Raw genomic sequence first — 72,089 nt, forward strand, 5'->3', positions numbered from 1 at the left:
TCCTGATCTTCATCTCCTACAATGAGGAGGATATTAAGAAAATTCTTCAACTTTTGCAAACCGTGTGTGCACTGTTGAGGGGAAAGAAGGAAAAAGAGAAAACAAATAACATGAAATGAAATGGGTCACGGGGTTCTAGCCCATATATTAAAACTTCTAAGTTTTAAAAGCGTGCTTTTAGAATTATAAAAATCTAAGTTGGGTGTCATCTTTTTAGCATCACAACTTGGTGTATTCACCCTTTTGTGCCTCAATCTCATCAAGCTTATCTTCTACATGCTTCACACAATTCAAGATATCAACTTTGTCAGCTCAGATTCAATGAATCTTCGATCAAACTCATATTTTTGTCATTCGGCAATAACTAGCTTCTGATGCCTGGCGCACACTGGGTTACTCGACATTCACTAGACTTTACTTGACACATATTATCCTTTTACTATCACTTAGCACATACTAAATTTAATCGGCATACACTATTTCTTCTCTTTTCTCGACACTAACTGATTTTCTGCTTGACTTGAACTAACATCGCTCAACTCTTACTGATCACTTGGTCAAGCTTAATAAACACATTTTGTTTTCCTTCTTCTTCTAGACTTAGCAAGTGGATCCATCAATTTTAGTCTTGAGTAGATTAAAAATACATCATATCATCCATGTCTTACTTAGTCTTAGTGCTCCTTTTATAAACCATATAACTCAACCTTTCTCTGGGTACTCTTGTTGTCCTTTCTTTTCAAATCCTCTTCATCAATCAAACAAATGATAGTATTCAGACCAAAAAGCAATTGTCTCACCAGCAAGTAGTAGGTTTGAAATCATTGAAAAAATAATAACTATTCCATGATAGGTTCCATACTTCAAACAATATGTTTTCAACATATTTGATGCATGTCATTATTAGAATTCAACTTGTACGCATTAGTTTGTTCATATATGACATTATTGGTTATCATAATATATATCTTGTTTTTATTTTTTATGCTTTAAGTATTTCATGTATTTCATTTTAATGTAATTTGCATCCAAAGTAAGGGTAGGAATCATTATAATAAGCTTTGATAGTATCTTTTAACATGTGAATAAGGCTATGATATTAATTTGTATTTAGATTGTACAAGCTATGAGCACTTTTGATTATGAGTAACTTTTTTAGAGTTTTTATTAGGATGAAAATAATGAAACTTGAATTCTTATTACTGTTATACAATTAACATTGAAATTTGAATCTTGAGTTGGTTGTCTTATGTAAATGTCTAAGCTTGAATCTTAGTGTAATCATAAACATGTCAAGAGTTTATATGTGCTTTATCTTCACAACACAAGAAGACTTGAAATCATTTTTTTAATTTATTCATGGTATTTGATATTAATATTGCTTTCTTATCCATCTCTTTGAGAGCTTCATTCATAAAAATAGATTATATATGCTCTTCTTATGATTCATGTAGCTATAGTTGCATTTTTTCTTGCATATATTTTCTTTGTCATTATCCACTATGCATTGAATACACTATCTTTGACCGCCTTTGTATGATGATGGATTCTATACCCCTAGGATGTCATCTTCAATTTCTTGTATCTTTTTCATTCTTCTAAGTATCGACACACAATATTTAGTGACTCTTAGGATCAATTCCATCTAGCGTGCCCGAGAATGTTCAAGAAATGGAACAAGACAAGCTTGGGACTAGGGTTTACCAAGCCACTCAGAGCTAATGGAGTAGACAGTTTGATCCCACAACGAATGGTTAGAGAGATTCACTAGTTGGCAACTTTGTACTAGCCAACACTACAAGTTTCGATATCTCTTGAGATGGGGCCACAAAATCAAAATGGAATCAAATCTCCAAAAAGAGAGAGAGGATATTGTAGGTGTCAAAAACATGATTCTATAGCACCCAACATTGCATCCATAACTTGCACAAGCTTCAAGATATGCCCCATCAAAGTTTGATGCCCTATGAAATTTAGTGACTCTCAGGGTCAATTCTGTTCAATGTTCTTGAGAATGTTCGAGTGATCGACGGGACAAGATGATCTTGGAACTAGGGATTACTTAGCCACTTGGAGCTAACAGATAAAATAGTATGATCATGCAACAAACAATTAGAGAGATTCACCAATTGGTGAATTTTTACTTGCCAACACTACGAGTTTTAACATCACTCGAGATGGGGCCGCAAAATCAAAATAGAATTGAATATCCAAAAAGAGAGAGAGGTTATTGTATGTGTTGAAAACACAATCTTGTAGCACCCAACATTGCATTGATACCTTGCACAAGCTCTAAGATATCCCCCATCAAAGTTCACTGCCCTATGGCATTTAGTGACTCTGAGGGTCAATTCTATTCAACATGCCTAAGAACGTTCGAGCGGTCAAACAAATAAGACAACCTTGGGACAAGGGATTATCTAGCAACTCAGAGCTAATAGAGTAGACATTTTGATCCCACAACAAACGGTTAGAGAGATTTACTAATTGGAGACTTTATACTGGCCAACACTACAAGTTTCAACATCACCCGAGATGGAGCTACAAAATCAAAACAAAATTGAATCTCCAAAAAGAGAGAGATTATTGTAGGTGTCAAAAATGTGATCCTATAGCATCCAACATTGCATCCATACCTTGTACAAGCTTTGAGATTTTCCCTATCAAAGTTCGCTACCCTATGACATTTAGTGACTCTTAGGATCAATTTCATTCGGCATGCTCAAGAACTTTTGAGCGGTCAATAGGATGGGATGAGATTGAGACTAGGGTTTACCTAGCCACTCAGAGCTAATGGAGTAGATAGTTTTATCCCATGATGAATGGTTAGAGAGATTCACTAGTTGGTGACTTTGTACTGGCCAACACTACAAGTTTCAGCATCACTCGAGATGGAGCTGCACAATCAAAATGAAACCAAATTTTCTAAAAGAAAAATTTTATTGTATATGTCAACAACACAATCCTATAGTACCCAAAATTTCATCCATTTCTTGCATGAGCTCTGAGATATGTCTCATCAAAGTCTGTTTTCCTAAGGCTTTTAGTGACTCTGAAGGTCAATTTTGTTCTGCATGACCAAGAATTTTTGAGCAATCAATGAGATAGGATAAGCTTGGGACAAGTATTTAACCAGCCACTTTGATGGGGACACAACCCAAGAATAGAATGGACACAACAGAAAAGGGAAATTGTATTAACTGAAAAATAAGCTAGTACATTCAATACTGAAAAAATAAACTTCAAAACATGCCTTAAGGGCTTACAATAGCATAAATGTGGAGATAATTTCTCCTTTCAGTACCTCCTCTCAAACTCCACTCTAAACTGCCTTTTACAATCCTAGAAATCTCCTTAAACAGACCCCAGAGGGTTAAGGACTAGGAGTATATTCTAGAAAGTGCTAGTAGGCATCCACCGAACAAATAGAAGGTACCAGAAGTTGTGTTAAAAGTCAATGCAAATCTAGAAGAATCTAGAAACGGTAACCAAACTTTCGGGAGGCATAACTTTTGAACCGTAGCTCTGATTGACGAACCGTTTACATTTTCGGAAAGCTCTCGAAGCGCTCTATAGCCCTATGGACCAGCTTCACACATCCCCCATTTTTTTTCCCCTTTTCAAGGTCATTTAATGCCCCTAACCTGACTTTGAAGCATTCTTAGGAGGTGTCCACAACTCAAAAAATTGCAATAACTTTCAAACCGTGGGGCCTTTTGACCTAATTCTTTTTCTGGAATGCTCTAAATTACAATTACATTCATCTAGCCAATTTACACCTCTTAGTTCACCAAAATGATGGCTCAAATATATACTCCTATTTTTTTGAGATTTGCACGAACACTGATAGTGGAACTGTGAGAGTTGGAACCTCTATTTGACCCAAATGGGTATCCAAAAATGAAAACACATGAAACAAAAAATTAAGTCTAAGTATATTTTTTTGGGTGACATAGGATTGCCCTTATACCTCTGGATGCTCCTGCATCAGACACCTAGGGTAGATTGAAAAGTGACCCTGTCACTTTATGAATGGTAGAGAAAATCCCAAATGGGAAACCTCAGCTGCTGAAATCCAAGTTGAGTCCTTGATCGATCGTCCTTTCCATTTGACCAAATACTCTTCATACTGCCTGTTTCTGATACTCCTACCCACACGATGATCTAGAATGTCTTCTATCTCCTCCTTAGAAGGAGGAATTGGACATGGCTCTAATACCAACTCCTCATATGCACCATCATCATGATACTCTGTTAAATCTACAATATTGAAAATGGGAGAAATGTAATACCATTTGGCAGCTCCACTTCATATGCATTTCCTGAGTCATGTTTCTTCAAAATTTTGCAGGGGCCAAATTTCTTCATTTTCAGCTTGTTGTAAGTACTAGCTGGAAATATTTCTTTTCGTAAGTGCACCATGACTAGATCCCCTACTTGGAATTTCTTATGTCTTCTTCTTTGATCAGACCTAGCTTTATACTCTTGATTCATCTTGGTAATGTATGCTTGAACCTCCTCATGTAGATGCTTGATATGTTGAGCAAATTCCTCAGCTTTAGCACTTGTCCTCTCCCCTTATTCTATCTTCCTTAATTCTGGTGCAGTCCTTGGGCTATTCCCATATACAATTTGGAATGGTGATTTTCCAGTACTCCTATTTATAGAGTTATTGTAAGCAAACTCTGCTTGTGGTAGAATCAAATCCCATCCCTTGGGCTTATCCCCAACTAAACATCTCAACAAATTGCCCAGACTTCTATTTACCACTTTTGTTTGGCCGTCAGTCTGCGGGTGATGCGTGGAATAAATTTTAGGTCTGTTCTCAACTTCTTCCACAATGTCCTCCAGAAATACCCCACAAATTTAGTATCTCTGTCAGAAACTATACTCCTTGGAAGACCATGTAGTCTTACCACCTCTTTGAAAAACAAGTCTGCAATATGGAAAGCATCATGAGTTCTATGGCATGGAATGAAATGTGCCATTTTGGAGAACCTATCAACCACCACGAATACTGAGTCATTACCCCTTTGTGTCCTTGGCAATCCAAGAACAAAATCCATACTTATGTCCTCCCATGGCCTTGATGGAACAGGCAATGGCTGATATAGGCCAGTATTGTGACTAAACCCCTTGGCAACTTGATAAACCTGGCAACTCTGTACAAACTTCTTCACATCCTGTGAAATTTGAGGCCAAAAATATTGTTCTCTAAGAATGGCAATGGTCTTATCTCGACCAAAATGTCCTACCATCCCTCCACTGTGTTTCTCCTTAATCAGATTTTCCCTCATGGAACTCCTTGGAATGCACAATTGACTACCCTTGAACAACATGCCATCCTGAATCAAATAGTCTAACCACTTGGTTCTATCTACAGCAACAGGTTCTTTACAAGCTTTCCATGCTTTAGCAAAATCAAGATCCTCGGGGTGCAATTTCTTGAGTTCATCAAACCCAACTACTTCAACCTGCATTACTGTAAGCAACAACTGTCTCCTACGTAGTGCATCTGCAACCCTGTTAGATTTTCCACTTCTATGCTTCAACACAAATGTATAGCTCTACAAGAACTCTACCCACTTCATATGCCTCTAATTCAATTTACCTTGGTTATTTAGGTATTGTAATGCCTGATGATAAGTATACAAAACAAATTCCTTTGGCAATAAATAATGCCTCCATTTCTTTAAGGCCTGAACTACTGCATAGAACTCTTGATCATAAACAGAATACTTCTTCTTTTCATCATTCAATTTTTCACTAAAATATGCAATAGGCTTACCTTCTTGGCTTAATACAGCCCCAATAGCGCTGCCACTAGCATCACAATCCACCTGGAAAACCTTTCTAAAATTTTGAAGTGCCAACACAAGTTGTTCTGTCACCTTCTTCTTTAGCAATTCAAAACTTCTTGCAGCTGCTGCAGTCCATTTGAACTCTTTTCTATCCCCTCTTATTGTATCAGTTAAGGGTGCACATATGCCACTGAAATTCTTAATAAACTTCCTGTAAAAACTAACTAGACCATGAAATGATCTTACCTTAGTAGCAGACCTTGGAGTAGGCCATTCCAAGATGGCTTTTACCTTCTTTGGATCCATTTTGAGACCTTCAGGTGATATAACAAACCCCAAATAGACTAACTCCCTTTTTGTAAAGATACACTTCTTCAGATTAATTAACAGTTTCTCTTCCCTTAGCCTTTCAAGGACACTACGAATATGCAATAAATGTTCTTCCAAAGTATTGCTAAAAATTAAAATATCATCCAAATAAACAATAACAAATTTTCCCAAGAACTTCTTAAGTACCTCATTCATGATCTGCATGAAGGTGCTTGGGGCGTTTGTCAATCCAAAAGGCATGACTAACCACTCATAAAGACCCTCCTTGGTCTTGAAGGCTATTTTCCACTCACCTCCTTCTTGAATCCATATTTGGTGATAACCACTCTTCAGATCTATCTTTGTGAAGTACTGAGCTCCACTCAAGCAGTCCATAAGATCATCCATCCTTGGCAAAGGAAACTGGTACTTGATGGTTATCCTATTTAAAGCTCGAGAATCTATACACATCCTCCACTCTCCATCCTTCTTTGGTGCGAGTACTGCAGGTATTGCACATGGACTCAGGCTCTCTCGAATCAAGCCCTTCCTCAACAACTCCTGAACCTATCTATTTAGCTCCTCTGTTTCAGTAGGAGTCATCCTGTGAGCAACCTTGTTAGGCAAACTAGCTCCTGGAATCAGATCTATCTAATGACTAATTTGCCTTACTGGTGGCAATCCATCTGAAACATTATCAGAGATAATATCTCCAAATTCCCCTAGTAAATCTGAAACTTCAAGTGGTATTTCACTACTACCTTCTTTATCTTTCCTAGGAATCAAAGCATAGCACATATGCTAATGTTTCATGCCATCTAAAAACATCCTTCTATCAACAAGACAAATCCTAGCACTGCTACATACCTTTTCACCTTCCTTTTTCATGGGCTTCAATTTGTGGTGAACTCCATCCTTTGTCAGAGAGTATGTGTTTGCATGCCCATCATGTACTACATGTCTATCAAACTGCCATGGTCTACCCAACAATAGATGGTAAACATCCATCGGAATAACATCACAGAGAACTTCATCATGGTAACTCCCAATTTTGAATTTCACTAAACATTGTTCACTTACTAGGACCTTATGATCATCTTTTACCCAAGCATCTGATAGGGCTGGGGATGTTTCTCCCTCTTGAGCTTCAGCTTAGAGACCATCTCTTCTAATACCAAGTTATTAGTGCTACCACCATCAATGATCAGGTCACAACATTTATCCTCACACTTGCATCTAGTACAAAACAAACTCCTCCATTGTCCTAGTTCAATCTCACCACTTAGTAGGACTCTTTCATTTACCAAGGTCTCTCCTCTTTCTGGATCCTCTAAATGTGATGATTGTGCATCCTCATCCACATGAGCAACCCTAGCTTGGCCCTCAGCTCTCCTATCTGTCCTTCCTTGTCGTTGAGGGCATTCAAAGGCACTATGACCTTCTTCATTGCAATGGAAACAAGTACCATGGAAGCCTCCTCTTCCTTGTCCACGTCCTCTACCTCTTCCTCTCTGATTTCCAAAGTCTTGATCACGGGAGCGATTGAAACCCTCATTCCTCTAGTTCCTACTAGTACCCACATCTTCATTTTTCTTTTGGGTTTCATTGCGGCCTCCAGATGATCTACCGCTTCCCCTTCCTCCTTGACCATGCCCTCTTTGTCTTCCTTCAAACCTTTAATTCAACTTCTCTTCAACTCGTAGGGAAAATTGGTATGCCTCTTCAAGGTTGGTCATTCTTACCAGACTTAATTCCTCCTGGATGCTAAGTCACAACCCACTGATATAACGAGGAACCTTCTCCTTATTTGCTTTTGCATTCCTCGCTCTAATCAAGAGTCGGTAAAATTCCTCTATATATTCTTGGACTGATCTTCCTGCTTGCTTTAACCCATGTATCTTCTTAAACAAATCAAGCTCGTAGTCCACAGGAATGAACTGCTTCTTCAATTTGTCCACCATGCGATCCCATCTTGTGATCTTCTCCTTTCCTCTTCTATTTCTTTCCAATTGGACCTCTTGCCACAAGATTTTGGCATGGCCTTTCAGTTTGGCCTTTGCAAACTTAACCCTATCTGGGTCCCTGATATCCTCATACTCAAAGTATTCTTCCAGTTCATTGATCCAATCGATCAACTCATCTGGTTTCAAATTTCCTGAAAATACACCCACTTCAATTGTAGGTCTTTTCCCAAACTTAGTAATGGCCCTAAAAAGCCTTTCCTCTGCATGATTCAGAACTTCCCCATCAAATTCCCCTTTTGGTCCAATTTCATCTTCTTCGTTGTCATCTTCACTTTCATCACCTGCGGCCACAGTTGCTCCTCTACGAAGCTCCTCCTGCAATGCTTGTACTTGCCTTTGGAGGGCTCTAATCTCCTCAAGATTAATAGCTCTGGCCCTTTCACCACGCTCTCTTTATGGAGGCATCTTCTTAACTCAAACCCACAACCACATAGTCCTGGTGCAAACTGCCTCACAGTCAGTGCTCTGTCTACACACTTAGGAAAACCAGCTTTGATACCATTTGATGGGGACACAACCCAAGAACAGAATGGACACAACAGAAAAGGGAAATTGTATTAACTAAAAAATAAGCTAGTACATTCAGTACAAAGAAAATAAACTTCAAAACATGCCCTAAGGGCTTACAATAGCATAAATGTGGAGATAATTTCTCCTTTCAGTACCTCCTCTCAAACTCCACTCCGAACTGCCTTTTACAATGCCAAAAATATCCTTAAATAGACCCCAGAGGGTTAAGGACTAGGAGTACATTCTAGAAAGTTCTAGTAGGCATCCACCGACCAAATAGAAGGTTCCAAAAGTTGCGTTAGAAGTTGACGCAAATCTAGAAGAATCCAGAAACGGTAACCAAACTTTCGGGAGGCATAACTTTTGAACCGTAGCTCCGATTGATGAACCGTTTACATTTTTAGAAAGCTCTCGAAGTGCTTTATAGCCCTATGGACCAGCTTTTCTCATCCCCCATTTTTTGGCCCTTTTCAAGCCTAACCTGACTTTGAAGCATTCTTAGGAGGTCTCCACAACTCGAAAAATTGCAATAACTTTCAAACCGTGGGGCCTTTTGACCTAATTATTTTTCTGGAATGTTCTAAATTACAATTACATTCATCTAGCCAATTTACACCTCCTAGTTCACCAAAATGATGACTCAATTACATACTCCTATTTTTTCTAGATTTACACGAACACTGATAGTGGAACTGTGAGAGTTGGAACCTCTATTTGACCCAAATGGGTATCCAAAAATGAAAACACATGAAACAAAAACTAAGTCTAAGTATTTTTTTTTGGGTGACACAGGATTGCCCTTATACCTCTGGATGCTCCTACATCACACTTAGAGCTAATAGAATAGATAGTTTGATCCCATAATGAACGGTTAGAGAGATTCACCAGTTGGTGACTTTGTACTAGCCAACACTACAAGTTTTAGCATCACTCGAGATGGGACCGCAAAAATAAAAATACAATTGAATCTCCAAAAAGTGAGAGGTTATTTTAGGTGTTGAAAACATGATCTTGTAACACCTAAAATTCCATTCATACCTTGCCTAACCTTTGATATATGTCCCATCAAAAATGACTTCCCTCTACCATTTAGTGACTCTGAGGATCAATTTTGTTCAATGTACCCAAGAATATTTGAGTGGTTAATGAGATGAGAAAAGATTTAGAATTTGGTTTACCCATCCACTCAGAGCTAACAGAGCAAATAGCTCAATCCCATGATGAATGGTTAGAGAGATTCACCAGTTGGCAACTTTGCGTTGGTCAACACTGCAAGTTTCAACATCACTTGAGATGGGGCCGCAAAATCAAAACAGAACTACATCTCCAAAAAGAGGGTGATTTTTTTTAGGTGTCGATAACACAATCTTGTAGCACCCAACATTTCATCCATACCTTGCATGATCTTTGAGATATGCCCTATCAAAGATTGTTGCCCTATGGCATTTAGTGACTTTGAGGGTCAATTTCGTTCAATGTGCCTAAGAATGTTTGAGTGGTCAATGAGATGAAATAAGATAAGGACTAGAGTTTATCTGACCACTCAAAGCTAATGAAGTAGAAATTTTGATCCCATGATGAATGGTTAGAGAGATTCACCAGTTGGCGACTTTATACTAGCCAACACTATAAGTTTCAACATCACTCGAGATGGGGCCACAAAATCAAGATGGAATCGAATCTCAAAAAATAGAGAGAGTTTATTGTAGGTGTCTACAACATGATCTTGTAGCACCCAACATTACATCCATACCTTACATGAGCTCTAAGATATGCCTCGTCAGAGTTTGTTTTCCTACGACATTTAGTGACTCTAAGGGTTAATTTTTTTTGGCGTACCCAAGAGCATTCTAGTGGTCAACAGGATGACACGAGCTTGGGAATATATTTTACCTAGCCACGCAAAGCTAATGCAACATGCATTTTGATCCCAGGACAAATGATTAGAGAGATTCACCAGTTGGTGACTTTGTACTAGCCAACATTACAAGTTTCAACATCACCCAAGATGGGGCCACAAAATCAAAATGGAATCAAATTTTCAAAAAGAGAGAGAGGTTATTGTAGGTATTGAAAACATGATCCTATAACACTAAACATTTCATCCATACCTCACATGAGCTCTAAGATATGCTTCCTCAAAGTTTTCTGCCCTATGACATTTAGTGACTCTGAGGATCAATTCCATTCAGCATGTTCAAGAACATTCAAGCAGTCAATGAGACAGGACAAGCTTGGGACTAGGGTTTACTCAGCCACTCAAAGCTAATGGAGTAGATAGTTTGATCTCATGATGAACGGTTAGAGAGATTCACCAGCTGGCAACTTTGTATTGGCCAACACTAGAAGTTTCAACATCACACTATTGATTTTTATATACGACTTAGCTTTGAAAGGCACTAGTAGGAAAGAGCTAAGAGTGAAAACCTTTGCTCTTGCCCAAAAAAATATGAAATATAAATGTCACATCAAATGTTTTTGTAATTATATTCAATCTAATGAGCTAGTTGGATCTACTCTACATTTTAATGTCTCAAGTATTGCCTCGTGGTCTTTATCACGAACCTTCCAAACAATCATACTATTTAGTTTTCCTCCATATTTTATCAAGTGGAAATTTGACATGATAAAAAGGTTTAAATAATGAAGAATCTTCCTCTCTACTTGCCAATCCTTGAATAACCACAAGTTAGGGTTCTTCATAGAATATTGTCTAAGCCATGTATAAGTTACAACCACCACACCTATATGTCTAAACCTTCACCATCTTTAATCAAGTGATAAAAAAAAATTAGCCTAGACACAATGACACAAATAATAATTTTTCCCTTCTTCACTTTCTCCAGGTGCGATAAATGTACATAATGCAATCATGAATTCAGGAAATACTTAGGTAAAAGTTATAAAGTTACATATTGAATTCACATAGATATATATATTACTAGGTTGCACTAGATCAAACAAGTGGCTAAAGTCAATGGATGAATCCATATCTACCATTTCATGTATGTATGGGGGATGATAGTTGTCAATTGGGTCCAAAACCCATATAGCTCATTTGTCCACCCATTTAGTTGACTCACACTCATTCTAATTTTTCTCTGCACATGATGGACAAAAGCATGCCACTTTTCGTGTGTGGATACTCCATTAACCTACATCAGAGCTTCTAAAAGAGTGAAACTCACTTGATCCTATCAGTGTGCAACAATCCTCATATAGTACAATGTTAGTATTATCTATCAACCAAATTAATCTACGAACTATAGACTCACCTTCCTTACCTGGAACCATTGTAGCGTTACACCACTAGATGATGGATTTTGCATCTGTCAATGTTGCTCCATCTTTCTACTTTAATTCTTCATGAGATAAGGCTCTTTTGATGCATGAGGAATGCTCTCCCTTTCCATGACTAGCCTCTGTGAAATTCCACATATATTAAATTTTAGACAACCTGTGTATCCTGCTTAACCAATGGAACATTCGTACATTCTTGAATTGAGATGCACAATTGTCTAACCAAATAACGTGCTAGCGATATGGTATACCCTGGTTAGCCAAATCACCATAAAATAGTTAAAAATTGCCATGTACAAATTTTGTAGAATGTGATTGATCATCACTGATGTAAAAATGGTACTCCCTTAATATCTTCTTGTCATCCTCTGTACTAGTAGGTGAATGCATGACTGTTATGTGAACAAATATAGAAACATGATAAGAAGTATAATACTTTTCTTGCACCTCATTTTGTGGTTGTAGTGTGCAGTTCTTTGTGAAATCTACAATCAAAATAATAGTATCCAATGGAAATGTATCCTTGTGTAACTTGGATTGCAAATCTAGCCATCGAGCTCTATGTATATGCCTTGCATAGTTGTAAATAATCTTTTCACAAAAAATCTTCATGAACTCATAGACTGGAATCTTTTCAATGACTAAATCACATCTTTTACCTTGTTTCCCATCTTTTAGAGCATATGTCACTATCTTTTAGTTTTCGTAATCTATTATTTGATCTCCAATTGCATGTGTACTATCCATATGTTCACAAGTTGATAAAAGTTGCAAAGAATCGCAAAATAAGCATGTACCATCCAAGTATGACATCTTATAAAATTGTTGACCGTCCCCTATTTCACATAAAATGTTGTATATGAATTCCCCTTAAGATCTAGGTGGCTCATTCATGTCACAATCTTGTAAAACAAACTTAGAATGCAAAAACACACATATATGCCTTAAAACATCAAAATGGTTAAAAAATTCAATATGTATCCTATAACAACAAGTTGTGCATATGTGATTTATCTTCACATAAAAAAGTTTACCCATCTCAAACAATCTTTGACTTATTCAAATTTGAGGATACATAATAATAAATTTTGCAAAACGTTATGTCTGAGTTGAGTCCAAACAATGTTTTGCATGTGGATCGTGATTTTTTGGGTACCAATCCTCCTTCTTACAACATCTCTTTTTAGGGGAAACACACATGTTATTTGTCCAAAAATCTTCAATAAATGATTTCAAAGCTTCACTAATATCTTTATCCTTTCATGGTAGTCTATCATTAAATGTCCATAACTCATTTTTTGTTGGATCTTCCAATCTCTCATGCCTTACCATGGCTCTCCTTAGAGTACATCTACCAATTTCAATTTTTTCCTTGTCTCTCTTATGCATCGAGCTTTCTTCATTTGGGTACTTATTATTGTCGATGTAAGTATGCATCCTATGATATTACTATCTTTGGTGCGTGATTTAGAATCCACTTTGTCATATTCACTCATTATATTATTTACGATGCTTTTTTTATTTGAATCTTTCATCATTCTTAGCCCAATAATCTTCATGATGGGCCTAAATTTCAAATTCCTCATCATTTCAACAAATAATTGGCATTGACCTATAATATTTAATTATTCAAAGAATAATCTCCACATATGATTAACTTTTCTTTGACAAGAACACTTTCTAATCTTGTCAGGCGTTGATTTCAATATGTTAGTATCAATATAAATCAAATATTTTCGTCTTCTAAAACGAATTCTAGAAGGTTTTATAATCTCTTCCTTTCTCTCAATGTTTTGAACATCAACATAAGGTTGAGTGTTTTGCATACCTTGAATTGAAAATGATGTGCCTTGGCAATAAGATGCAAAAGATGGAATATCACCTACTTGATATGTTGATGTTGTGCCTTCAACATGACATGATGGAGTGTGTCAATTGTCAGATGTAGAAATTAGTGTCTCTTCAACATGAGATGATGATATGACTCCAACATTGGAAGTTGGCATAGCTTCACAAATCAATTGTCTTCTTGAGCGTAAGAGTCTCATTGATTCTCTTTGTCTTTCCAATTCGTCATCTTTGTTTCTTTGTATTGGTGGTTCGTGTTCCTCTTCAAAAGACAATTCTTCATTATTGCATTGCAATTTTCTTTGTTTGCATACTAGTTTCATTTTTTCTCTTTTAATTTTAAAATCTCTCTCCCTCTCTTCTATTGTTTGAGTTTTTGGTTTCTTCCTTGGCATAATGATGATTTCTCTATGTCAAATTATTCAAACATCTGAATTACTTACAATTTGTAAATTACAAATCATTTAAGTACATATATAAATTACAATTATATCAATGAATATACAATATATATTGAACAACTTGTCAAATTTCTAACCATTTCCAATAACAATTCATTCAAACATTCAAATTTCAATGAATTCACTATATATTAAACAACTCATCAAATTATAATGAAATTTGTCTCTATAGTAATAAAGAATATTTAAAAAGGACTACACTAACCTTTTCTATAGAAATAATGTTCCAATAGCCTTCAAATAGTGTATCTAATGATTGAATTTGGTATTTTCTAGCTTCCAATATCATGAAAGAATGTTCAAATAGCCTTCAAATAGTGTATCCAATGATTAAATTTGGTGTTTGCTAACTTCCAATAGCATGAAACCCGTGTTTTCTGTTGGAACAGCAGAACAAACAACAAACAAAACAAAAAAAAGTGTCAATAGGGACCCAAAATTTCATCATAACCATTTTTTGGTGTTTTCATATAGTGCATATGCACTATAAAGCGTACACACACTATAGTGCATACATACTATCTGAAAAATCTCTCTCCCTATCCCACCCTCTTCCATCTCCTACTCTCTATCCCTCTCCCTCTCTCACCCCTACTCTCTCTCTCTCTCTCTCTCTCTCTCTCTCTCTCTCTCTCTCTCTCTCTCCCCCCCCTTCCCTCCCTCCCTCTCTCTCCCTCTCACCCTATCCCACCCTCTCCCATCCTCTACTCTACTCTCTCTCTCTCTCTCTCTCTCTCTCTCTCTCTCTCTCTCTCTCTCTCTCTCCATTTCTTTGTCCCTCTCTCACTATCCCACCTTCTCCCATCCCCTATTCTCTCTCTCTCTCTATCTCTCTCTCTCTCTCTCCCCCTCCCTCCCTCCCTCCATCCCTTCATCTCTCTCTCCCATCCTCTCTCGTCCCCTACTCTCTCTCTCTCCCCCCATCCCACCCTCTCTCTCACTCTCTCTATCCCACCCTCTCCCATCCCCTACTCTCTCACTCTCACTCTCTCCCATCCCCTACTCTCTCTCCCTCCCTCCCTATCTCACCCTCTCCCATCCTTACTCTCTCTCTCTCCCCCACCCTCTCACTAGATCTATCTCTATCCCACCCTCTCCCATCCCCTACTCTCTCTCTCTCTCTCTCTCTCTCTCTCTCTCTCTCTCTCTCTCTCTCTCTCTCTCTCTCTCCCACCCTCTCACTAGATCTATCTCTATCCCACCCTCTCCCATCCCCTACTCTCTCTCTCTCTCTCTCACTCTCTCTCACTCTCTCTCTATCCCACCCTCTCCCATCCCTTACTCTCTCTCTCTCTCTCTCTCTCTCTCTCTCTCTCTCTCTCTCTCTCTCTCTCTCTCTCTCTCTCATCTCCTACTCTCTCACCATCCTCCACTCTCTCTCACTCTCTACCCTCTCTCCCTCTCTCCTTCCCTCTCTATTGAAATTTAGCCTTACAATGTGTGTACGTACTATAGCGCATATGCACTATGTAAGCTTGAATTTAAAAATGCTTTAAATAGTGTGCATGCCCTACAACTTGCATGCCTTATAGCACACACACACTATTTAAAGCTTTGGCTTCTACCAAACCTAAGGCTTAGATTTTCCTTGGGGATCCAACCCAAAGGTTTGGATTCTCTAAATTGGTCTAAGATGTGTTTTGCAACAAACATGCAAAAAATAATTGATTTTTCTTGTGTGCTCTCCTTCAAGTTTCCTCGTTGTTGACCATCGATAAAATCATGTTATGTGACAATATAGATCTTTGTGTTAGTTATTTAACCATATAATTTATTTTTAATTTGAACTATTTTAAGCCTTTCAACTATATTTCTTTTGAATGCATGTCCATTTTTTATCAAAAACTAGCATGTACTAATCGAGGTGTAGATTATAGCTCATTTATCAAATTTCACAACAACTTAGTTTTTTAGAAACTAGACTCAATTCTACACACTTTTAAAAAAAAAAGTTTTGATTTTAGATTAGTTTTCAATCATTTCTAGGGGGGGCACACAGATATTTCACATTTTTGGGATGTGTCCAATTGCAAAATTCATTAAAAAAAATACATATTATAAAATTACCCTAAAAATATGGGATAAACTACATGGTGTTACGTATTTTTTGACCAGAGTGATTAAAGAATTTCAAAAACAAAGTTAAAATTTTAGGGGGGGCACACTTTGCACTATGTTTATTCTGAAAAAACAGTACCACTTTCTGTGGCCCTCTTTTTTGAGGACCTAAAACTAAACCATTTTGGAAAAATAAATAGTAGCTTAGAAACTAGATTCAAAGGACTACTACTTTTGTTTTTGTCATATCTTAAAATTTTGAGCATAACTATCTTCAAATTCTTGTTGAAGTCAAAAAATTGTTGATTTTAGAAAGAAAAAAAGTGGCCACTTATACCCCTTTTAGCACCACAACTTTGAGCACTTATCTCTCTCTCTCTCACACACACACACAAATATATGAAAATATTTTGTACAATATGTGGCATATGGCATCTCAAAATGTGTCATATGGAATGTCAAAATAAGAAACTATAACTACAAATGTTCCTAGGACACCCTATTCTCTTGGTGGATTATCAAAATGAAGCCTCTTCAAACAATTGTTTGGCTTTAATAGATCTTGCATGAACATAAAAGTGAAACCCAAAGTTAGATTACTTAGTTTATATGGTCATAATAAATAAAAAATTCATATTCATATTCATAATTAATAATAACAAATAAATAAATTCTAAAATTGAGCTCTCATGTATCTTGAATCTTTGTCTTCTTGTGTGGTTAGTAATCCTAACATATGTCCTAGGAAGCGAAGGGCCAATGCCAACTATGTCACTTTCTACCTACATATATGTTTTCCACCATGAGATTGATCTACAAATTATACTATTGAATGTAAAATCCTTGGTAGAAAAATATATTTATTAAATAATTTAATAATGTATTAAAACTTACCTGAGGTTATCATTCTCTGGGTATTTTGGGTTGGGTCAACAGTGGTACAAATCCATACCACAGTACCTCTCTCAAACTAGGCCTCACCTACAAAAGTTAAAATATACTTGATCCAATCATGACTTGATCATGTATATATTTGATGGTAAAGTAATAAAAGAAAAAAATAGAAATATATGTACCATGGGGCTATCACTATGAATGGAGATTCCTACACCTCCGCGGTGGTGAATGGGTTTCTTGACATCATCTAATGCCATCCTTTGTCAAAAAACCATGCAAATTAAAAATTACTATGCAACAGTGGCGAGTATACATTTGCATTAAAAAACTAAATTACTTTGTTACCTTCTCCTTGTTGATGATAGACACATCAACCCCCTCTCATTTGCATCAGTATGTAATAATATGACAATAAAGATTAGAAAACACATGCATATGCTAATATAAAAATGGAACCAATTAGTACAATGAAACACATAAACTATGGAATTGTCACTTGACCAAATGAAATAACTGAAAGCATAGAACCATTCACCTATACCATCTCCTCCTCTGTTATCAACTAAACATGAATGGAACACACGCGCGCACACACACACACACACACACACACACACACACACGTGGGTGATCATTTTAAGTAAATTATACTAAAAATATGAACATTCAAAATTAAATGCACTGTGACAAGTTAAATGTTTAGTCGTATAGTAGTAGTAAGAGTCCATGGCTCTACATGTCCTTCCTCATATCTTGTGTGAAGTACCTCTCCATGAGGCGCTTCAATGCTTGTAGCAACCTATACTATATCACCCACTTCAAAGATGTAGTCACATGTACCACTATCAATGAGGTGACCCAAGAAAAAATTCTTGCACATAACACAACTATGAGGCATACAAACATGTTAACTCCTGGATAATGTAGAAGGGCCAATCTCATCAACATGAGGAGGAAAAAATGTGACACTCTACCTAACTAGTAAATCACTCAAGGTATGAATCCCTCCAATAGTCTATGAGTTGACTTCTGAAACAATATTATGAAGGCGTTGTACTATAGGAGGGGGTGAAATATTAGGGGGCAATATGTGTAGGATTACAACTAGTGTGTAAATGAACTATCCTATAAAGTAGCTAAGCCTATTCCCTTGTTCAATCTCATGCTCCAATAGTTAACCTTATTGCCAAGCACAAATTAAATGTACAAATTTCTTTAAAATCATAATGGTACATCCATATTATTGTGGGATGGTCTATCAAAAACCATCCACCACTAGTCCCAAAAGTTCTCACGAATTGCATCATTTGTGTAACACTCAATTGATAATTTGGGCTCTTTTTGGGTTAAATTTTAATCCCATTTTGGGATCCACAAAAAGTTTACATAGGTCATGTTTAGTTATTTAAGGCTCTTAACCTAGTCATAATCAAGGCTATCATCAAACTTGGCACACGTGAGGTAATGCCAAAGAAGAGCAACATTATGTTGCTCGATAAGTGTCTCCATGTTTTTAATAATAGAGTTTAAGGTGGAAAATATGGGACACATTGAGGCAATATTGGTGTTGGTTGTCTGAAAACATTTGAGATAATTTAGATCTCCTCCTATAAGGTCCACCAAAGGTCAAGGATTTAGGACTAGTTCATTTTCTTGAGGTGGGGGATTGGTTGGTTGGGGGGCATTTGATGGTGGTTGTGAGTTGTTTGGAGGTAGTTGTGGATTGTTTGCAAAATCATCGGAGGACTTTGTGCTTGGTTTGCATCCATGTTTGATTACAGTACAAATAAATATAAAATTACAACCTATTTTAAAAAATGATTAACAAAATCATATAAACCCTATTTTTCATATGTAAAAAAATTAATTCAAACATACACACTTGTTGTTTGAACAAATTTGCGGCTTGGGTTTCTAATATCTAATCACTATCGTATATGAGAGTGTCATTTTTTCACTAGGCTTTAACTAACAATATAGGTCAAAGGTTTATAAAAAATACATTTACTAATAAATTTTGCATACTCATTTGACCTTGTGGATTGGATTTTTCTTTGGCCAAGTTTATTGACACCCAAACCTACTAAAATTCAACCAGCTTTTTAGTGTGCTTTTTGACAAGTGAAACGAGGAATTTTTTTTGCATTGCTACTTTTTGGCATACCGTGATCTTTCACATACCTCTATGGATGTGTTAAGTAGCTAAGTGCTAGACACCCACCTCCCCACTCATCTACTATTGCTATTTCTACATAATTACCTTATATATATATAATGATCCAAGCATTGAAAATGGATGCGCTAAGGGTGTGCTTTGTATCCACTGACCTTTTTATATGATTGTGTACAAATTATTTTATATAATAATGGTGATTCTAACCATACAAAATTCTAACATATGTGTGATTTACATATGTAGGATAGAGGGTGTATAAATTTTGTGAGAGAAAATGAGTAAGATTTAACAATATAATTTTTGGGGAAGTGGGAATTTCCATAAATATTACATGTTGTGGATGAATCATACTTTGGTATGCACACAAGTGTGATTAATTAGTTAAGTAATTAGTTTTCCTCAACTAATTAATTGAAGAGATTTTGGGGGAGAACTAAATAAATTGTTTTATTTATTCAATTAGAGTTGGAATATGTAGGATGACATAAATAATGATAAAGGTAAGATTATTAATAGTTGGAATAAAGGTAAAATTATTAATTAATGGTGAACTATACAATAAAGGATGATGAACAATACATTGATTAAATAAATGATTTTATTTTATTTTATTTTATTCATTTTGAATGTGATTACAAATTCTAGTTAAATAATTATATTTTTAGTTAATGTTGGAATAGAATAAAATTAAGTGTATGATGTTATTGATTTATAAATTAAAATTTAGTTGAAATTTAGGATGTCTTGCAATTGGGACACATTAAGTTAGATCGAGTTTATGATATGCCTTCATATACCAATGTTTCAAGGAATTCTAATAATAGATTTGAGATTACAATTATTAAGGTATAAGGAAAATATTTGTAGTTTTCCTTCAAAGGAAGATAATTCAACTACCTGGCATCAACAAAATTTAAATGTGCAAACTATAAATTAATCTCTATTGCAAAGTTTGCGCATCAATATGGCTAGTTTAATACAAGTTCAACAATTTGTTGGGATGCAAATTGCAGACAAATTTAGACTTGTAAAATACTCTACAAAACCGTACACTCTGGTAACCCGATAATCTCTCTCTGTAAAATCAGTCATATGCTAGCTGTGCTGCATTCAGTGGATGCTTACGGATGGAAATGTCTTATCTGCTTACAAACGAGAATACGGTCATAAGTACGGTTCTTAGGGTTTTAAATGACTGGTTCACCATAAAAAGCGTTGCAGTAGAGGACATTAGGCAAACAACTGTTGGTTGATACATTATGGGCTTCAATTTAATATATCCAGTTTTACACAACTACACTTCTTAGAAATTTAAGAGGGAGGGAAGAGAAACTAAAAGGAAGTGAAAAGACTAAATTCTTAGAAATTTGTTTATGGAGGCATATATTTTAGTTTTGTAGTTTTTAATTATATTATTGTATTGTATATTTTTCATAAAATTGCTCAATTTTTTTTAAAAACTAGAGAAATCTAGAATTTTTTTATAAAACTATTAAACCATTATGATTCTCAAATTCAATGTCCTCTCTCTCTCAGACACACACACACACACACACACACTCTTAAGACTCTCTCGCTCACTCTCTCATTCAATCCCCCCTTCTCTCTTATTCAATATTCTCTTCTAAAAAGACACACTAGTCTAACCTTTTCAAACACACTCTTTTTCATTTAATCCCCCCCTCTCTCTCTTTGCATGCATGTATGTATGCGTATGTTATAATATACTTGAACTAATTTAGGTGAAATGCATGTATGTTATTTTCATTCTAATTTAGTTGATCTATACATGTTAATATATTAAATGTTTATATTTAATTTTTAATTTATTTCTCATCATTTAAAATTGTATGTATATGTTAGATGTTAATATTTTTAATAATGAATGGTATTTATTTATATCATTTTTTTATTTAACACTAAAATTATTTATAACAAAATATGTTATCCCTAGATGGCCCATCCTATGATTGTCACACATCCTGGGGCTCCTTTACTCAACATCTCTATTAATTTCCATTTTACAAAAACTAAGATAGCTAGAATAAGAGTAGATATATAGACATATGATGGGGTGTATAGAGATACTTGCACCACTATATTTTCTACTAGTGTCTAAATGGTCACTTGAACTCACATACATCATACACCACATAAATAGTTGCTTTAACATTTTTAAGGCATTGAGAGAAGAGGTATTTGGTCATATTTTCTTGGAAATGGTCTAGTCCCATGTTTCAAAGAATGTCATTAAATGAAATATTTTCTAGTGCATGAGGAGAAGCCCAAGGTGGAGGACTATCGAGTGATGAGATATGTTGATTCAGAGGTAGATTCTCTTATATATACTAGGTTTCCTTGCAGTACATGGTCATTATCTGAATAATAACCATATTTCATTGTATTTTGCATAATAATTTTACATTGAGGTATGTTTGGGCCTCAACATCAATTTCTTTAATATCCCTTCCTATTATGGTTAGAGGTGATGGTAAAGTTGCCAACATTCAATACCATAGGGTTGATCATCATATTCCAACTCCTAGACAATTACTGGTCTAGATGTATATTTTTAGTACACTAACTATGGCACCCACTATAGTTATGGTAGTCATTCTTTCCTAGAGTAATGAGATTGAGATGATCAGACATATTTGTATATGTGAATATCACTATTGCATCATATACATATGCCTCAATTGTACTGTCAACGCCATTTAAATCTAATTGTGCATGTCGATGGTATATGGATATACCATAATAACAATAAGCTCTAAAACATATCATTATAATTGAATGACCTTTTGATGACTAAAATAATAATATTTTGCAAAATCAACAACTAAAAATAGTTTCAAGTGACAAATTATCTCTCATTGTTTGGAACCATTGCACTTACGACTTAGCAAAAAAAGTATGATATACATTGGGTTGAATAATTTTAGAAAAATCTACAAATGCTTTAAATATATCTCTAAGCTTCAACATATTCTAACCTTTTGAATTATTTTCCAGATTTTGTTTCACTCTTTATGTAATTGCAACTCTTGTAATTTACCATCAAGTTGTCACATTAGTGTCTACACTTTTTAAAGGGAAATTGGCCAAATCACCACATGCTTCACAAATTCATTTTACATAGTTTATTTGGCTAGTTGCATCATCCTTTTTATGACATAAAATGGATGATGTGAACTCACTTAATCTAATAGGAGTAGCATTTTGAAAAACCCTAAGTGTCATTTATAATCTTTTGAAAAGCATGATAATGCGGTTGATCCTTCTTTGACATCTATTCCATAAACTTGGGTTAAACCTCCTACTTGAGTTTCTCCTTCAACTTGTACTTGTTGATTGTTAGCTACACACACAAAAATGACTAGTAACCATTAGAGAAAAAGATTTAAAAAATAGTAAGAAGACTATAAATATAGTAACTTTATAATACCCAAAAGACTATAAAGAGACCTAGAAATAATGAAAAGAGACTAGGGTTGTGTGTGTGTGTGTGTGTGTGTGTGTGTGTGTGTGTGTGTGTGTGTGTGTGTGTGTAGAGGTGTCACGTACCCTGGGTGGTCATATGTATTAATGGGTCATGTGATATATTAATGGGTCTTGGGATACATTAATGGGTCGTAGGGGATCCTAAGATACATGAATGGGTGTGAATGAGTCCTAGGACACATTGGTGGATCAAAAGACATCCTAGACTACATTAAATGGTCCTAAGATGTCATATGGGGTCTTAGGTATCTTAATTTTTTATTTAAATTATTTTACTTTGATGACATTCTATTTTAATTTAGAACTATTTAACAAACATTTAATTTTTTAGTTTTCTTAAATAAAAGTGGCAAGCCACTGCACTTTATTAATACAATCATTTAGTTTTATTCATATTCTTTACTAAATTTAAATGATAATATGTATACTAATTTTTATTGATTAAAAAAATACAATCATACAAGTTTACAAAAAAAGTGGGTTGTAGAAAGACACATCTTTAAATTATATCAAGGGTCAAATTCAAATAAAAGATTAAAATAAATAAAGGATGAAGCCCAATCAGTAGTAAACATAAACAACCATGCTAAACATCAACAACAATATTGATAGAAGAAAGATGACAACCATCAATTTTTCCCTGTAGAAGAAAGATCACAACCATTAATTGTGCCATCATGAATAGGATCCTAGCTAAGAATAGTATACTCCTCCTAATTTTTGTAGCTTAAAAAGTATGAGTTTCTAGAATTTGGCATGCTATTAGTACCATATCCATGAGAATAAGTGAAATATTTTTTTATGGGCCAAGACCATCCATGGGTAGTAGAATCCCTAGAACCTTAAAATTAAAAGACTTGAGATTGGGAGATCTACAACCATGGTTGATATATTGACCATGACCATGATTTTGTCCATTATGTGAACAGGAAGAAATGTATCTAGTACTTTGAAAAATGTATATGGAGGATGAATATAGTGGTCAACAAGCTCCTACAAAATTCTATTGTAACTTTACAAGAGTACAACTAGGAGTATAGAAGCGCATTAATAACAATCTCATATATTAAGTTTATAAAGAAGTGAAGATTATTCAAGCAACCAAAATTATAATTTGAATTTCTATTATAAATTAAAGATAAAGTCATAATGAAATCATATTTTAAAAAAAAAAAAGAAATTTAAGTGGTATATGAGGCTAAAATTTGTTCAATAATTCCATATTTCATACGAATAACATCAAGTTGAAATAGATTGAAGAAGCCTCAAGTATCCAATTGAAAGTTTCTTGATCTTTGGTATAGCTTAAGGGACTCAACTTATCCAGAGAAATGATAAAAAGATATTTTTTATTAAAGGAATTATTTTAAAAGGAACCGTAAATCCTTTCACCAAATAAAATAACCAGCTGAATAACTAGATGAAATGTCTAGATGCAAACCGTTTGTTAAATAATAACTAACAAAAAGCACAAAAAATAGGGGAACAACACCCTACAAAACTCACAAACCCTTTAATATGCTATTATTTTTTGCCTAATTTCTTCATTAAAACTATAGATCTTATTGGAAATGATGTCAATGGGAGTGAGCCCCTTTTCTTACTTTGTAATATGGTTACATGTATGTCTTGAAATAGAGACCATCTCTTTCTCCTTCCTAGACAAACTTCTTCATCAATAAGATATTTTTCCTTCTTCTTTACATCTCTATACTCAGTGTGAGCTTTCTTGACCGAGTTGACACTGACAAAAGGGGAAGCCAAGGTCCCCTTAAATATAATAGGTAAATATTTTTCTTTTTCATAAAGTTTCTTTAGGCCCTCAGTGGTAATGTCCATGGCCAATTCACTCACATCAATAATTGCTCCCAACTTATCTTAAATCACATTCACAACATCCTCCATCTATTGTATGTAAAGCTCACATGGTCTTCCTTAAGACTTGTAATGCCCTTAGCTAGAGCCTGGTACTAGCCATGATATTATCTAAATTTTAGCTCAAGGGAGATAGAGTAACTTTATCCTTCAATGCATTAATTTCTGAAATAATACATAGGAACAACTTGCATTCTAGCTATCCATCATATCTTTAACATTTCATTTATTTATTTGTATTCTCTTTGACCAACAAACCCTTCTCAATTGAAGTATCCTTTCCCACATAATTAGAAATAGCAACATGGATCCTCATAGAAACATGTGAAATGGGGCCACATCATTTTAGGGGTTCCATTTGATTTCTTGCTAAGAGAATATTTCCTCCCACCCCTAACTAAAGGGGACCTAGAAGTTTCCTTTACATCAAATTTGTCTTTAACTTTCCCAAGAAAGGACAAGGGTTGTTGAGTGTTTTTTCACTCTAGGGAGTTCTCCCAAGAGAGAAAAAATAATCAAGTGGAATGCCTTGGTAAATAATGCACCACATATAACATTTGGGCTGATTTGAACTTAATTATGGCTAATCATATAGTCTAAAACTATTGATGTCAAGTTTCAAGAGAATACTAGAGGTGTTAATGGTGCTTTAATTGGCCCACTATTGAATTATGAATTTTATACCGCAAGTATCCATTTAAAGTGTCTATAAGTATAAAAAGACATTTTAGGAAACCATTCACAATATTTTTGCAAAGGCTTAAAGGACCGTTAACCCTAACTTTATGAACCAAATGGGGAGGGATGACATCAATTCTAGTATGAGTCAAGGATTTTTAGAAAATGAATACAAGCCAACACATAAACGCATTGATGTGTTTTATAGGGAAATTAGGATAAAAATATCCCCCACTATAAAGTTCAAAGAACGAATCCAAGGCACTTTGCTAATAAGGGGGCCTCAACTAGATAAAATTGGAAGTGACCAAATGTATTATTTGCTAGGTGAGAAGGCATTGCAAATGTCATTACCAACTCAAATATCGATTATAAAATTTCTTTAAATTTAAATAGGCTTTGTCATGGTGAGAACAATGTAGAAAAAAAAAAAAAAAATCCTTCCCAAGCTAGTCATCTAGTAGGATCTTCAATCATTGATAATAATTTTATGCTCGAACATTTCATCATAGAGCTATGATGATAGCTTTCATGTAAGAATACCGGATTGTTTGAAATTCTTAAGCAACTTCGCGGCAGCTTCCAGAGCTCCTGTATTTCATTTGAACCAGTGTGACAGAAACGGGAGATATTAAATTGAATTACTTGATAGATAACGCACCACATGTTATTTGCAGTGTATTCTCCTATTGAACCAGTCATTTAAACACAAGGACCGTACTTATGGCCTCTCCGTATTTGTTTTTTGTCTCGCCCCTCATATACGCACGTTAATTGTGCAAGAGTCTCGTGAGCTTATCATCCCTCTGGCAAATCACAGGCTTTATCAGAATACTACAGATAACGTGATGATTTGATGTTACAGATTCTAGTAAGGGTTTCTATCAAGCCTTTTGTTAGAAGAATTTGGAACTATGCTTAGTACCTAATCATTTTGAACGCAATGTCTTTAAAAAATACAATAATTAGTATAAGAAAATCTATATGGTATCTTGTCATAGGAGATGATAGGTTTTTTATATGAATAGTAAGTTAGGTTAGCTTTAAAAAATACAATAATTAGTATAAGAAAATCTATATGGTATCTTGTCATAGGAGATTATAGGTTTTGTATATGAATAGTAAGTTAGGTTAGCTTTAATCTTGGATAAATCTTTATGATTGAGTATTTCGAACAAGTCTAAGATTTTATCTGTGTGAGCATTATCTAGTTACGATGACTACTAAGTGGTTAGTTCATTTTCATGAGAGATGAGTTCTTATTAACCACTACTAACAAGAGTTAATGAATTTGACTTAATAAATTATACAAGTTGAATCTAGATAGCAATAGTATAATTTGACTACTTGTGAAAAATATCTCCTAGTTATCATTTCTATATTGTATGATGATTATCACAATCTTACTATATGATTAAATGAACTCTCTCACACTCTCTCCCTTTCTCATAGTACAAAAAGTAATACATTATTTATTTACAATTTTCTCCTTTTACAATGATTAAATAAGTAAACAATGCAATTACAAGACTATAATCAGTCTCTTACACTTATCAAGAAACTATACTTGTAGCATGCTTCTATTATATAGTCGTAGGCATGCATTTATATATAAAACAAGTGTAGTCATAGTAGATAGTTTAGAAGAAAAAATTTGTTATAGTTTTATTTCAATTTAAAAAATATATTTTTACAAATGTTAGTAAAATAGTAAACATTTGTGTCTATTGTCTAATGATATAATATAATAGACAATAATACTTAAAAACTTAAATTAACTTAAATTATTTATTTCAATTAACTCGTTAAAATAGTGATGTTAGTAAAATTATATATTATGTCAGATTATTTGTTAATATAAATATGATATATATAATTTTGTAATGATTTAAAAAAAAGATGTAATAGATTTAATAATAATATTAGTTTTCTTATTAATCTATTTCTTAAATAGTGCCAAGAAAATGAATTATGGACTCGCTCTCCCATAAAAAGGGGTTCTAAAATAGTACCGAGAAAATGAAATTGATAAGTAAATTAAAAAACTTTAGAAATATCTCATTTAAATAATTGCTGGTGATTGGTGTAAATTAATTGAATTGTGAGATAAAGTGAATACAATAGTACTAATAATAATGATATTAATATAGAACCTCAAATTTAAAAAATAATGAAAATTTCATATAAATACCATTTTCATCCAATTATTTCTATTTCATTTATAATACATTTCTTCTAAATATGTTAATGGTGATTAATTGAATTGCTAAATAAAGTGAATACAATAGTACTAATGATATATCTGTAATACAGAATCTCAAATTAAAAAAATAATGAAATTTCATTTTCATCCAATTATTTCTATCTCATTTATAATGCATTTCTTCTAAATATGTTGATGGTGATTAGTTCTCTAAATATGTTAATGATGATTAGTTTTGCATATGATTATGATTTCCCATAGAATACAACCACTAATGTATGTTGACATATTCATGCTTATTGTATTTTGGCTGGTTACTCTCTTCGACCATTTTGGTAATTGGAGATAAATTAAGCCTTTCACAGATTTTTCTAAACTTATATGAGTGGTCTGGAAAGTTCTCAAATGGTTATTTATATTGCAGGCTACTTCATGTGGATTCTATCATACATTCCATTCCTAATCAATCACTAAGTTTTGGATTTGCACCATCCAGAAGATTATTCTGCTGGACTTAGCTGTTGTGTTTCTTTGATAATGGCTTCCTATCCTTTAGCCATGTCTTTTCTTCCACAGCCCCAGAAGTCAAGGCCAGGATTAGAGTACCTGATGATTCCAAGGCCTGTATCAGTAGCACCTACCTACAAGTCAGCAGAAAAACTCAAGGTAGATTATAGTCTTATGTTTTTTAAATGAGCTTAGCAAAGGGAGATGTTAATGACATTAAATTTTTACTATTTATTATCTATTATACTGATTATTTCCTGTTTTTTATTTTGGTTGTGTAATTAAATCACTTTTTCTATCCCCATTAAGATAAAAGAGTGGATAAGAAAAAAGAAAATGATTTAACCATAATACAAAATGTACAGGGAAAAGTGGCTCTTGTAACAGGGGGAGACTCAGGCATTGGAAGAGCAGTGTGTTATCATTTTGCTTTAGAAGGAGCTACAGTTGCATTTGTGTATGTGTCCCCTGTAGAAGAAAAGGATGCAGATGAGACTCTTGAGACACTAATAAAATACAAGGCAGCTTACGCTCAAAATCCCATGAAAATTCCTGTGACTGATTTAGGATACCATGAACAATGCAAGAAGGTACAAGTCTTATACTCACCATTTTGAGTTTTGTCAATGTATGTCCTGGTTAACTTTATATGCTAGTTGGTTTGAATAGAATGTAGTATTCATTTGTAAAAGTTGTTGATTTTTATATGGCAGGTTATAGAGGATGTTGTCAAAGCATACGGGCGGATTGATATATTGGTTAACAATGCAGCTGAGCAACACCCATGTCCTAATATTGAAGATCTTGATCCCAAACAAGTCGAACGTGTGTTCAGAACAAATATATTTTCTCAGTTCTTCATGGTCATGTATGTTGAGATTATCTAGTTTTTTTCAATTACTGAGCAATCTGGTTGTCAGGTATTGTTTGTCAAAAATGAATCACATTGATTAATGATGAACTGACTTATGTATCGATGATGGGCTGGTCAAGGAGGGGTTAGTACTTCAGTAAGTAGAGCATTTTAACACCAAATGGGAGCTTCTAGGTCTGAACCTTTACTGGTTCATATGAACTGCGAGTTAACAGAACTTAGCATGTGGTAACAGAGGCAGGCAAGGAACCCCAAACTCCTCCAGTGTAGCTTAGGATGGCATGAGAAATAAGCCACATTCAGATCTCTACAGTAGACTCTTTAAATAGGGACCAGTAGTTCAGCGTAGGGATAGTTGTTTCTTTCAAAAAGATGCTTCTATTTAAGAAAAACGGCCATCATTTCAGTTAAGAATTTTATAAGAGATTGTTAAACCATATTACAAATTATATAGGAATATGTTGAACACTTACCAATAGTCTCCCTCTTACATTTGAACCCACAATCTTAATCTAATACTACTTGTGGGGAGTTGAGCTCGCAGTTCTAAAAGATATATCTATTCCAGAAACCGCTACCATCTTAGTTAAGGATTTCATAAGAGACTGTTACACAATTACCAACAGTTCAGTTAATAGAATACTCTAACAACAAATAGAAAATTCAATATTTATGCTTCTAGGTGAAATTGTGTACAAGTATATCAGCATCAACGTTTCGGATCATACTCGATTTCTAATCCTGATGATGGATCATTGAGTATGATCCGAAACGTTGATGGTTATAAACTTACACACAATCTCATCCAGAAGCATAAATATTGAATAGATAAGAGATCATTGAGTACGATCCGAAACGTTGATGCTGATAAACTTACACACAATCTCACCCAGCAGCATAAATATTGAATAGTATGGATTGTGGAAATCTGTTACAGATAGAAAATTTTCAGTTCTATAATCTAAATTTATTTAAACAATATCTCACTATTGTTAGTTTTCTTATCAATTCCTTTCACAATTGCTCAGCAATGTTATTTTTCTATAGAATACTCCAACAACAAATAGAAAATTAGTAGTTCTTATAATCTAAATTTATTTAAATGATAGTTTACCATTATTTGTACAGTCTAAGTTAGTCTATTGGTGGAGAATTTGTACTCTTGAAAAAGAGGTGACAAGTTCAATTCCCACTAGTGGGTAGGGTATGTCCACCTCATTTGTAGTGCAGTTATGACTTGTGCTGTGGACTATAAAAACCCCTTTCCTTTTTCCTGTTTTTCTTCCAATCATAGAAAAAGAGGCAGTGAATATAGTTCACTTTTAAAGAAGGAATTTTTTTTTAAAGTAATTGTCATACTGACTATTGTTCAAGTTCAGAAGATTTTATCCACTTTAAGCTGCGAAGACGTATTATTCTTTTAGTTCTTATCATATGTTTTTTTCCCTTTTCATTCTAATGATGGATCACAGAGCGTGATCTAAAAGATTGATATTAAAATTACAAAAATAATTAAAACTTTAAAAAATCATAATAATTTATAATAGAATATAAAAATTTAATATATTTGAAAATCTAATATCACAAATTTCTTCATAATTGTAATGATTTAAAAGTTGTGACTTGGCGATCTGTTTCCTGACTCTCTGTTAGAAAAACTAGTGGTCATTAAGAGACCCACATGAAGACTCTTTATTTTTTCTGGGCTGAATTGCAGAGGTATCCAATCAAATTATATTATATTCACATGTGAAAATCTCTAACTAATATGGCATATTTTCTCTGTGGAATTTGCAGTCATGGTGTGAAGCATATAAAGGAGGGGGGCAGTATAATAAATTGCTTGTCAAGGCAGGCATACCTAGGGAATGCAGAGAATGTGGACTACGCATCCACAAAGGGAGCCATTGTAACGTTCACAAGAGGACTGGCCCTTCAACTGGCTAAGAGGAAAATACGGGTGAATGGTGTGTGAACAAAAAAATTTAGTTGTTTTTAGGATTTGGTCATATTTATTTTTTATCAACGTTTTAATCATATTTAAATGTAGAAAGTTCAATGAATACAAGTGTTTTAGATCGTATGATATTTCTGTTTTTTTAAAAGTTTCTTCAACATCTTATTGATATATAACAAAGTGTGAGCCAAATTGAATTGAAAAGTACCAAGAAACATTATAGATTATAAAATTGATCTTTTTAAGTGCAAGATTTTCAAAAGTTAGCAGCTAATGGGTAAATGTATGTATTATCAGGTGTGGCACCAGGACCAATATGGACACCCATAAATGCTTCAACTCTGGATGCAGAGAAGATGGCCCATTTAGGAAAAGATGCACCTTTGGGCAGAGCAGGAGAACCCTCTGAAGTGGCTCCTTGTTTTGTTTTCCTTGCTTCCCAAGATGCATCTTACATGACAGGCCAAATTCTTCATCCCAATGGTACTCTTCTCCTCTTTTTATCTCAATTTTATTGACACAAAACAGCCATGAAAACAGAAAAAAACTGTATGCTCTCAGTATAGGTCAGTCTTTTGTTTACAAAAAGTTTATAAGGGATTTGCAAAGATTGAACACCATACAAAATGGAATCACTCCTAAATAGCAATAAAATTTGTAAAATAATTACTCGCATATCATTAAACTAGCCTATATTCCCAAAACAGTCTGGTTTTGTTTTGACTGACTGAAATTCATTACAGGTGGATTTGCAATGTACTCTTAGAAGTTCGTGGATAAAATTAAGGTGTTCCTCTTTGCGGCTATGATAATCAACTTAACTTCAAGGCGGAGCTTTCTCTCTAGGGTCACACAGCTCTACGTATAGCTGCTTTTCTAGGGTTTTAACATTTTTATATAGGAACAACTATTAAGGGTTACATATTGTATAAATAGCAGTCGTCAAAATCTATTCAAGGTATGATCTTGGGGTCTCATTTTATATGGTTTCAAAGTCATGTATTTAGCAAGACTTGATTCTTGGTGGATTAATTTAGAACCATTCAACTTCACACGAAACCAAGGGCCTAATCACTACTATTGTATTTTGATTATTTGTTCGTTAGATAAATTATCTCAAGAAATAGTTGTCATGATATGGGTACTTTTGTTTCTTATATGCATCATCCTATATAATAGAGAGATTTTTATGTTGTTGTCCTTGTATTTAAAATATATATATCTCCTTCATGTTACTTTAGGTTTTTTTAACTAACAAAAAGGTGTAGGTTAGATTAATCTAATAAAATGTATATAAATATAATAAATTTATAGAAATTGAGTATTTATAATTTGAAAACATGTCATGTTAAATGTGAGATTGTAAAAAATATTTTAAAAATTAAATGGATGTTTTAAAATTTGTGATCCCTTCAAAGATCAAAAACATAAAATCTTAATCTAGTAACTTTACATTTTAATCTCTTTATTTTGTGGATAAGTCTAAGAATTAGCTATAATTCTACGACATATATATATCTTGTACCTAAGAACTTGAGAAAATATGATACTTAGATATATCTTGTACATTTATTTTTAATTTGTTTTTAGATACTTAGATAAGTGGGTCACTTTATTGACTAAATTCAACCCCAAAATCATTTCTCTTAAAATAATAAAGGGAGAAGTTTTTGGTAGGTAGTTATTTGATGTTTCACTTTCTTATCATAATTCAAACTATGTTCCTTGTGATTACATTCCTTCACTTTGGATAAAGGATATGCATCGGAGTTGTTGTTTGATGAGTCAAGGTATAAGACCAACTTCATGGTGGTATGACATTAAGTCCATTTGTTTGATGAGTCAAGGTATAGGACTAACTTCATGGTGGTATGGCATTAATTCCATTATCCACTAAAACAATTTCACTCTCTTTTAATCACAACTACTAGTGATGAGTATGACACCCTTATTTCTAGCTTGTGTGTCACTCTTTCTCTATATAAAAACTATTCAAATTTATAATAATTCCAAATTTAATATAGGATAGGTTGCTTGCACTTATAAACTCTATAAGTTGAGTTGTGAAGAGGTGAGAGGTGACAATTGGAGAGACTAGAATTGTGTAGCCATGCGTCATCTCATAAATAAAGTTATCTCAACCATTGTCAATGTGTCACTTAACGTCTTTCTCCAATGTACTCTTACTTTTTGATATGTTATTCCAGATCTTTGACCCCTTAGGGTGACCACTTTCAGCAAACAATTTATAATAGCTACTATAGTCCAAATACTTGGCCTCCATAATCTTCTACTAGCTAGCTGATTTGGTTGGGAAAATCCAAGCAACCTTGGCCAACAAGGAGCCGTATTAAAATTGTGAAAGTTACGAAGCCTTGGGCCCCTAAAGCTCTTCTAGAGGCACACCTTATCCCAACTAACAAGGGACAACCTCTTATGTTCTTCCCTGCCAAACCAAAGGAAGTCTCTCTTAATTTTTTCCATCTTGTTACCCATAACCCCTAAGATCTTGAAGATGGACTAGAAATAAATCGGGATGCTTTGGAGGGAGGCAGAGAGTAACTGTAACTTGCCAGCAATACTAAGGAGCTTTCCTTTCCAACCCACAAAATTTCTTTGGGTTCTCTCTAGAATCAAATTCCAAAACTAGACTCTTTTACCTCCTTAATAGTGAGCACAAGCCCAAGGTAGGTAGCCCAAAGGGCAGCCACTTGGCAATCTAGGATGCCAACAATTTTATACAACTTGTTATATGTATGAAAGAAGTAAATCTTTTTTTAAGATAGTTGATGTGCTAACCAGAGACAAAGTGATGCATGATGCTCGAAAAAAAAATGTGGAAGATTTTCATGTTGGTTTTCCTGTCCATGTTGAGGTGGAAGCTTGTGGTGAAGATGAAGATGGTTGTATATCTTTCTTTTGGCGTCAAAGTGTGGGACACACTTTTCTATCTACCAAGGGAGTCTGATGCAGGAGCATCTTGCGTGAGAAAATTAAATTATTAGAAAAAATAAAAAATAAAAAGAAAAAAATAAATTGAAGAAAAAAAAAGTGGAGGAGAGAGAAAGTGACAAAAATAGAAGGGAAAATAATTTAAAAATAAAATAAGGGAAAAAGGGGAAAAGAGGAATTTCTATTTTCAAGGTGCATAGGTGGCGTAAATAGAAAAATAAGAAAAATAGTTGTCATTCCATTAATCGAGGTGTGTAGGTGGAAATTCTAGAAGGTTTTGGATAAATCATGTATTTAATCTTTGTTGGGTGCTTAGTTGTATTTGGGTGGAAATTTAATATTTATTTAAAGGTAGTTGTATTTACCTTTTATCCCACATTGGTTATGTTTGTAATGTCTTGGGTTAGAAGTGCCTATTTAAGCAAGGCTTATTATCATTTGTAATCAAGTTCGAAAATAGAAGCTCTTCGAATGTAATCACTTGTAAGAAAGCTTGAGAAGTAGAAGTTTGGGAAGTAGAAGCTCTTAGTGAGGAATCTCTCTTATATTGTAAGAATTTGGAGTCCTTTCATTTGGAGAATATTGTAATGAATTTTCAATATTAATGGATGCTTAATGAATCATTTTTGTCATCTCTCTATCTCCATCTTCTTGTGATTTTGCTTGGAAAGCTTAGAAGGCTTCAAGGTGTGAAAGAGAAGGAGGAAGTGAAGAGTGATTTTTCCTGAGTCTATGGATAGAGCATACCTTTGTCAGTGGTAGCAGAGCGTGCCCTCCATCAAGTGGTATCAAAGCGAGAGTTCCTGAGCGTGCGGATAGATCATCGAATGCGAGGCAGTTTGCACAAGTTTCTTGTGTTGCACTAGATTTGTCTTCTAAAGACTTGATTATGGAGAAGAGAAAGAAGAAGATGACTTTTGTGATTGGATTGATTCTGAGGATTCCTCGACTAGAGAAAATTAGGGCAAGAAATCAAGAGGCATTGATAGTTGATTTGTAGAAGCAAGTGAATGAATTAGAAGCTGAGTTGCGAAAATAAAGAGCACGTCACCAGAAAAGAGATGTTGATAATTCCTTGGATGTAGAAAACAAAGAAGATCCAGTGGAGTATCAGACATGTGGTACAAAAGAAGAGCAAGAGGATGTAGAGGAAATTATTTGCGAACCTAAAGTTGAAGAAGATGAACAAGAAGAGGAAGAGCATAAAGATGGCAAGATTTATGAACCTGAAATAGATCAAGATGATTTGAAGATTGCAGCAATGGAGGAGAAGTATAGTGCCTTAGTTGGAGATCAAGCAAGTGAAGTAGTTGCATGCATTATTGATGACATGAAAGAGGCAAGCGCAGATGAATATGTCAAACAGGTAAATTTTTATGTATCATGGGATGTTGTCTTTGAGATGAGTTTAAAAGATATTGATGATGGTTTGCATGAGAATCTTGTTAGTTATGTGTGGTATGCAAAAGAAGATTGGTATGGTGTTGTTGGGTTTATTACAGGTGTGATTAATTCAACCAGATTGAATGAGGATGAGATTTATACTTGGACAAAGTTCATTGCAAAGGAGAAATTTCAGCAACAAACACTTGTTCTGACTAGGTGTTGGAAAAGAAGAAAGAAGGAAATATATCGGCACCGGATACTTGTTCCAGCTATGTGTTGGAGGAAGAGAAAAAAAGGTCAACAGTGGCTACTTCATTTTGTGAATCCATATTCACAAAAAATCTCCTACCATGGCAGTCGGATGCAGGAGCATCATGCATCAGAAGAAAAAAAATGTGGAAGATTTTCATGTTGGTTTTCCTGTCCCTGTTGAGGTGGAAGCTTGTGGTGAAGATGAAGATGGTTGTATATCTTTCTTTTGGCATCAAAGTGTGGGACACACTTTTCTATCTACCAAGGGAGTCTGATGCAGGAGCATCTTGCATGGGAAAATTAAATTATTAGAAAAAAGAAATAAATAAATAAATTGAAAAAAAAAGAGTGGAGGAGAGAGAAAGTGACAAAAATAGAAGGAAAAATAATTTAAAAATAAAATAAGGGAAAAAGGGGAAAAGAGGAATTTCTATTTTCAAGGTGCATAGGTGGCGTAAATAGAAAAATAAGAAAAATAGTTGTCATTCCATTAATCGAGGTGTGTAGGTGGAAATTCTAGAAGGTTTTGGATAAATCATGTATTTAATCTTTGTTGGGTGCTTAGTTGTATTTGGGTGGGAATTTAATATTTATTTAAAGGTAGTTGTATTTACCTTTTATCCCACATTGGTTGTGTTTGTAATGTCTTGGATTAGAAGTGCCTATTTAAGCAAGGCTTATTATCATTTGTAATCAAGTTTGAAAATAGACGCTCTTCGAATGTAATCTCTTGTAAGAAAGCTTGAGAAGTAGAAGTTTGGGAAGTAGAAGCTCTTAGTGAGGAATCTCTCTTATATTGTAAGAATTTGGAGTCCTTTCATTTGGAGAATATTGTAATGAATTTTCAAGTATTAATGGATTCTTAATGAAGCATTTTTGTCATCTCTCTATCTCCATCTTGTTGTGATTTTGCTTGGAAAGCTTGGAAGGCTTCAAGGTGTGAAAGAGAAGGAGGAAGTGAAGAGTGAGTTTTCCTAAGTCTGTGGACAGAGCATACCTTTGTCAGTGGTAGCAAAGCGTACCTCTATCACAAAGGCACGATTGCAAAGAAGAGATTTACACTCTATTGCCTCAATAACAGAAGAAGCACCAAAGAAGAATGTGTCATCAGCAAATTATTGCAAATCCTTAAGGTGGGGGGGGGGAGTGGAGGTTGGTTTGATTCCATGAATGGCACCATTATCAACTAGGTGGATCATATTATGACCCAACACCTCAGCCACTAGAATGAGGAGGTTAAGGGGAAATAGGGTCACCTTGTTGGATACCATTAGCTAGAGTAATTTTCATCCCAACATTCACATTGACCATAATTGAGAACCAAATAATTTCTATGAATTCTTGTATAGTAGAGATGACCTGCTGGCAGAACCCAACAAACTTTAGAACTTTGTAGAGAAAGGACTACTTGACTTTACCATAAGCCTTTAAGATGTCCAACTTGAGAGCCATACCTGGAAGTTTACTATGATCCATAGAATGTAAGATCTCATGAGTGTTAATAGCACCATCAATGATTGGGCTTTCCAGAACAAAACCCTTATGATTAGGATTGAAAATTTTATCCTTGACAAGGGTTTAATCCGATTGATCAAAATCTTGGAAAAGACTTTGTAAAGGGTGTTGCAAAGGTTAATCAGTCTAAAGTCATCCATAGTAGTAGGGTTGGCGATTTCAGGGACTAGGAAAATAAAGGTGTCATTGAGCTAACAAAGGAGCTTAATAGTACAAATAAAGAAGGGATAACTTTAAGGAACCCCCCCCTCCCAAAATTTATAAAATTGTGGCGAATCACATGTCATTTGGGTGAAAAAAAATTTAATAGTGTTGGCGAATTATGCGTCAATGGATGGATATTTGGTGGCAAAATTTTTAATAGTTTAGACAATTTTTATAAAATAATGGCAATTATAATTTTTGTTTATAATAAAATTATTAATATTGATGGTGAATTATGTTTTGAAATATGGATATTGGTTGGCGAATATTTTAATAACCGATACCTTTTTAATAAAAAAATGGCGAAATTATTTTCCAAATAATTGAATTAATTTATTTGTTATGGCGAATGGTTTTCAGAAAGTTATAGTTGGTATGGCTATTTTCAAAAGATGGGAAATAAGTAGCCTAACCTAACATACCAACTTACATAAATTATTGGCAAGTGGCAAGTGATGGTTTAAAGACGCGGTTGTTTGACCGTACATTATGGAAACATAATCTTTGCCACTACCACTGTAATTATGTTAAATGTATTATTTGAGAACTCAGAATGTCTGATGATCCAAGATCAATGGCTGAGGTTTAATTTTGGGCAACATTTCTTGAAGGAAGAAGAATTGTCGAGGTAGTCACTGAAATGTTGACACGTATCAAGGTAAGTTGTCTACGGAGTACAGTGTACCCAGAAAGAATTAAATTCCATGTCAGTGATAGCGACATTCTCTCGCTAGTACGCTACCACTAGCCACACACCACTTCCCAAATTGTACGCTACCACTAACTAATAATTGATGAACCCTGCGTAATTTCAAGTAATCGAGTGGGCGACTAGGGCGGGAATTTGGGACCCCATTGTGTGTGATGCATGGCGAATTGGGTCCTAGGACAAATAAAAATTTCACATAGGAAAATGGGAATTTGGCGAATGATGATCGTCGAAAGAGACACTCAATTAATCCCGTGGCGAATAAGAGTAAACATTAAAGAGAAATATGGGTGAAGAACCCGACTACCAAACTAAAATTACGTAATAATAGTGACGAACATTCTAACCACTATATGAGTATTTTATAAAATCTGGGTGACCCGGTCAACTAGTATACGGTGTTTTTTTTCGCCAATTTCTATAGCCCGATGGGGACATATTCACCAATTGGAAAATAATCACCACTAAAAAAATCCCTGAAATAAAGTCTCTAGCATCTTGGAAAACATCCAAACCAATAATATCTCAGTATATTTGGAAGAAGGTTGTGGAGAACCCATTAGGCCCAAGAGATTTGTAAGGGCTCATAGAAAACAGTACTTTCTTGACTTCAGCATCGAAGACTTGGGAGGTGACCAATATGTTCTCTTTCGCAAAAACCACATGAGGAAGGCTAGAGAGGAATTGGTTCAGTAGTAGGTATGTATTTCTATTGTAGTTGTCTTCAAAGAATTGATCAGAACTCAATTAGCTCTAGTGGCTAAATCCTCTAGATGGGACAGGTCATATATGGCATTCCCATTAAGATCATTAAGGTTTTGGATAAACATTACTCTTTTTGTGCTTATAGATAGATCTATGGAAGAAAGTAATGTTATGGTCACCCTCAGTAAGCCATTAGACACTGGAGTGTTGTTTCTAGTAAACTTCTTCCTTAGTAATTGTGTGTCCTTCCAATCTTTCCTAGTAGCTTCTTCTTCAACATGAAGGTCATAGAAGGTGCTACCGGTAGCCATTTTCCATAGGATGTTGTCTAAAGGGTTGGCAAGGTCCTTTTTATTTTTAAATTTTTTCTAAAATTAATTTTTCTCCAACCTTTGACCATATCTTGAATAAATTCTAGCTTTTTGGATACTCTAAACATAGTCGATGATTTGACCTAAGAAAACCAACACTGTAGAATTAGATCTCTGAGGCTAGGATGGGAAGTCCACATGATTTTAAACTGGAAGGGAGATGCCTCATGGGTTTTATGGGCTTAATTCCACTTAAGCAGTAGAGGATTGTGATCTAAGGTAGTTTTGGCAGAGTTGAAATACAAGAAGCATGACCTAAATCCCACGTGAAAGAAGTCAGAAATTGATCCAATCTAACCTAGATAAGATTTGCCCCCTTCTAATTATTCAACCAAGTGAAAGGGGAACCACTTAACATCAAAAAGGTCATTAGTGGATAGGAAGTGAGCAAGATCACCCATGTTGTTAGGTAAGTCTAACATAACGCCCACCTTTTCAAAAGGGTAAAGTGGGGAGCTGAAATCACTAGAGACCATAACTTGATCGCAAGGGAATCCAAGAAAGAAAGAAGTGAGATTGTTTCATAACTATAATCTTCCATGTCTAGTGTTGGGGGCATACACATTGATACTTTGTCATTGCATAGACTTGGTGGAGAAGGTAATGGCCAAGTAGTTTAGGGAAAAGGAAAAGATATCCTCTTTGATAACAATAGGGTTCCAAATAGTAAAAATACCTCCAGAGGCCCCATTCACTTTAGAGTAAAAAAAGAGGGCATTGGACAAAATTTTTCCCATAAGGGTGGTGAAGTTTTCGTGAGTCATCTTAACCTCTTGCAAGAAACAAAGATCAACCCTATAGTCATCAATGTAGTTTTTAACATCAAACTAATTATGGGTGTTGTTAAGACCCCTTACATTCCAAGAGAGTAAAATCATTTCCTAACTTTCAATTTAAAGTCTAAGGTGAGTTGCCTTCCTCCAGAAATCTCCCTTGCAACTTGCTTCTAGTGAGTAGCTCTCTTAGATGGTCTTCCCACCCATGTATCATTCTCCATATCCATCTTTTTGCTTCTTATCTTCTTCTTTTGAGTCTTTCATTCAATCTCAGCACTTGGCATCCCAAGTTCCAAAGGAGGTCGAGACACGCCATCTTTAGTACCTGGAGATATTTCCAGAGTTACAAGTACTATATTGAGACCCAAAATGGGGTTGGACTCCTCTGAAAGAACATTAGGGTGGCATCCAAGTATTCCAACTTCTAAGCTAACAAGATGCTTAGTCTAAGATAACATAGTGGCAATTTTACCTTCTTCTTCTAGACAAGATTTATATACAATAAGGGTCACCTTAGATATAGAAACAATGTCTGAGACAACCACTTCCTTAGGGGAGGATTCCACCTAGGGGACAAAGGTCACCTTATCTTTTAGTTTACCCTATTTTTCCTTGGGGGCATTACACTCAACACAAGTGTGACCCTTGCTATTGCAAATTTGGCAGAACAAGGTAGTGCCCTCATACTCAATGGCCTAAGTCCAACAAACAAGTTTGGATAGATAATATCAAGGAGATCTTTGTTAATGGTAAAATTAACAAAAGATCTGGCAAAGACAAGGCAAGATTTTGTTAGAGTTGTATCGATAAAGATGGAGTTCTCGAAGGAGGCCCCTATCTACTGAAACACTTGTTTGTCCCAAAACTCAAATGGGAGACCCAGAAGTGAAACCCAAACTAGAGGCATATGACTAAAGGCCTGCCAACCAAAGCCAAGTTCAATCTTGCCATCATTCAGTCAACTACCACATTCGTGAGGGTGATCTCAATGCAATCTTTGTGAGTGGAAATGTTACCTAAGAAGATTCCAAACCACCCTTTGGAGCCCCAACTAGCATGCCCTTCCAATCATTCTTTAGAGGAATCAAAGGCTAATATTTTGAAGAATTCGTCACAAAGTTGTCACTGAAACACCAATGTCATTACTAGCATGGATGATCAACAGGACCCCAATGTCATCTAGAGTAGAAGAGAAAGCTTTCATTGAAGGTAAGGGCATGGGCAAGTTCCCACCTACCATTCCTAGAAGCATTAAATTCAAACCACCATCGAGTGTGAAAAAGTTGCAAAGAGAGTGCCAAAAAATCTATATGATGTTAGTTGTTGCTGACAATCTACTACTTTTTTAGTCCTACCTATATAGGTGGAGACTTATGTTTTCACCTCAAAATCTTGTTATTTCTTTTCTTTCATTCCATAATATTAAACTAGAATTGAAATGTTTGGTTCCATTTTTTTTTTTTTATTAAATATTTCTCTTTTTTATTGGCTATTCATATTTATGCTAGTTTTTTTTTTAAATTTTCCATTGAAAAAATCTAGAAAATGTATTAAATAATTTTTTTTTGTAGATTTCTGAAGTTTTTTATAATCTTTATGAAAATCAAGATTTCAAAAATATCCTATAATTTGATTTTAAAAATAAAAATATGTAAACAATAAATAATTGATTAAACTTTTTTTTTTTTTTTAAAAGAGGGGTAAACGCTTTGACCTGGAGCTATGAACCAGTGAGGCCACAAACAGGGGACCTCATCCCCATGGGATTTGAACCTTGATGGAAAATATAACAATGCAACAACTTAACCATCACAACATGCCACTATTGGCAAAAGGGTTTGTGGTAACCTAGTGTGACTCGAACCGAAGTTGATGCATAGCACTGGGATCATTAGCCTAACACTACGCCTCACGACTCGCCTTCACACCAACTCGGCTACTCACTCACCCTTAAAAGGGTTTTTGGTAAACCTAGTGTGACTCGAACCGGAGTTGATGCGTAGCACCGGGATCATTAGCCTAACACTACGCCTCACGACTCGCCTTCACACCAACTCGGCTACTCACTCACCCTTAAAAGGGTTTGTGGTAAACCTAGTGTGACTCGAATCGGAGTTGATGCGTAGCACCGAGATCATTAGCCTAACACTACGCCTCACGACTCTCCTTCACACCAACTCGGCTACTCACTCACCCTTAAAAGGGTTTGTGGTAAACCTAGTGTGACTCGAACCGAAGTTGATGCGTAGCACCGGGATCATTAGCCTAACACTACGCCTCACGACTCGCCTTCACACCAACTCGGCTAAAAGGGTTTGCGGTAAACCTAGTGTGACTCGAACCGGAGTTGATGCGTAGCACCAGGATCATTAGCCTAACACTACGCCTCACGACTCGCCTTCACACCAACTCGGCTAAAAGGGTTTGTGGTAAACCTAGTGTGACTCGAACCAGAGTTGATGCGTAGCACCGAGATCATTAGCCTAACACTACGCCTCACGACTCGCCTTCACACCAACTCGGCTACTCACTCACCCTTAAAAGGGTTTGTGGTAAACCTAGTGTGACTCGAACCGGAGTTGATGCGTAGCACCGGGATCATTAGCCTCACGACTCGCCTTCACACCAACTCGGCTACTCACTCACCCTTAAAAGGGTTTGTGGTAAACATAGTGTGACTCGAACTGGAGTTGATGCATAGCACCGGGATCATTAGCCTAACACTACGCCTCACGACTCGCCTTCACACCAACTCGGCTACTCACTCACCCTTAAAAGGGTTTGTGGTAAACCTAGTGTGACTCGAACTAGAGTTGATGCGTAGCACCGGGATCATTAGCCTAACACTACGCCTCACGACTCGCCTTCACACCAACTCGGCTACTCACTCACCCTTGAAAGGGTTTGTGGTAAACCTAGTGTGACTTGAACCGGAGTTGATGCGTAGCACCGGGATCATTAGCCTAACACTACGCCTCACGACTCACCTTCACACCAACTCGGCTACTCACTCACCCTTAAAAGGGTTTTTGGTAAACCTAGTGTGACTCGAACCGGAGTTGATGCGTAGCACCGGGATCATTAGCCTAACACTACGCCTCACAACTTGCCTTCACACCAACTCGGCTACTCACTCACCCTTAAAAGGGTTTGTGGTAAACCTAGTGTGACTCGAACCGGAGTTGATGCGTAGCACCGGGATCATTAGCCTAACACTACGCCTCACGACTCGCCTTCACACCAACTCGGCTAAAAGGGTTTGTGGTAAACCTAGTGTGACTCGAACCGGAGTTGATGCGTAGCATCGGGATCATTAGCCTAACACTACGCCTCACGACTCGCCTTCACACCAACTCGGCTACTCACTCACCCTTAAAAGGGTTTGTGGTAAACCTAGTGTGACTCGAACCGGAGTTGATGCGTAGCACCGGGATCATTAGCCTCACGACTCGCCTTCACACCAACTCGGCTACTCACTCACCCTTAAAAGGGTTTGTGGTAAACCTAGTGTGACTCGAACCAGAGTTGATGCGTAGCACCGGGATCATTAGCCTAACACTACGCCTCACGACTCGCCTTCACACCAACTCGGCTACTCACTCACCCTTTTAATATTTCTTTATAATATTATTTTTACTTCATTATGTATTAATACTGAAAAATTAAGATTATTTGTGAGTCTGATTCCCAGGTGGTGGTGAACATGCTTTCTTTGCAAGAGCTTGAGGATGTTAGTTGGCAGCTGGCCACTGTTGTTAAGCATATTCTTTTCTTCTCTTCCTCTTTTCAGTTCATTAGGTTCACTTATATTCCTCGTGAATGGAATAGAACTACTGATTGTTTAGCCAAATGGGCATCTAGTCATGATCCGGGTTGGAATATTAGGGATAGGAGGCAACTATCCTTTGAGATGGTGCAAGAATTTGATGATCTTGTTGCTCAGGATCGAGCTCCTTGTTGAGCTCTCCTTGTTGTATTTCTTTTTGTCTTAATAAATGTTTACCCCTCTTTTTGCCATACATATTATATTTTATATAATTTTTAATATTTATAAATACATTTATAAATATTTTATAGATTTTTATAGTTAATCATTTTTAGCTTGTGTTCTTTTCACATTAGGCGGGACTCCAGCTCTACAAGCCCTTGTTAATTTGTTTTTCCTTATTATTTAAGGATTACATTGTTGTAGTTGTTAATAGAGAATCATTTTATATCATGGTCATTATTTTTATAAACTTGCAACTAAATTTCTATGCAATCAATGAACTTTATCTTTTCATCCTCTTCATGCGCATCTAACATGTTATTGCATAAGTTAAAGAAATTTTCACAACCACAATTTGTAATAACTATAAATTTTGGAAATACCCAATTTCCTATTAAATGTTAGAAAAGAATATCACATTTTCATATTAAATATCAAAAACATATTTTGTTGATCAAAGAAATTGCGACGACCAACATTGTTTTTTCATCTACACCTACACTTCTTTGCAACTGTGATGTAGATAAGAACAGATATTTTAGTTTTGACAAGTTCCCTTCACTTTTTAGTTGATTCCTATGTTGTAATAGTTTGAACTATGAATGCATGCTTCAAAGGATGTCTTTCCAAGGGTATTACTCACTATTGTAATCTCTAATTTATAGAGTTTTATATTTGCATCAAGTTGTTATATTCTCACTAGATTTTATTAAATATGCATAAGTAATATTGGTTTTATATATATACTTATTTCAAGGAGAAACTGTAAAGAATCAACATAGGTGCTTCAATCACACTGATAAATAATGATAGAATGAGATAGAATGATTCAATTGAAAAAGAATTTGAAAGCACCTGCTTCAATATTTGCTCAAACTGTCTCTAGGCATAATTAATCCTCTAAGTGATTTTTGGATCATTCAAGATTATGCAACTATTGTTAGAGAGTCTTCCACTTTTAGGATTGGTTGTAATTATATCTTCCTATAACATGTACATTTATAAAAATTTACGTTGGTGTTGTAATAGACTATTTTTTTTCTTGTTTTTGATCTTTGATATTTTAAAACATATTCTATTACAATAGACACTTTTTTTTAATTTTTTTAATGGAGGTCCTCTAGGAAATATTTGAACCTTTTTTTGAATGCTTTATGTATTAAATAACATATTTATAATGATGAGATACATTGTTTGAATGCATTTATTTATTTGGTTAATCTCAAATATCCTTATGATAATATTGATAAGTTCATAAATATTCATTAAGTGAATTGGATAACGTTATTGGCCCTATATTATTAGTACATGGTGAAGTAGACTAATAGTTGAATAATCAAAACAAACTTTTTAAAAAAAATACTAATATTTATTCTTTAAGTCTTATGAAATAAATATAAAATTAAATTATAATTATTTGATATTTCCTTATCACTTCATAAGTGATTGCCAGATTATAAATAAATTTAAAACTAAAAGAAAGATATATAAGCTTATGAAATGAACTTAATTTATATATTAAAATATCAAATGAATGTATCATTTTCTAAAATTATTTAAAATGCACACATAGCATAGAAAATACATATCCTTGTCTTTTGTAGTTTAAATCTAATACTTCAAATAAATGAAGTTAGTACATTATTGATAATAATTGTCACTCTAATTGTTTATTTTGAAATATTTATTAGCACATAAACATTAGCTAGAACCTACACCAATTCTCCAGAATATTGTCTTTTTAGTTTTAAGAATTTTTGATTTGAAAGGTTCAAGGGGCGTATCCATTCCTCCAATCTGTTAATCACAAAAAAAAAAAAAAAAATTAATTTAAAATAAAAATGTGAAGAAATAAATATATTTATTAAATATTGACACAACTTAAAAGTAAAATCAAGCCATATAAATACTAACCCATCATTTGAAGTCTTATATGAACTCCATAGAACTTCTTTTATTTCATCATTTGTTAACATCCTTTCCAAGCATATATATCGCCCTTTTGCATCCTCATATTCAAAAGCAGCAATATGTGCAAGTGTGGCTTCTTCAACTTCCACATATGCACATACTCCATTTTGTTGAAGTGCCATAGATCCTATAATTAATCACATAATTAAAATACTACACAAATATAAGCTATTTATTCTAGATTTCATTTTCAAATTATATATTTTGAAAATATTAATAAACATTTAAGATTTAATCGGAAATTACCTTTCAATTGATTCACTAAATTATGTGCATTATGCGTGGATGGCTCTTTGTCAACAACAGATGCTAGGTTCACCACTACAAGATTAAGGCCTCTATCATTTGAAAGTGCCCAAACAGCTTTCTCCGAAAGTGTCTTTGTTAATGGAGACCATAACTGCACAACATTAACAAAAATTTGCATGTAACCATTATTTTAATAAATTATCATTTTTCAATTTCTATAATAATAATTATCAAATTCAACTAAATTTTAATGATTAATTAAAATGTACAATATAAATAATATAATTCAAATATTCTATATTTATTTATTTTAATGATGAATACACAAAGTTTTCAAAATTCTCATGGAATTAATTGTATTATCACACCTAGTAGTTTAATTATATGAGTTAATAATTAATTTGAAATTTTTATCTCCACAATAGAATGAACTTATTTATATAGCATATTAATTTTTATTCTTAATTGCTACTTAAAATGTTGGTGATTGATTCATTAAGACTTCATTCTCAAAATAATGTATTATAGATGTGGGTATTGTATTTGGTATATGTTCCAATGAAAATTGTCAATATAAAGGTAAGGTCATGCAAGTCAAATCGTCCAAATTATCCTACTCTTTGACTTGATTACACAATATAGAGGCAAGTTCCAAAGGGGGTTAAGGTAGGGTAGGGGTAGTGCAAGGAAGAAGAATGTAGTTCTTTCTATTGGCTATGTGAAGATCTATGTTATAAGTGCAAATAGAAATCTCTTATACGTGTGTGTGGATGGGTGGGGGAAGGGGCTGATTTTGTACCTAAAGATTGAGGAAATCATTGGATTTTTAGGAATGAATTTTTTTGCTCATGAAAAAAAATCAATAATCGACTTATAGATAATTTGATAAGAACCTAACAAATTGGATGGTTAATGATGTTAGATTTTCAGAATTCATATTGTTGACTACAATAACTTCTAGAATTGATTGTTGATTTCTTTTGCATCAAGGTTAATTTGGATCACACCTCATTGCCCATCATCAAATGAAAGAGTGCATAAGGAGAAGAAAAAAGGTGATGGATCACCAAGAGTGAACCAAATTGTTAATGCCAAAACTACACCACAATGGAATCTAGAAACAATTGCAGTCAAATTAGTTAGTTTTTTTCCCTTGTGAAATGTACCCCTAAAGACTCCACTAAATTTATAGAAGTATTATAAATGTTTAATATAGATAAGTTAAATTAGTTCTTCAAAATAACTAAAGTATATGTACACATTTAGACATGTATGTATATGTATACATGTATGCAACACACACATACATAATTTCACATACACATGTACATACATATATATTTTAATGTTGTATATCATGTATACATATATTTATGTATATTCATACATGTAAATCTCTATATTTTTTGTTTTTTTTTTTTTTTTGTGTATATGTATATATATAATTACATTCTGAATAGAAGAAGGAAAATCTTGAAGAAAAAGGGGACAATTTAGTAACCTTGTTTTGACGACAAAAATCAGGATTAGTCCAGCACCTCTCATCCAAAACTTGGTTGTCAGTAACATTGCCATGTCCTCTCCAAACAATGGCAGAAACAGAGGATGTAAAAACAAGACGTTTTACACTCTCTGAGGCAGCACATGCTTCAACCACATTCAATGCACTTCTTATCTCATATTCTATGCTGTCACTCTGCAACATAAACATCACAATCAATAATAAGAATAATATTGTCAAGAATCTTGAACGTCTAGGAAAAATGAGAGTGATATCATACAGGGTAGTCTTGAACTCCAATGAGATCACAAGGGGCAGGAACATGGAAAACTCCTGAGCAACCATTGATCTGCTGGAAAACACTGCCATAATCTAGCAAATCAGCTTCACCCAATTCTAGTTTTCCTGATGCTTTTTCCTCGCAATCCATTAGAGAACTTGCTTCATCTGCAAAGTGCTAAAACCAATCTTAGTCTATTCGTCAAGTAAGTTTTTTATTAAGAAATATGTTTTATTGTCACTTTAAATATGTAAAACATTTGGTATATTGTATAATTTTTAACTCTTTAGATAGTAAATGTCAAGTCGTCTTGTTTATGAATTACCAAGTAGCTAGTTAAAATAAATTAGACAAAAATATTATTTATTTTATTTTATTGGCAATAGACCATTATATTTTAGACTATTTATTTACATTTTAATTATTCAAATATATTGATCTCGCATTATTTATTATTTGTTGAAATTAATTATTAAAAAGAACCTAAACTCACAATTAACTTTGTATTATAGACTATTTCTTAAATTTTAAAATACTTGTATAAATAAAAATATATTAAATTAACTTCATAATAAATAAAAAAATTCAAGATAGAAAAACAAATTGTAGTGTGTTGCTCAAAGTAAAAGAACAATTTAAAAATCTTAAATCATTTAACTAGGATATTTTGAAATAGTGCAAAAATTCAGGCTTTCGAAACTTAGATTTAGTGTAAGAAGTTAACCTAATTTGACTCAAAATCACACAGTTAAATCCTGATATTCATATCACAAGTTAACCTAGTTGAACATAGCACTGGACCTATCTACATCAAGTAAACACCTTTATAAAAGAAGAATATTATCCTTACAAGGTTAAGTATTAATGACAGACAAAAGTGGTAGATGGGTGTGTTGTAAATAGAATATGGGTGTGTTTTAAATGTGTTGTCATGTTAAGATATTTATGAATCAATTAAAAGTCAAACCTAATATTATTCATCCTCCATTCATTAAATATAAATTCTTTGAGACAAAAAAATATTTCTAGATATCCAATTTAATATTGGAAGGAAACCTCCCAACAACTAATCTACCTCTACCATTAATTAGCTTGCTGGAATAAACAGATGAGTCTCCACCTACCTCACTTTTAGATTCAAATTTCAAAATATCTACTGGGGGAAATATCTAGTCAGCGAGTTCTTCCCTTTGATAGTTTGAAGGTATTTTTAAAAGATCTCAACAAACACTGAATGAAAACTAAAGAGAGTTTATTTTCTTGACTGGTAGAGTCCTAGGAAATCAAGGACTTCCTATGAGGAGAATTTTAGAGAGAAATTATAAGTCAAGTCAACCATTGAGAGGAGGAGCTTCTATAACAGCATATCAGGCATATCAGGATTTCATAATTCATAATAACTCCTGTTGATGTTTGTTGAATTCAATCGTGTGTATATGTTTTCATCATCTGTCTCGGATTTTGTGATCTATTATAATTAGACTATTTCACAAATTTAAAGAATAGAAAGTAATTACAGATCATAGACATTGATACAAAAACACAAACACAATCGAATCTAAAAACAAAATCAACATATTCAAAATCTTAAACTCTACAAAAACAAATGATCCACAATATCTTGATCTAGTTGTTCTTAAATAAGATGATATCTTGACTCTCAAATCAGTAAAACACATTTATTTCAAGAACTCAATTCTCTCCATCAAAACCAACATCAAGATTCACATTTAAAAAAACCCAAAACTATCATTTACAGTATTCTTCTAAACATTCAAAAGCGCATGGAACATGTATTAAATCTGATCATGTTGAGCCATGGAAAACTGACCTGCTGTTAAAGGAACAGTGAAACGAAGGGAGTAGCCTCTAGCCAGGAGCATTTTGGCGATAGAAATGCTGAGGAAACTCCAGCTTCCAGTAATACAGACAAATTTGGAGTTGTCCATTATAAGCAGCAGAGAGAGAGAGGGAGAGAATGATGAGATGAAGAAGTGAATGAATGGGGTGCCTGGAGAAGATGGCTGCTGGTTTAATGAAGTTGAGGTGATGGCTTATTAAGGAATGGAATTTTAGAGATGGTTAGGTGTGCTCGTGCTAACCACACATAATATGATGGTAGCGTGGGAAAGAAGGGTAAGTGCAAAACACTTTGTAACTTTTCACGATCCCAACTACTACGCTTTCGTGGTGGTGGTGTTAGACACACATCCACTCACGAGAAGAGAATGGGAAGTTCTTGAATCTCACTTACTCCCATAAAACATTATAATATGTCAATAAATAGAATTTAGAAGTTCTACAAAGGTTGGATGGAGAAAATGTTTTGTTTAGTAATTTTATTTTTATTTTTTATGGTTTTCTTGTAATTTTATGTTTTACTAATGTTACAAATGATTAACAATTGGTATATTTATATTTTTTAATTATAGATTTTGTGAAATAACTGGAGAGATATCAAATTTCAAGATATCTGGCATTCATAAGTATAAATAAATCAAATTATTTATTGATGTTGAATTTCCAAAAAAAAATATTGGGAATCCTCTATGGACCTAGTGTTATGCAATCAAATAAAATATGTATAATAGTTGTGAATGGTTTAACTTTTTTATTTTTTTATTTTCTTTTTCTTTTGGGGGGATCCAAACTAGAAGGTGCAAAAATAGTAAAAGATTGTAAAAAAATTGGCGTTGCATAGGTTATTTAGGATGAATTATTTTATGTGTCATTTGAAGTAATGTTAAGATACGATAAGATAAATTTATTAATGTCCAACAAGAGACCAATGAGGGTCTAAGGGATTGGAAACAGTACAAAGGGAAAATGCCAGCAGAGGGAGCACCAAACGACGTCCGCAGAAAGAACGTGAAAGAAAAACAACAAAAGAACTAAGAAAAAGGAATAACAACAGCTAAGATCTCCTCACAAGTGAGAAGTAGTCTAGAATGGTATGGTGGACATTAGGGCAATCAGGTACTCTGGAAGGTTGCCTCTGAGGTCTACTAGAGGGGCGTTGCCGAGTGTAATCTCTGTGGGGTCTCACAAATCTGGTGTGAATTGAGATAGTGCAAAGAGGTTGCTTTTATCCTCAGGCAGGAACCGTAAGACTGAAGAAAGAGGTGATGAGCTATGTAGGTGTCAACGTTGAGAAAAGTTGGAGTTGTATAATATGCTCACGAAGCTGCATGGTCTCCTAAAGATAGAATGCAAGATAGTGCTAGTCAATATATCTAAAGAATGAGGGAAGAGACCGATGCTCTATGAACAAACAGTAGAATCTCCCTCGGATCTCATAGTAAATAGGACAATGAAAAATAAAGTGAGACTCGGTCTTGACCTCCTCGAGGTGACAAAGCCAACAGATCATGTCCTCCCTACCAATCTTGTGATTAGTCTGAATACGTAGCCGGTGAGAGCCCACCCTAAAACATTTCAAGGAGATGCGAAGAGCGTGAGTCCAACGATGAGTGAGGTACCAAGGATGTAAAAATGATCTTGTCTTAGATATTAAGAAAGTGCTCAGCATAGAAGGCCGTGCGCAGATGGAGCTCACGTGGGGGATTCCTCCAGGTCATGATAACATACTCTCTATAGATGTCAAGTCTAACATGCTCATTCAACTCTCGCTGAGGTGGAAGAAGATGGGTTGGAGCGTCCATAGAAAACTGGAAGGGGGGAAGACTCAATGCAACCAATGAGCACTTTAGATAGCTAATAACATATAGAGAAACATATATAATATATAAATAAATGTCAACTCATTTCTTAAGTTATCAGAATGATGGCCAAATTTATTTAACCAAATTTTTCGCCATTGTAAAAAGTCTCTTTGACTTAAAAATATGACTTTACATTTTTAATTATCTCATTTGTATTGATTAGAATTTGTCTTTAATACTGAACTAGATAACATTTAAGATATTTTCTTATATAAATCTAATAAATTCAAAAACATAAAAATAATTATTGAAGAAAGAAGTCGACATTGAGTCCCACTTTTGGGCAAAAAGTGGAAGTGTTATTGTAAATTTCCTATCACTTGATATCCAAATTTGAGGCACATTAAGATTGAGTTTCAAAAGACTTCACTAATAGAAAATGTAGTGCACAAAGCCTAGTTTTCAAATATATAATTTGTTCGAATACCCATATGGTATGAATTACATTTTGGCAGGCATATTCAATTTTTTTTTTTTTTTTAAATGCATGTTTTACGACCATACAACACGTGTATGACACCCTTTTTTAGACCAAAAATAAAAACCTAACACACCAAAGATTGATGAGAATAGTTTTCCTTATTTTTTAATTTAATATTTATTTTTTATAAATTTGTATTTAACTACAAAGTGGATTTTGAAAGCCTATAATGTACGACGATAATAATTTGGTCAAAACTTCACCTTTTTCTTTCAATTTTTTTTGTATATATTGAAGTATATTCTATGTAGATTGATGACTGAAAAATCATTTTTCAAAAAATGTAAAATAAAAAAAGTTATTAAAATTTTAGTTAACCCTATTTGAAGTTGAGGTACCAATTTAACTTAATAAATATTGTAAAAATACTAAAATAAATCATATCACTATAAAATTTACATTTTTAGAATCTAGAAAAAGAATATTGTAATGAGTTTTTGTTTCGTAAAAATAATCATTTGAAATGTCATCCAAAAAATTGTAGCAAGACAAAAATTTCATATTTCTGGGTCTTAGCAAAAATTTTGCTGGCACAAGCATAGGCTTGATCCTACCAAGCCTATCTCAAGTCAAAACTCAATGCAAGCCATTGCTTGTAAAATTTGAATTTTACGAAACAAGTACACATTCCAAAATGGGCACCCATTTTTTAAAGTGGATTAAAATGAGGTGTTAGGTGACAAAAACTTTTTTTTTTTGGATTTTTCTAGGAATGGGTACCCGTTTTAAAACAAGTACTCATTTTGAAAATAACGGGTATTCATTTTGAAAAAAAGTGAGCACCTATTTTTTGAATTTAGGATTTGGGCATCCGAGCCTAAAGTAGGTACCAATTTTTTAATAAACGAATACCCGTTTCTAGCTAGAAAATTTTTTCTAAAGTACTTCCACGATTTTGCTACTCAACTTCTTGCATTTACCCCTTTTGAGTGTGTAATGAAATTGATATAAATTATTTTTATTTTTTTAAAGTAATGTTACGTATATATGTTTTTTTATAATTCTTTGATAAGTTAATTAATTATATATTGATATGTATACATTTTAAGGTTATGAGTTATGTTATTAGTTTAGATATCTTTAATATAAAGCAATCTAATAAACAACGACATGTATCAATTTTGGGGTGCCCATTTTAAAATAGTTATATTGAGAAAAGATAAGTAATCCAAAATTGATATCTCTCAACACTTTTAGATGGCTAGACTCAAGATATCTAAGCTAGGAGCATCCATAGAATGACATAATGTATTTAATACATATGACTCAAACATCTAGTTTGCATGTCCATATATCTTAGAACTTAGGCCCCCTATCAATTCTATGCTATTTAGATATCAATTTATATTTTTTTATGATCCATTTCTATATTCCAATATTACCTGACCCTACTCTCTCTATCTCACTAACTCTCTTTTTATCTATATATTTCTCTACCTCTATTTCTCTAGATTCTTATTTCTCTATGTCATACTTTATCCCTCTATATCTCTTAATATTGACTCTCTCTCTCTCTCTCTCTCTCTCTCTCTCTCTCTCTCTCTCTCTCTCTCTCTCTCTCTCTATATATATATATATATATATATATATATATATATATATATATATATATATATATATATATATAGAGAGAGAGAGAGAGAGAGAGAGAGAGAGTTGGGGGGGGGTCTCGTCCATCTCTTCCTCTATTTCTCTTTTCCCCCTTATCTATCTCTCTATCTATACCTACAATTTTCTACCCATATATCTTTATACATTCAACTTTTTCTTCCCATATACCTGTTTATTCATCTCATTCTTCTCTATTGTTTCTCTCCCTCTCTCTATCTCTATTTTTATATTTATATCTCCTCATTTCTCTTTCACTTCCTCTTGTGTGTACAAGAACATCACTCTTTATCTCCATCTTTATCTTCCTATCTCATTTTCTCCCTATATAAAAATTGAGCTATCTTCTTCGCTCTTCATTTTGAAATATATTATTTGGTTAGGCATCTTTAAAAATAAATCTTCAAAGAATGAAGGTCACCTTAAAATTACACTAATAATTACAAACAACCATCTCATAAGAATAATTCATTCTTACTAGCCATAATTTCATATTAACTCCATACAAATATCATAAAATAAAAAATAAACACTTTAAAATCATGTATGACTCCAAATTGCCTATTATCAAATCTATTATTACTAATTAAATTAACATAAATTTATAATAATAAATATTTTAAATGTTATTTTAATTAAAAGTATATAAAAGTGAAACAAAATAAATTAGCTAAAAAAGATATAGACCTTTAACTTTATTGACTACAATAAGAACTAAACCTACAACTTTAAAAGTCAATCAAGCTAATCCATTATATTTTGTATATTTTAATTATATTTTGTTGTGACTATTTTTGCTAGCAAGCTAGTTGGTGTGTTTTAATAGCATATGATCCAGATTTGGGTTCTTGATAAAGGATTGATCATTTGATTGTTGATGGTCACTATGAGCATTTTTCCATATTAATAGTTTCAACCACATATGTCATTATGGACAAAAATGATAACTTTAATCATATTACTGCATGTTTCAATGTTTTCTTTGATCTCTTTCATGAATTTTTTTTTTTTTTTGCAAACTTCACATTGCTCGATCATGTTTATAACTTCATCATAGTTATCACTATCTAGGTTTTTTGTTTATGCATTCTTCATATTTACAAAATCACAAATTATGTCATTGGTTGATTCTTCTCTATTAATGTTTTCATTTTTTGTGTATGATGATTGGTTTTTATCCATTTCTTCCCTATCCACTCAAATAAATGAGGGGCTTGCTTTTGGATTCTATTCCATATCATCTTCTATGATCTCTCCTTCTTCCACATCCATATTTGGGATATAGATTTGGCTAGATAACCTAGGTTTGGAAAAACTTCTTTCAACCTTATTCATGAAGTCAATGGTTTATGTGATTTAATCATATGATCTCTTATTGATGTATTCCTCCCCCCATTCGATATTCTACCTTGTAGTTATGGTGAATAGTTTTTTAAAATGTGAAATTCTATGTGCGTATGTGATAGAGTGTAAATCATAAACATTCCTCAAATCTGAATCATATAGGGCTATATTTTGAATGTTACCATGAAACAGTGTGGGGTGTAGGTTATAAATTGATCTATTGGGGATAATTTTAATGGGTTTAAATTATTGGATGCCTTCTTTTAAGTTAACTAAAAAAATTACTTCATTAGATTTCCTAAAAATACTACTCCATTCCTAAAAAAGTTCCTATAGAGTTACCAGTTCGTTTCAAGATTTGGCTATAAAGCAGTTCAATCGGAAAACTCCTTATTGTTATCCATGTTGGTAATAGTAATTCACTTACACTATATTTAGAGAAATCAGGAGTCCATTCTATAAAGTTTACATTGTATCCTTTATAAAAACAAAGAGGCTCGTTAATTAATGCATTCCTAGTTTCTTTTCTTTTATATTGTATATACACCAAACATTCAAATAGGGTCAAAATACTCGGCTTCTGCATGTTGCACTTAATCAGTTTGTCAATTTTGGTGCCTTCAGGTTGTTCCAGTATGCATAGAGGCCAAGTGCTTTGCAATCAAACCACCAATCTTCACTATACATGTTGCTAATAATTAAAGCTTTTCCATTGGTCTCTTGATTGTTGTTTGAATTCAACTGTGATTTCTTTACATTCCTTATTGCAAGAGGGTGTCTTGTTTTGACTCCATCCTTGGAAGTCATTTTGGTTTTTGCATCTAAATTACCTCCTTCTGTGTCGTTAATAATACATAATTGTTATTTTTTTCATTCTTATTTTATGTTCTGTGTTTCTCCCATGACTTTTTTTAGATTAAATGTTTTTCATTTTTATTTTTATTAATCATTGAAACCATTGATTAAAGATCATAATTTCTATTGGGAGTTTTATAGTTGGGTCTAGATATAATGTTAAAATACCCTGGCTTAGATGGGCTCGAGACTTTGGAGGGTGCTTTCACTCTAGGGTTACCACCTAGTGGAATCATGTTGACATCTAACACCAGATTTAGTTGTCTATGAGATAAAGGCCTATCTAATAGTTCAGATAGATCAGGTGCTTTCCTCGTTTGATTACTCCTGCTTAATACAATTTTCCAATCATTGTCGAAACTATCAACCCTTTTGTCTATAATGATAGGGCATTTGATATGTGTCACTCTTTTTTTCTTGTGGTGGGAAAACCCAAGTTTTCCTTGCCCTTGAAAGTGTTCTATTTGATGTGAAGCCATAGACTCATAGAAACCATTTTATTTATCCAAAATAATTTTCCCATTGAATATTTAGTTTTGGCAAAGAAATCTACTTGATTAGATATGTTAGAATGTTCATTTTATAACTATTTACCTTTGGGATTGTAGCTATTGACTTTGCGCTAGAGGCGCTACAAACAGCTTAAAAGCCTTGTATTAAAATTCTTCGCCATTCTTGTTACCTAAAGTCTCTAAGGGGGAGCTCATAACTTCAAACCTATTTTTTGTAGTGAGCTATGTTGGAAATTTTTTTAGTGCTCCCCTTAGGATTCGTGACAAGGTCTGAACCACCTAATGTGTACTATAAGTTGAGTGCTTGTATTGGGAATTGACATATCGGTCTTTTGGTGCAACGACAACTGCACTCTAACAAGTGGTATCAGATCTTGGTCACAGGTTTGAATCCTCAGACCCTCAGGTAACACTGAGGGGGATATTGTTGGAAATTTGTTCAGCACTCCCCTCAGGATTCATGACAAGGGCTTAACTACCTCCCGTGTACTATAATTTGAGTGGTTGTATCAAGCATTGACAGATCGATCTTTTGGTGCAATGGCAACCCCACTCTAACAAGCTGCCTAAAGGAAGTGTTGTACTTTGTTTTGACAAAGAAGAGAGCTTGGGTTTTAAGATAATTTGTTGTGAAATTCACATTTATCAATCACATAGCCATTTTTTTATTAAAGTGATATTTATTATTAATCCTCTTTTTCACACTTTTATTATGTTTCTTGCAATAATTATTTTTCAAGTTACACATTTACCTTAAGTTGTTATTTATTTAAATATTTTGAATGAGAATATTAATAAAAATTCAAAAAGTTACTTTTAATTTTAAGTATTAAAAAAATTCACATTTTATATGTCCAATTTAATATATTTATAAGTACACTCATGTCATTCAACTCCACCCCTTGTTGCTACTATAAGTTCCTATTGATCATTGTATTTGCATGATGTAATGACAGGGATATGAAAATCAATAACTCTCTTAAAAGAATGGTGAGACTCACTCCGAAGGTTCTTTATGATTGGGTCATGAATGTGTTGATCAATGAAAATTATATGATTCCACAAGAAGGCCTTTATTGATTCATAAGCTTGAAGACTTAAAACTAACAATTTCACAACATTTTTTTTTCAAGTATATAGAAAATTGAAACTTGCATGAGTTGAAAATTCTTAAAGCTAACTCTATTCTTTCATCTATTGTCTAACCTTTGATTTTAAAGAAACAAAATGTACAAGATTTAAGGTACAAGAAATCTAAAGTTAATTATTTAAATAAATCTAATGGACATCCACCTCGAATAATTTTAATATGTATAAAACATGATAAGGTTGATCTTCAAAAATTATTCGAAATAAAATAAATTAGGAATCCATAATACAAATTATGCAACTGTAAGAAATTTAGTCTGCTTCATCAAACTAGCACCACAAATAAATAATCCATAATAAACACCAACCCATCAACAAAAATGATATTTGCAAGAAAACACTCTTCATCTCTTAATTCTCAAAATCACAAAAATGGCAAAGATCTCACACAACAATTGCAAAACTAAAATGCATAGATGCTCTATTGCAACAACAAAATTAACCATTATTACATCAAATGATTGAGTGTATATAGAATTTACAACTCAAAATTTCCAAATCTGTGGCTAAGGTTTATGGGTATTTTTATTAGGCCTAACGAAATTAAATCTAGTGTTATTGTTGAAAACTACTTCTAAACTAATTATTTACATGCGTAATTTGAATTTACAAGTTTATAACTCCAAAAAGGAGCAAATTTGAGACCAAAATGTGCCCTAAAATTCTTGAGGAATCAGAGTTTGACTGCTAAAAACTTTGGACAGCTAGGTGCATTTTCCTTAGAAAAATACATGCTTAAATTTACATGAAATATTTTCCCCTTCCATCATTTGACCATGCACAACATTGAAATGTGTTGTTGTAAATTGCAAATCCAATAATTAGGTCTAAATATGTGAACTTAAAAAATGATTTGTATAAATAGTAAGTCGCAGATCAAGCATACAAAGTTTGATTAAAAAACTAGGAAAAAAAAAAAAAGGTTAGAGAGGATGTTGTCACATAAATTCAAGCAAGTGTGGGACTATGTGGCTAGGCAACATAGTTTGACTATGTTTAATATAGATATTGTGAATGAACTCTAACTCAAGATGTCACTTTGATAATTTTTTAGAAAACTAGAGAACAAGTGTTATAAGACTATGTAGGTAAGATACAACACCCATGTTTTTTCTTTATAATCTAATTATCTTTGCTTCAATCTACTCTGACTATGTTTGATATAGATATTGTGAATGAACTCGAACTTAAGATGTCACATTGATAATTTATTAGAGAACAAGTGTTATAAGACTATGTAGCTAAGATACAACATCCATGTTTTTTCTTTATAATCTAACTCTCTTTTCTTCAATCTACTCTAACTATGTTTGATATAGATATTGTGAATGAAATTTAACTCAAGATGTCACTTTGATAATTTTCTAGAAAATCAGAGAACAAGTGTTATAAGATTATGTAGCTAAGATACAAAATCCACATTTTTTCTTTATAATCTAATTCTCTTTGCTTCAATATACTCTCCCTATATTTAGTCGATAGGCTTTCCCTCTAGAGTTGCCTCCAATCAGAAATTGACTCACACCAGGAAAATAGTTGTCAGAAAACTTATCGATCTACATATGTCACTTCTCAGGGATGGTGCAAGAAGAAGGTCAGGCTGAGTGCGGTTTGGCGAAGGTCAAAATAATGTTGAGGGTTTTATTAGAGAAGTGACCCATGGACTGGATAAAGCCATTATTGAGAGCTCCAGCTAAAGGATCCAAGTGCATTGTATGTTTAATTGATTTCCAATATGAGGAAATGCTCTTGCTACTCGTGAAATGCAACCATGCTTTTCCTCCTGAGTGCATCGACATGTGGGTGTGTTCTCACATTACTTGTCTCATTTTCAGAGTTGATCTGATCCTTGTTGAAGGATGAGTTAGGTTTTGAAATGTTGAATCTTTTCCCAAGCTAGAAGTTGTCATCGTTGTAGATCATAAAAGTGATGAATCTTTGGTTGCAGTTAATTATGAATCTACCCAAGTCGTTAGGGTTATATAGAAGTGCACAAGAGCTCAGTGGATGAGGATCTAAGAGGACATGAAAAGTTGTAGCGATCACATTTGAGGGAGCATTCTTTGGTTTGTGTGCACAAAGATTTGGAGAAGCCGACAGAATGGTAAATCACCATGCTTTGCAGATTAACTCTTCAGTTGTACTGGAGCTACAATTCTATTGGCATGAACCATTCAAGGTCACACAAAGTTTCTTCAATCTTAAAGGTTAAGATGGTGGATTAGGTTGCAATGCAAGGTATAGTATGCAGGAGTCGCAGGCGAGATCTGAGTGCTAAGGTGAAATTGCAAGTATGAATCCTTGGGATATTTTGAGGTCTTTTTTCTGAAAGCCCTGCTTCTCGGCTACCTTGGCCGTGTTGGATTACTAGAAGGGATCGAGTGCATGGTGATGGTTCTAGTTTGTCACACTGTCCAAATTATAGTGGTTCTAATTTTAAGCATTTTTTTAATTAATTATTTTTATTTATGTTCATATATAAGTTTAATGATGATAATACTATTTAGATTTAATATAAATACAAGTGAAATATTTGCAATGAATACTTAAGTCAATCTATTTAGATGATAATTACAAGAAAAACATAAAAATTTGATACTTAAGACAAAGTATATATGAAAATTATAAACAATAATGAACAAATTTATATAATATAAATATTTTCAAGATTACAAGATTATGTATTCATTACAAGATTAATGCTTAGAGTTCTAAAATATGATTTTCAAAGTTAACTAAAATTTTATATTATTTTCAAGATAACATATTCTTGAGCTCAAGACAAGATTTCATATGTTCATCAACTATTTTAAAGGTGTAAGAACTGAATTCTCTAACATTTTCCATGTACACAAAACAACCATAAAAAAAATGCAGAAATAAAAAGTTGAAAAGTCAAATGTCAACTTCATAAGCATAATTACTTGTTCCAATTAATATTTAATATTGGAAATTACATAACGACATCTAGTTGAGTTAAAATTGATATCACATATATCATCATTACACAAATACCATAATCTTTTATACATCTGATATTACAAAGTTGACCACATGTTGATATCATAAACTAACAAAAGTCATAAAGACTACACATCAAGCATTTGTCATAAGTATGTCGACCTGCATGTTGAACATAAAGAATCATGAGTACGTCAAATGAGACAAATGTACAACAACATAAAACACATAAAATAACATGCCATCAGACCCATGAGCCCATCCGCATGTAGTGTTGTCTCCAAGTCATTAAAACGTTGTCCATCTGCTATCATGAAACAAAAGAGTGGTCCAAGCACTTTTACCACCCAATCATGGAATGGTTAGCTCCCTGAGGTTCTTTGGTTAAGAATAACTACCCAACCTTGGCACAAGAAGGCTAGCAACTCAACACAATTGGATAGGAAGGATATGGTGTAGCCAAGTGCTTAATTCTACTTTACACATATGCCTAGTAGAAAACATACACATGGATGTGGAAGGGGAAAAAAAAATATCTAACCTTGCATTTCAAACATAGGCACAATTGTTTTATCGAGCTTGGCCTAGCATCATGAACTAGTTTAGTGTAAAAGACTAGTAGGCAATTTCTAAGGAAAAACAATACACATTTTCCAAAAATTACCCTCCTCTTTAAGCCCACATTCAACACCCTTCCCAAGAGTCAAAAATTATTCCAAATATATATCTTTATGTAATCTAATAAACATATATATCAAGAGGAAACTTTTAAAACCTTTAATATACATTGGCTATAAAGCATCATATACATAACAAATCCACTAGATTCAAGAGTGAGTAAAATTAAACTTATCTAATTTCCAAGTAACTCATATTTTCTTATTATCTCAATTATGAGACAAATAATAAAACATGGACTATGTTTCTAAACATGGTTTTCATTATGAACAACAGTCATCTAACATGACATAGTGAAGAAAGAATTGGGGTTTCATATGTAATGAAAAATGTCAGCAGAACTATGTATGTGTATTCAAATCTTAATTATCGATTCCTTTTAATTAATTGAAACAAAGAATTGACATATATTTTCATAACAAATACAAACTTTGTTTCCAGTATTGAAGATAGTATTCAAACAACAACATACCATTAACCAGCAAAATTGCAAGGTATGCAAAACACACAATGGTTATTATGCAGTTTGAAATGAAAAACATCACATGACTGGTGTTGAAATTATTATCATCTCATTTAATAACAGCAGGACTTCCACAACTGGTAAGGATCTTATTCAAGTTAGACTAGTCTGGGCTCTTATTAGCAATGAATGGATTTTGAAGTTTAAATGCTCTCTTAATGCTCAGGTTCGGGTGGGCTCTGATCACTTTCCAATTTTCTTTTCGGTTGACCCTTTTTGTTTTAAAAATAATTACCCTTTTAGATTTGAAAAAATGTGGACCCTTCATCCTAATTTGGAGATCCTCATTCAGGAGTGGTGGAATATTGATGTCAAGGGTACATCTATGTTTAGAGTGGCGACCTTACTGAAAAATGTCAAGAAACACATTAGAATCTAGAATAAAACTACTTTAGGTAATATCTTGGAGAACAAAACCAAGATATTGGAGGAGCTTCAAGATATTCAAAATAAGATTCAAGCTGATGGTTATGAGATGGTCTCTAGGGAAGAAGAGAGCAATAAACTAGTTGAACTTCATGGTCTCATTTCTAAGGAGGAGACCTTTTGGAGACAATGGTCCCAAAAAGTTTTTCTTAAAGAAGGTGACAGAAACACCAAGTTCTTTCATATGAATACCTTGAAGCATAGGATGGCTAATAGAATAGCCAAACTCATTATGGCTGATGGTATGACTGATAATGAAGATGTCATTAAAAAGGAGGCCAAGGTGTTCTTTGGTAGCTTGGTGCAGTGTGACCCAAACTTGAATATGGAAAAGAAACAAATGTTCTTGGACAATATTCCTTCTTGTATTTATGTAGCTCAGAACTTAGTCTTGACTTCCATTCCCTCTTCAGATGAGATTTCTAAGGCTATTTTTTCTTTTGAGGGTGATAAGGCCCCTGGTCCTAATGGTTTTCCCCTCCTACTCTTTCATAAATATTGGCACATCATTGGTCCTGATGTTTGTAATGGTGTTAAGGAATTTTTTGGTTCAAGAAACATCCTTAGAGAATTAAATGGAACCTTCATTGCCCTTATTCCTAAGAAGTCAGGTGTTGATAGTTTGGATTAGTTTAGGCCTATTAGTTTATGCAATTCTTTTTATAAGATTATTTCCAAAGTTTTGTCTCTCAGAATTCTTTCCATTCTTCCATCTATTATTTCTAGTTAGCAAAATGGCTTTGTTCCTGGCAGGCAGATCTTGGATTCCATAATCATGGTTCATGAAAACATCCATTCTCTTGTGGCATCTAAGACAGAAGGGTTTTTGCTTAAGCTTGGTCTCTCTAAAGTGTATGATAGAGTTGACTGGAACTTCCTCCCTAAGTGTTTGGAAGCATTTGGCTTTAATAAGAGATTCAAGGATATTATCTTTATGTTGATCTCTTTGGCTTCCTTTTCTATTCTAGTGAATGGTTCCCCTTCTTCCTTTTTTAAGGCTTCCAGGGGCCTTAGACTGGGAGACCCAATCTCTCCTATTCTTTTTATTATCTTCATTGAATGCTTGGGAAGATTTATTAATAATATGGTGTTTAAAGGAGACTTTTTTGGTCTTAGCCCTTCCTCCTCTACTCTAGTGTGCTCGCATCAGCAATTTGTGGATGATTCTATTGTCATGGGGGAGGCCTCGGTGAGAAATTCTAGGACTATTAAGAAGGCTTTGACTGACTATGGGGATGCTTCTGGCCAAATCATTAACTAGAATAAAAGTGTGATTTATTTTATTAATGTTAGTGAGGCTAGATAATTTAAGATTAAAAGGATTATTAGGTGTGAAAGTGAATCCTTGCCTGGTACTTATTTAGGGCTACCTTTGGGGTTATCTCCCCCTGATAATTTTTGGAACTCTCTGATTGACAAGATTCACTTGAAACTTGTTGGCTGGAAGGGATCCCTCCTTAGTTAGGCTGGGAAGGTCATTGTTTTGAAATCTATCCTCCAAAGTGTGTTGCTCTATGCCTTGGGTGCCTTTAAAATCTCGAGAAAGTTTGCATTGGCTATTGAGAAAATACATAAAACTTTCTTGTGGACAGGTATGGAGACTAAAAAGAGATTTCCTCTTATTGCTTGGGAGAATGGTTGCATTCCCAAGGGGAAGGGAGGGCTTGGGCTTCAGAGGATTTCTTTTATGAATGAACTCTTATTGGCTAAACTTCTTTGGAGATGGCATAAGGAAGAGGGGGAATGGAGGAATATTTGGGATTATAAATATAATTGGAATAACTTTGATTTTTAGCATCTCCTCCTTTCTAATTCTAATCAAGGGGGATCTCAGATTTGGAAGAATGCTCAGAAATCTAAACACATTTTAAGGAAAGGAGTCAAATGGAAGGCTGGAAATGGGTTGAAGATACTTTTTTGGGAAGATATTTGGATTTTGGATTACCCCCTCTATGAGGATCCAAGATGGAATGGGTTTATGGAGCAGTGCAAGACTCAGTTTGGTACTCTGGTTAGTGGTTACTGGAAGAATGACTCATGGGTGAATCTTCTTAGCGTGGATTTGAATCTTGTTGAGCTCACTAATTGCTTGAATGCTTATTGTCTGAACCATGAAGATGATGTTCTGATTTGGAAAAAGGATCCTAGTGGTGTGTACTCTACTTCGTCGGCTTTTGCTAATTCTTTTGAAGATTATGAGGATCCCTACTGGGCTATGGCTTGGGTAAAAGGTATGACTCCTAAAATTAATATCTTTTTTTGGATCCTTTTGCAAAACAAAATTTTAACCCTTGATAATCTCAAGAAGAGAGGATTCTTCATTGTTAATCGGTGTGTTCTTTGTAAGAATGATGAGGAATTGGTGGATCATTTAATTCTCCATTGCCCCTTTACTACTAAGGTTTGGGATAAAATTTGGGACTTAATGAACATGGACTGGTTCCCTCATGCTACTGTCTAGTTGTTCTTTTTTTCTTGGAAAGCTCCTTCTAAGAACCCTCTGATTATTAAATTTTGGGATTTTATACTTCCTTATCTTTGCTGAGGGGTTTGGAAAGAACGTAATAATAGGATTTTCAGAGGAGTGGAATCGAACTCTATTTAGGTTTTCCATAAAATCAAGGTCCTTCTACATGAAAATATCAAAATTTTCGATAAGGGACAGCAACTTTCTAATGATTGGGATGTGGGTGTGATGAATAATTGGAATATAAGGAGCCTGATACTGGATGCAAAGGATCCTAACCCAAGGGAAAGTGCTAGATGGGATTGTCTTCCGACTAATTGGTTTAAGTTGAACTTTGATGGGGCCTCGAAAGGGAATTTGAGCCTTGCTAGTTGTGGAGTGGTCATTAGGAATTCTAATGGTGATTTTTTTGGTGGTATGGCTATACCTTTGGGGTGTCAAAAAAATCATGTTGTGGAAGCCTCAGCTGCTCTTTATGGTCTTATGTATGCCAAAGACTTGAATTTGGTTAATATTTGGATTGAAGGTGACTCCCTAAACATTATAAATTGCTTAAAGAAGATATATCCACCATCATGGAGTATTAGTAACATCATATTTAAGGCTGGCGATATTATTAATTCTTTTCAAAATTGCATTATTTCCCATAATTATAGGGAAGAAAATGGCTTAGCTGATTGGGCTTCCAATGTGGCATGTTATAATGATCAAAAAATCATATGGGATTCATATGCCACTTTACTTGTTGATGATTGCGAGTTTGTCAACCATGACAAATAGAAATCCCAACAAATATCTTTTAATAATGACACTGTCAGGGAATTATGATTTTTACCTCTTTGTAGTATAATGGTCTATTATTTTTGGAAATGTGGGTAGATTGCATGGATTATGGGTTATTTCTTTCTATTAGTGTTCAGTCTGTGGTGATTGTAGGGTGATTGGGGTTCCACAGTGTGAGGAAACTAGAGCCTCATCTTGCAAAGAGTTTGGGGTTTCTCAGTCAGAGAAATTTAGGGTGTTTGTTGCAGAGATTATGGGGGGAAAGCGAAAATGGGTCAAACCACCTAGTTGTGCGAAATGGAAGAGTAAACCAGAGGTTTGGGATATCCTCAGGCATGGTAATCTTACCAGCTACATGGAGAGACTTAAAGGAAATAATCCTACTATCATGCACCAGTTTGTAAAATCTTGGACGGATGGCTCGATTTTGGTCAAGAGTTAGAGGATGGAGGTAATAGTTGAGACCATTGCGGAGGCTACTAGGTTGGATTTGGAGATGATGAATTTCTACAGGGAAAGGAAGATATCGGACAAGGAAATTGATGATTTTGTTGAGACCGAACAGGAAAGAAACCCTCTGGTTACCATAGGTACTACTTACTTTAACCCAGCTTTTGTGTCTCGTCTGTGGCAATTTATTTTCTTTGTCATTATGGAATATGTTACTTTGGATGGTCAATATACCAAATTGTATGGTTATCACTTTATGCTTGCAAATCATTTTCGACATAATATTAGGGTGAATTTTCCTTCCTACTTGTTGCAATCTCTTGCAATTTCTACTCAAGCCATTCAGCATGACCCAACTGGGGAACATGTATGCCATGAATGGCTTACGGTTTTGACCATGAATGTGCTCAAATCTAAAAAAAATCCAGAAACCTAGGAATTTTAAAGTGGAAGATCAAGATATGGAAGGGAGTATTTAAGAAAAAGGCTATGACTCTAATACACAAGATGAGGTTGAAGGAGGTCTGGCTAGCCCTAAAATTGGTTTTGGTGGTAGCAATAAGAAAAAGAAGAAGAATACTGAGAAGGAGGATTCTGACCGGGAGAGGGAAAGTGATTTTGTTGAAGAAATTGTTCATGAGTACATAAAAAATAGGGGAGGTAGTAAAAGAAAAGGTAAGGGTTGTCTAGATGATAGAGAGTCTATGCATTTTGATGATGAGCCTTTGGCTCATCGCTTGGAGAGGAAAAAGAAGCCTGTGGGGTATAAGGTCAATAAAAATGCTAAGAAAGTTAAAGATGATTTTGATGTTGATATTGATGAGCAGGGATCTAAATTTGAAGGGGGTGATAGTGGGTTAGGGTTTTCTAAAGGTATGTTTGGAAACTCGGGCTCTATTTGGAAGGACATAGGCATCTTAAAGCATAAATTGTTTCTTCTTAACAAGAAAATGGAACAATTTTCCAAAATGGTAAGAGGGGAAAGAACTCTAGGATAGCATATTGACAAGCTCTCGGAGGTCATAGGAAATGCTGAAGAAGTTAAAAATTTGATGCATAAGATTCCTATATTGGAAGCTAAACAGAGGGTTATGGACAAGGATATTAGTAGTGTCCAGGGGAAGGTGTCAAAACTTGAATCTAGACTAGTCAACATTGACAAACAACTTAAGTAGATGGTGGAAAATGTTTCTACCTTCTTGAAGAAGAATGTGGCAGGTAAAGACCAGAACTCTCCCTTGGGGGCTAATTCTCATGGACCAAGTATGCATACTCAGGCCCATTTGAAGAAGATTGAGGAAACCAGTAGGAAAGACAAGGTCAAAATTGCTACTAAAACCATGCATTCTCTAGTGGACCAAGCGATGAATCTGATCAACACTCCTTAGTTGGTCGATTGCTATTCCTTTGCTGGACTTTTGCTATTTTTTTCCAACACTGTCCTCTATGACTTCTATTTTGTTGTGTGAGGTCTGTTTCATGCTTGGTCTTGGTTTCTTTTCTCTATAGTTCTTTTCTCTTGCTTGTTTCTAGAACTTTGTTGTTGTATAGGTTTCGGGTCCTTTAAAACCTACTTTTACTTAATCAAAATAGAAAGACTTCCACCAGTGATAACCAAAGAAGATGTTAAAGGTTATACATTTAAAATTAGACGTAGATTAGTCTCCAGTCCCACCTACTATATCACCATGTGTTATTAAAAATAGGGGAAATGAAGACTAATTGCTAGTAGCTATCAATTTAGAAGAAATTTGATAGAAAAAGACTGACTCACAGCATGCTTATCCCACTACTTGGTGATCAATTTGCAATAACATTTAAACAAAGGTGCACATTACCATCATGACTGATAAACATCAATTAAATTGGTTCATATCCATTCTCTAGAAGATGAATATGGAAATGTTTACTAACAAAAAGCAACATTGAAGACTCCTTTAGATTCAACATTTAAGGAAACAAGACTTAAGGATTGTGAATGTGGCTTGCCAAATGAACTTGTGGTGATCATATATTTTACCCATTTCCTTTTTAACCACACTGGAAACATAACAAAATAAAATGTTTTTCCCAATCTAATTATATTTATCAGAGACAACCAATAGCCTAATACAATGAACAATCATGCTTCCAAAATGCTTTTCCCCTCAAATACATCAAAAACTAAAAACTTATGTTGCTCCTTCTCATAATCGATTGGTAGCTCTAAGTTTATACAGCCCAACTAAGGATTATAGTTCTAATGTTTAATAATCTAGTTTAAATAAATGAAAACAAATTGGCAACAAATAGCATTACTATTTGTTATCAATACACTTATCTTAATAAAAAGTAAACAACCTAGATGTTTTGGAAAGCACAAAGTCCCTCAAGCTGCTCTTCTAGAACCGATTCCACTCTCTCAAACCGCTACCCTCCTACTACCTTTTCTTTTCCCTTATTCCCAAAAACTTCTACTCCTTTCCTTTCGCTAGAAATTTAGTGAGCTCCCATTCCAAGGAAGACATTCCCTTCTTCTTATCTCCCCAAATCGATCCCTCCTTTTCATTAATAACCCCTGCACATCTTCTCTCCTTTTTAGCAACTAACATAAAAAACATTAAAGAGCAAAAGCCACTTTTCTAACCAATTTTTAAAATACATACAATTCTATTTAATTCACCTCTAACTAATTCATTGTCATTTCAAAATTCAAGCTTTTAATTACTAAATGAGAATAAGTTCAGAATATAGGGTAAGTGCACCAAGTTGAGTTGCCAAAAGGGGGGTATAAGTGGACATCTTTTTTTTGTAATCAACAATTTATGAACTTCAACAAGAATTTGAAGATAGGTATGCTCAAAATTTTAAGATATGACAAAAACAAAAGTAGTAGTCCTTTGAATCTAGCTAGTTTCTAAACTACTAATTTTTTTTCAAAATGGTTTAGTTTTAGGTCCTCAAAAAAGAGGGCCAGAGAAAGTGATATTGTTTATTCAGAAAAAACATAACATAGTACAAAGTGTGCCCCCCCACCCCCCCCAAAAAAAAAATTTAACTTTTTTTAAAAAGTTCTTTAATCACTTTGGTCAAAAGTTACCTAACATTGTGTAGTTTATCCTAGATTTTTCGGGTTATTTTATAATATGTATTTTTTTATGAATTTTTTAATTGGACACATCCCAAAAATGTGAAATATCTATATGTTCCCCCTAGAAATGATTGAAAACTAATCTAAAGTCAAAGCTTCTTTTTTCTAAAGTGTGTAGAATGGAGTCTAGTTTCTAAAAAACTAAGTTGTTGCGAAATTTGATGAACAAGCTAAAATCTACAGCCCAATTAGTACATGGTTTTTGACAAAAAATGGACATACATTCAAAATAAATTAGAGTTGAAAGGCTTGAAATAGTTCAAATAAAAAAAAAATTATATGGTTATATAGCTAACATAGAGACCTACAATGTCATGTAACCTGATTTCATCGATGCTCAACCATGAGGAAACTTGAAGGAGAGCACACAAGAAAAATCAATCATTTTTTTGTATGTTTGCAACAAAACATGTCTCAGACTAGTTTAGAGACTCCAAACCTTTGGGTTGGATCCCCAAGGCAAAACCAAGCCTTAGGCTTGGTAGAATGAAAAGCTTTATATAGTGTGTGTGCACTATATCATGCACACGCTATAGCATGCACATGCTATTTAAAGCTTTTTTAAATTTGGGTCTTAATAGCGCATGCATGCTTTAGTGCACACGCACTATTAAGACCTCAATTTCAATAAAGAGGGAAGGAGAGAGGCAGAGAGGGTAGAGAATGAGAGCGATTAGAAGATGGGAAGAGAGTAGGAGGTGGGATAGGGAGAGAGGGAGGGAGATAGAAATAGAGAGAGAGAGAGAGAGAGTAGGGGATCAAAGAAGGAAGGATAGGGAGAGAAGGACAGAGATAGAGAGAAAGAGAGATTAGGGGATGGGAGAGAGAGAGAGAGAGAGTGAGAGAGAGAGAGAGAGAGAGAGAGAGAGAGTAGGGAGTGGCAGAGAGAGTACGAAGTGATAGAGAGGTTAGGGGATGGGAGAGAGAGAGAGTAGGGGATGGGAGAGAGAGAGAGTAGGGATGGGAGAGAGAGAGAGTGGGGAATGGGAGAGAGAGAGAGAAAGTAGGTAGTGGGAGAGGGAGTGGGGGAGGGAGAGTGAGAGAGAGAGAGAGGGGATGGGAGAGAGATAGAGAGAGAGTAGGGGATGGGAGTGAGAGTGAGAGATAGAAAGTAAGGGATGTGTGAGAGAGAGAGAGAGAAGGTAGTGGGAGAGGGAGAGCCAGAGAGAGGGAGAGGGGATGGGAGAGAGAGAGAGAGAGTAGGGGGTGGGAGAATGTAAGAGAGAGAGAGAGAGAGTAGGGGACAAGGGAGAGAGAGTGAGAGAGAGAGAATAGGTGGTGGGAGAGGGAGTGGGAGAGCAAGAGAGAGAGAGAAGGGGGGGATGGGAGTGTGTGTGTGTGTGTGTGTGTGTGTGTGTGTGTGTGTGAGAGAGAGAGAGAGAGAGAGAGAGAGAGAGAGAGAGAGAGTAGGCGATGGGAGAGAGAGGAAGTGTGAGAGAGAGAGTAGGGGGTGGTAGAGAGAGTAGGGGATGGGAGAGAGAGAGTGAGAGTAGGGGATGGGGGAGAGACAGTAGAGAAGGAGAGAGAGTAGGTGGTGGGAGAGAGAGTGGGAGAGGGAGAGAGAGGGGGGGATGGGAGTGTGTGTGAGAGAGAGGGAGTAGGGGATGAGAGAGGAGAGAGAGGGGGGAATGAGAGTTGTGTGTGAAAGAGAGAGATTAGGGGATGGGAGAGGGGAGAGAGAGAGTAGCCCGAGAGAGAGAGAGTAGGGGATGGGAGAGAGACTAGGCGGTGGGAGAGGGAGTGGGAGAGGGAGAGAGGGGGGATGGGAGTGTGTGTGTGTGTGTGTGTGTGTGTGTGTGTGTGAGAGAGAGAGAGAGAGAGAGAGAGAGTAGGGGATGGGAGAGAGTATGAGAGTGTGAGAGAGAAAGGGGTGGTAGAGAGAGAGTACAGGATGGGAGAGAGTAAGAGTAGGGGATGGGAGAGAGATATTAGAGAGGGAGAGAGTGAGAGTGAGAGAGAGTGAGAGAGAGAGAGAGTAGGGGATGGGGGAGAGAGAGAGTGAGAGAGAGAATAGGTAGTGGGAGAGTGAGTGGGAGAGGGAGAGTGAGTGAGAGAGAGTAGGCAATGAGAGAGGGAGTGGGAGAGTGAGAGAGAGAGAGAGAGAGAGAGAGAGAGAGAGAGAGAGAGTATGGGGTGAAAGAGAGAGTGAGAGAGAGAGTAGGAAGTGGGAGAGGGAGTGGGAGAAGGGGAGAGAGAGAGAGAGAGAGAGAGAGAGAGAGAGGGGATGGGAGAGAGTGTAAGAGAGAGTAGGCAGTGGGAGAAGGAGATAGAGAGATAGAGAGAGCAGTGGTGGGAGAGGGAGTGGGAGAGGGAGAGGGAGAGAGAGAGAGTAAGGGATGGGGTAGAGAGAGTGAGAGAGAAAGAGTAGGCAGTGGGAGAGGGAGATAGATAGAGTAGCTTGAGAGAGAGGGAGAGTAGGGGATGGGAGAGGAGAGAGAGAGTGAGAGTGAGAGTAGGGGATGGGAGAGGAGAGAGAGTAGGGTATGGGAGAGGAGAGAGAGTAGCCTAAGAGAGAGAGAGATTACGGGATGGGAGAGGTCTAGACAATGAGAGAGAGTAGATGGTGGGAGAGGGAGCGGGAGAGGGAGGATGGGAGTGTGGAGAGTAGGATATGGGAGAGGAGAGAGAGAGTAGCCTGAGAGAGAGAGAGTAGGGTATGGGAGAGAGAGATTGAGAGAGAGTAGGGGGTGGGAGAATATGAGAGAGAGAGAGAGTAGGGGATGGGAGAGAGAGTAAGAGATAGTAGGCAGTAAAGAGGGAGATTGAAAGAGAGAGAGTATAGGGGATGGGAGAGAGAGTGTGTGAGAGAGAGTAGATGGTGGGAGAGGGAGAGCAAGAGAGAGACTAGGGGATGGGAGAGAGAGAGTGAGAGAGAGAGTAGGCAGTGGGAGAGGGAGATAGATAGAGAGAGAGTAGCCCAAGAGAGAGAGAGAGTAAGGGATGGGAGAGAAGAGAGAGAGTGAGAGCAAGAGAGAGTAGGGGATGGGAGTGGAGAGAGAGTGAGAGAGAGAGTAGGGAGAGAGAGAGAGTAGGGGATAGGGGATGGTGGGATAGGGCGAGATTATTTTTCACATAGTGCGTATGCACTTTATAGTGGGTACGCACTATACAAAAATATCAAAAAATGGTCATAACAAAAGTTTGGGTCCCTACTAATCC

The 72,089-nt window shown here is 34.8% G+C and overlaps 2 protein-coding genes across 2 annotated transcripts; one reads left to right on the forward strand and one right to left on the reverse strand.

Annotated features, from left to right (window-relative positions):
• The first annotated feature begins 27,977 nt into the window (after positions 1-27,977).
• Positions 27,978-32,118, forward strand: LOC149550019 (glucose and ribitol dehydrogenase-like). Its single transcript, XM_089793188.1, has 6 exons — positions 27,978-28,310; positions 28,517-28,741; positions 28,865-29,019; positions 30,823-30,992; positions 31,280-31,465; positions 31,726-32,118. The coding sequence occupies exons 1-6, from the start codon at positions 28,182-28,184 to the stop codon at positions 31,746-31,748; spliced, it is 888 nt and encodes a 295-aa protein (XP_089649314.1). The 5' UTR covers positions 27,978-28,181; the 3' UTR covers positions 31,749-32,118.
• A 13,215-nt stretch (positions 32,119-45,333) lies between these two features.
• On the reverse strand, positions 45,334-49,870 carry LOC149550020 (cinnamoyl-CoA reductase 1-like). The gene is made up of 6 exons (XM_089793189.1): positions 49,673-49,870; positions 47,842-48,008; positions 47,562-47,756; positions 46,058-46,211; positions 45,755-45,938; positions 45,334-45,637 (listed from the first exon to the last, which is right to left on the reverse strand). Exons 1-6 carry the CDS (start codon positions 49,788-49,790, stop codon positions 45,553-45,555), a joined length of 903 nt encoding a protein of 300 aa, XP_089649315.1. The 5' UTR covers positions 49,791-49,870; the 3' UTR covers positions 45,334-45,552.
• Positions 49,871-72,089: the final 22,219 nt, after the last annotated feature.

This window comes from Cupressus sempervirens, chromosome 7, assembly GCF_028749045.1.
Source record: "Cupressus sempervirens isolate cs-2001-9-10 chromosome 7, ASM2874904v1, whole genome shotgun sequence".
NCBI classification, from domain to species: Eukaryota; Viridiplantae; Streptophyta; class Pinopsida; order Cupressales; family Cupressaceae; genus Cupressus; species Cupressus sempervirens.

What these genes read in the sequence shown, in the direction of transcription:
- LOC149550019 (XM_089793188.1), top strand. Translation starts at nt 28,182, where the DNA reads ATGGCTTCCTATCCTTTAGCCATGTCTTTTCTTCCACAGCCCCAGAAG. An exon ending in ACCATGAACAATGCAAGAAG is followed by an intron (nt 28,742 to 28,864) that starts GTACAAGTCTTA and finishes TTTATATGGCAG; the next exon opens with GTTATAGAGGATGTTGTCAA. An exon ending in TCTCAGTTCTTCATGGTCAT is followed by an intron (nt 29,020 to 30,822) that starts GTATGTTGAGAT and finishes TGGAATTTGCAG; the next exon opens with TCATGGTGTGAAGCATATAA.
- LOC149550020 (XM_089793189.1), bottom strand. Translation starts at nt 49,790, where the DNA reads ATGGACAACTCCAAATTTGTCTGTATTACTGGAAGCTGGAGTTTCCTC. An exon ending in CACTGTTCCTTTAACAGCAG is followed by an intron (nt 48,009 to 49,672) that starts GTCAGTTTTCCA and finishes AGCACTTTGCAG; the next exon opens with ATGAAGCAAGTTCTCTAATG. An exon ending in TATAAGACTTCAAATGATGG is followed by an intron (nt 45,638 to 45,754) that starts GTTAGTATTTAT and finishes TGTGATTAACAG; the next exon opens with ATTGGAGGAATGGATACGCC.